General features: G+C 36.3%; 1 protein-coding gene across 1 annotated transcript; it reads right to left on the bottom strand.

The window, feature by feature from the left end:
- Positions 1-16,729: 16,729 nt before the first annotated feature.
- On the bottom strand, positions 16,730-23,784 carry LOC143590955 (protein DETOXIFICATION 40-like). Its single transcript, XM_077071291.1, has 6 exons — positions 23,479-23,784; positions 18,534-19,225; positions 17,405-17,643; positions 17,196-17,314; positions 16,976-17,062; positions 16,730-16,884 (listed from the first exon to the last, which is right to left on the bottom strand). The coding sequence occupies exons 1-6, from the start codon at positions 23,782-23,784 to the stop codon at positions 16,819-16,821; spliced, it is 1,509 nt and encodes a 502-aa protein (XP_076927406.1). The 3' UTR covers positions 16,730-16,818.
- Between the last annotated feature and the right edge of the window lie 48,305 nt (positions 23,785-72,089).

Below are 72,089 nucleotides of genomic sequence, written 5' to 3'. Positions count from 1 at the left end.
TTCAAACGAATCTGTTGATTCGTACCTTGGGAATCGTGCAATATCAGATATATAGGACGGCGTGCATACGAACCGCCTTACTATTCATCTTCTTTTTCCTCTTCGTGTACTGTTACTCTGCAGAAATTTGCACTAAATTTTTAACCTTCGTTTTCCTTTAATTTGAGTATCCCATTGTGTTTCTAAGGTATAGATGATCACATCTTTGTAGTTTTCGTCAAAAATCATATATATTGGATAGGGTAATTGTAGTAATTTGTTACCATGGGTTCGAGGTTTATATAACCTTGATCGGTGTGCTTAAGTCTATATTAAATAATCCCATTTTGATGTCTTTGTAACCGCAATGAGTTTCCGAGATCCATGGTGCTCTTTGATCATATTTTGATTGATGATTGCTGGGTTAATTATTAAATTTGACTATTTGGTTTTATGCTTCGTTCAAAACTCTAATTTAATGAACTTATATCATGTTTTGGACTATCAAATCGATACTATTTTAATCGCAACGCGTTTCCGAGATCCTTGTGGTCATTTTTTCGGCTATGCATCGATGATTATGGGGTAATTGATATCAGATTTGCATTTTTGACTTTTTAGTGTTCTTGGTAATTTTGACCTTGACCACATAAGTCAAAGATTAAGCTGTATGGCCATTCGTTATGCCTAGCGAATTGGAACTATTTCGTGTCCAATTCGTTAAGCAAATTCAAACGAATTAGAATAGCAAATTAATTTGATTAACGAATCAGATTGGTAATTGATATTTATAACGAACTAGATGGTTAGTTCGTTACCTTGTCATAGTGATTCGCTACTTCTCATTCGTTATTTATTTACTTGATAGCGAAACAGGCGATTCGTTATAATCTTGTAACGAATCAGCTTGTTTTTAGCTAATGACATCTTAATTTAATTTTTTTTAATATGTTTAATTGATTTATAAATTTATATTTATATACTTTTGATTATTACTGATTCTTGATCTTTTTTATTTAGAATTATGGCCGATAACGTGGAACAAGATCCCCCGATGGCTGATCAGCAACAACAACAAGCTCAGGATGCTCCTTTGCTTCCGTATGACAAACGGCATAACGTCTATGCCTTTGTTGATACGAATTTTCCCGATGAGGATGTTTTTTGAGCTATGCTGGCATTTATTCGTCGATCTCGTATTCACTACGCTGTTACTGCTAATCCTGACGTTAGATTCTTGCATTGTTCGACAATTTTGGAACACTGCTTACTATGTGGAGACAGAGAAACATATTGCAGCTGAGGTTAATAGTAGACCTGTTTTCGTCTCTGTTGAAACTGTTCGAAGGGTGTTACGATTTGACGATACGATTGATGATCCAACCGAATACCACAAAGAGTTGATCAAAGGATTATTTGGGCGGTTATTTTATTCTGGTGGTCTCAATTCGTCTATGTATAACAAGGCATACTTATGTCCACAATACAAGTATTTACTTCATGTTTTCATTCATTGCCTTGGAGGATGAAAGGCTGGGTTTGATGAATGCCGCACCATGCTACAATCAGCATTTGTTGCGCTGGTATTGAATAAGTGTTATAATTTCTCGGAAATGATCTTTGATCATCTTACGGAAAACTGTATTCCTGGGAAACTACGTGTTAAGTTTTTGATGTATCCACGTTTCATCCAACTGTTTGTTCAAGACGCAATCCGGGATTTGGTGATCGATCCAAATGATGTGAACGGTAAGTTTATTTTGGACAACATAAAGGTTGACACCATGCGAAGGATGAAACAGTACCGTCAAGATCCTCCTCCTAGATTCAAATGATTGATTGGTCATCCGGATTATGTATGTCCTGACGATGATCGCTGGATCTATGATGATTCGGATACCGAGCGTGAAGAAGGAGAAGGTGGGAACGAGGGTAATGATGGTGATGATGGTGATGATGGTGGAGATTGTGGTGCTGGTAATGTTATTGGTGATGCTCCTGCTTTACAACCTGCTGAGGTTGATGCTGCTTTAGCTGGTGCTATAGCAGCTCATCACAAACGAAAAGGAAAGGAGTTGGTGAAGGAAGGCTCATCAAAGCGTCGAGTGTCGGCTGGAGCTGACATCTCGTTTGGAGTTCAACCTCCATGGTCGTCCACACCTCAACGTCCGGTGGTGCCGCTTACTCTTAGCACCCCGGAACTTACTCTGACGACCACGCTTACCTCAGATCCTAGGATTGGTATGATTCCCCAATCTATTTTATCCAATATACCAAGGCCTACGACTGCTACATCGGTGGTTTCTCTAACACCAATGATGATGCCTACACAAGATATGTCATTTCTGAGGCTCAGTCGTCCTATGGGTCCAGTTCAGCTTGTTCCTCCTTCTTTTAACGCTTTGCCTCAAGATCAGCAGATGGGTATGGTGTTGAGTCTCCTCCATTTGTATGAAAACCTAATGTCAGCTGATAGAATGAATCACGAACGCCCGATGGAAAATCAAAAGAAGCTGTTAAGCTATGTCTCGTTTTGTCAAAAGAAGACGAAAGCCTCCGTGAAATTGTTGAGTCTCAGGGGGTGAAACTGAAAGAACAAGAAGATCTCATCTTGCAACTTACATGCAAGGATGATGAATTAAAGAAACTCAATAATGATGACGAAGATCCAGATGAGTCTGGTGTTTGAGGAAGTGAGCCACAAAAAGCTCATGGCTCGTCCTCTGGTGCGGGTACAAGTGCTGCTGATGATTCAGGCAAGCAGATTATTGCTTATCAAGATTACACGGCTGCCAAACCGATTGAGATGATCGAGACCGGTGCAGCTATTTTTGTTGATGAAAAGGGAATGGTGAAAAGTGTTGTGAATGCAGATGAGATTGAGGTAGGACAATTTGTGGAAAGGTCTCTAACACGAGAGCAGATTTCGTTATTGCTTGGATTAAATGAAGATGAATTGACCGTGTTAGAAACTGAACCCGATGTCGAGGTAGAGAACGATGAAGAGATCTTGAATGATCCGACTATTCAGATGAATACGGATTTTATTTATGAAGATGAGGAGTTTGAGGTTGAAGATGTTACAGCCGAGGAATACCCTGATCTGTTTCAACACACCAATGTTGATCAGGGTGCTCCAGTATTTACTGAGGAAACATTCAAAGCAGCTAAGGATAATTTGGATAAGGTGTCAAAGGGTAAAGGTGTGGTTGATACAAGATTTGATTCGCTTGAAAACCCGACTGATGCTGACATTCAAAGATGGTTTGGTTATTGAAGTAAGAAAGCTAGTAAGATTATTGATGCATATCGGTATGTGGATCAGGAACAGAAGGATGAAGCTGTTGCTCGGGCTAAAGCCAATTAGATGACGTCATTCAAGACCGTGTCAAAGGTTCAAGGTGATATTATCTCTTGGTTATTTGATTCTGATTTGAAAATGTGTATTGTTAAATGGGAGAAAGGGGTCCAATATTATGAGAAGATAACTGATGTTCTCTCATTACCATGTTGGGACGTTCGGACCCTTGCGTGTCGTCCATTTATCAACCGTGGGGGAAATCGATTAGCAGATTGGTTTCATAAACATCTGTTATTTGAGGTCAACCATGGGTTTAAGTTTCTTAAGCCACAGGTCCCTATTCGTAAGCGTATCAATGAGATTGACCCGAGGACTGGCTGGAGAAAATTGATTCTTAAAGTAAAGCCGCCGAAGACCATCAAGCGTGTGCCAGTGAAGACGTTGAATCAACATTTGTATTTATCATTCAACCGCTGGTACTATGATAACAGAACCGGCGAGGCCGTCATTGTCCTGGGTAAAGGGTTAAAGACCGAGCTAATCAAGATCATTGATCCGATGTGGCTTGTGAACTTGAATGAGACTGACAACGACGTGCTTTTCAAGAACAACTCTTGTTTACAAGTTTTGTTTAAATAGTTGAATAAACGTGTTATATGTAAGATTTAAATATTATAACTTCTAAAATCATTTTTATAGTACTATGGTATTTGGGTATGTGGTAACCATCCTCGGTCTTATTTCGAGTCAAGGACCCAACCAAAACCAAACTAAACCGAGTTTACGCGCTTAAGACACACAAGTGTGTTTTGGGCCACCAAAACTCATCGTTTTCTTCAAGATTATATTTTAAACTAATTTTAAATTATTTTCTCAACATACTTGGCATGTCAGAATCCAACTTGATCTTATAACAAGTTGGGACCGGTAAAACCAAATATTCGCTTAACGGACGTTAAGGTTCTTCACAATAGAACTATATACTTGATTAAGTCTTTTTGATTTTTATTGAGTTATCTCATAACATTTATCACGTTGGAAATGTTGACTTTGGGTTTGGTTAATTATCAAGACTCGAACCCACAAATCCGAACACTCGTTTAAAACCTCGTTTTGGTATTTATATAAGAAAGGGTCTTGCAATTGTGCATTACAACCCACATAATTACTTAACATAGGTTGAGTAATATTAATGAATAGAATACCAAGACCCGGTTTCCGGGTAAACTTATTTTTCAAGAAACACTTCTTTAATCTCTCAAATATTTACATTTTAAACCCTAAACTTTATTTATTTTTACTTGTCATATATATTACTTTAAACCCTTCCAAGACTACCTACTAACTCAAGACCCGTTTAATCTAGGTCTTGCTCATTAAACCGATCTGTGATTATTCACGAACCAATCTTTCAAGTTACTTAGTTAACGTGAGTACTTTTTCATCCCCCGTTTTCCATCTTTCATTTTGGGGATGTCATTGCATATTTATTTAAATTCAAATGATTTGTACTTGTGTCTCAAACCACAAACTCTTTAGTATATGTCACTTAAATAAATACTCGATTTGGTGTTATATGCTTTACATGATTGCATGATATATGTTTATTTCTTTAGGCGGGTTAGCCTCTATGAAACTATTAAGTATGATCATACGCTCCCCTAACTATTTTAGCTTAATTGCTAGTAGCATAGGGCAGCTATTATCCGAGTATATTTGGTTGTTACCATATAGAAAGGTGTCTCAAACTATTTACTATTTGCATTATCTAAATTGTTGCTATTATTTATTGTTCCATATACGAGTTATGGATTTCATCTATTATATACTTATATTGTTCAAAACTATGAAAATTGTTCACAAACATTCGTGTTGACAAAGTTTATTTTATGCAATGTTACAGGTTTATTACTTGGTTGATTTGGAGACTTGAAGAACTATTGTCTTGTGGCCGTTTAGGTTATTAGACATAAATGAACAATTTATTCGTTTGACTATTTATTCGGTTATTTGTATGAACAAGTTTGTGTTATTTGGTTGATTAAATGAAATGAATGAGTTGTTTAAATATTGTCACTTTAATAGTGTCTTGTGTAATTGGCAATCCGTTGCACTTCGGCATGTTCCGCCGCCTTTGGTCGGGGTGTGCAGGGGTGGACCCAGTGGCTTGGCGCAGGGGTCGGCCGACCCCTGTGAAAATTTTCATTTTCTTTGTTATATATATGTTAAAATCTACCCCGACCTCTGTAAAATTTTGACGCCGACCCCTGTGAAATTTTAAAAAAGAAAAAATAAAGTTGGATTAAGAGATTTACAGGCAACCTCCATTAGAGGTTCTTCTTGTTCTTCTTAGAGCATCTACAATGCAAAACAAAGTGGATGATCTAGTTATCTACTCTCTCTCGTCGATCTACTTTTCTATTTTATCTCTCTAACTTTTCACTAACTCCTCACTCACATAACTCATCCACACTTGTTCACTTTTGTGAACATGAAACACTCTCTCTCATCTATTTCTCTCTCATCTCTCATCCATGTCATTTGTCACATAGACTAAATGTGAAAGTAGATACATGATTGGAGATGCTCTAATACGTAATGAAGAAGAAGGAAGGAAGAGTTAATTAATAAGATAATTTGTTAAAATGTGATTTCCAATAGAGAGTACTATATTCAATTAAGAAAGTATTAACTTTTTACTATTACAGCTACTCTACCTTTTACTTATTTTTAGATATATAGTAAGAAAAATCAATTTTATAATTTGCTTCAGATAATAATTTTATAGTAAGTTTATTTTAATTTTCTATGAAAGGGATTACACATACTAATATTTAATTATTTAATTGTTATTTGTTTTCCTTTCATCTCCTATTTATTTATATGAACTTCAAAAATGATATTTAACAATTAGATGCATATATAGACGTATATTTTTTTAGGAATACTTGTTTATAAATATTAAATTAGATAATGTTTTGGTTAGATTAAAAAAAATAACTTTTTTTGTCGAGAACTACAATATATTATATTGTGTTTTAATTATGTTGTTTTTAATGACTTTTAAGCATCTTTTTGTGATATTATTATTTTTTTACATGACCCGGCCCGATTTTACTTGATCGGAATGACCGAACTGAATCGAAAAAAAATTTATATACCGATTTGAGCCGACCCAAACGGCCAAACCAGACCAAATACAATTATATACATATAGTCAACCGAAAACCGACTCAAAAAATTTCCGATCCCTATGAGAAAATTTTCTGTATTCGCCACTGGGGGTGTGACATTTTGAAATAAGTGTATGTTTAATAGTTTTGATTAACTCATTAAGTTTTAAACTGTTTCATTATAAAATAAATATTTTATCAAAATATAATAAAAACTTTCATTACTATTCACTTAAAATTATTTATATAAATTATTAAAATCAAAATCTTTGAAACAACTTTTATATGCAATCTAATTAACAAAAATACTTAATTTGTAACTAATTCAAATATGGGTTTCATTATTATTAATTTTGCAGTAATTTAGGATATAACTTGTGGTATTACTTGAATTTGTAACTAATTTGAGGTGTTGTATTAATAGTTTTGGACATTACTGGTTCCAAATTGCTTTGGATAACACAAACATCATCAAGTTATGCTTTCTTCAGTTATGTTTATATAGATTTTTTTCTTTTTATTAATTAATTTTCTTATCACTAATTGTTTTTTTTTCTAATGTATATGTGTTGAATTTAAATAAATTTATTTTTATTGTATTTCAGTTATTGTGTATGAGACATGACATTTTGGATGTTGATTTAATTAGATGATTAAATTTTAATTAATATGTATCTTTCTCTCATTTTATAAGTTATAAAGATGTTTTTAACTTTTTATTTATCTTTGTTAGTCTTTGTATGTTTTTATATTTTAATTAAAATAACAATCAATGTCTCATAATTATGTAAAAGTATCCTTTTTATATAAATATGACATTTTGACATTTGCATTTTACTAAATTTATAATATATATATATATATATATATATATATATATATATTCTATCAGTGTATAACACGAGGACTATCCTAATATAGTTAATTACAAATTGCATCAAATCCAATTTTATGACTTAATATCAAATTCTATTTGTTATTCCTCACATTTAAGTTTTAATTTGATTCTATACACTGTTGGATGACTAGGGAGGGTGGCAGGGATGACAACCGTCCCCGTATTAATCATCCAAGTAGGCTTGATTTTTTTTATATACATATTTTTTAGAAAAAAAATATTCATAATGTTTGAACCCGGTTATCAAGTCTATTTTAAATTATTTTATATTTTTTATATAACTTAAATCATAACCCAATACGATGAATAATAAAAATTTAATAGTTTAAATCAAATAAAAAATCTTTTTTACTTAAGGCTCTAATTTTTTCTAGTCTTTAACCCAAAAGTTATAAAAGATTATCAGGGACGGTCCCAATTCTATATGGGATCATGTGTATTAAATATTATCGTTTATGTCTACAAATATAGCCATAGATGTTTGTGTCCATTTCTGTTCATTTGCTTAACCTCAAGAATTTATATTTTTTGTTTATGTGAATTAATATGATCCAACAACTTCTACTTTTATATTTCTTTTATACATCAAATAATTGTGGCAATTACTCTTTCAACCCAACCAAAAAAAAAAAAAGGCTAGTCAAGTAGTTGAATGTCACATTTAATTAATGGGCCTCCTTCATTTGCGCACGTTTACTAGCGATCCTTCCATAGTTCCATATTGAGTGGCTTTTGATTTTTTTTAACAGCAAGTTTATTTACTTTTAGAAACTTGAAGACAATACTTTATGTGCTTAAGAGACGTTGTAGCTTTAGATATGTATATACCGATCATCAAAACACGAACCATGAGAATAAATCTTTATTTAAACTGATATAATATTAAAAAAGCTGGTGTAGATTACAAAATAAATAGATAAACCATAAAACAGAAAAAAAATGTATGTATTGATCTGCTCCTAGCTTGTTGCTAAGTAATTATCGATTGAGCTTTTGTCTAGTGGTATTTTAGTGTTGGATAAGGCTATATGGTGTGGATATTAATTCACCGATTGTTGTCCTATGCGACATATTAGTGAACCCCCCCCCCCCCCCTCTTACGCCTTGTTCTTGAGTTTTTTAACCAATGAAAGAGAAGGAAAGGAGAGGGAATGATAAGAAAGGGAAGGGAAAGAATTTTTTTTAATTAGGTATGTTCTTGAGTTAGAAGAAAATTAGAGGAAAAGAAAGGATAACTATATTAAAAAATAGTTATCCTTAGGGGGGACGGGGCACCACGTGATGGATCACCCATCACGCGTGGTGGCCATCTCCACACCGCCGCCGCCCCTTGATCACAAGGAAAATAACATAGTTGCGTGATGGGTGTCACGCGGGATGAGGGTTCCATTTCCAAGAAAAGAGCCGTTAGGGGGGGGGGATATAGCCGTTTTGGGAAGCTTGGAAAATTAAAAAAAACATTATTTACCTATATAAATATATCTTTAAAACATACACAAATCCAACTCAAAATCTTTTATTACACACACCATTTTTAACATATCAAATGGAGGGTTCTAAGAAACGTGGGTCGGGTTCAAAGAAAACCCAAACCCGACCAAAGGTTCGACAAAATCTAGACGAACCGACAAGATTTCGCTTACAAGACGAACCTGGCACAAACCAACCTTATTATCCCCAACCTTTTCAACCGTCCCAAAACCAACAACAACCTTCCCAACAACAACGTTATTATCAACCGTCCCAAAACCAACCGTATCAAAACAAACCTTTTATTCCCCCTTTTTCTACCCAAAATTACCCAAATAATGCTTTCCAAACTTTTAGATCTCAACCGTCGCAAATGTTTGGATCTCAACCGTCTCAAATGTCCATCGATCCTCTAGACGATAACGAGGTTATACATCAATTTGCAAGTGCTTTTCGTCACGAAGTGCAAACTTTGGATGAAGATAAATCCGCGGATGAGGAGCCGCATCAAAGAGGTAATCGGCGTTGGTTGGCCGATGAGGAGGTCGCCTTGACCAAGGCTTATTTACATTGCTCCGAATCAAAAAAACACTCAAACCAACAAAGAAAAGAAGCGTTTTGGAAACGTGTTAAAGAACATTTCTCGAAACTTCCCGGTGCAAACCGAACGAAACAAGGATCAAATGATTGGCAAGTGGGGAGATTTGAATAAAAAAATGTCAAAATTTAATACTTGTTACGTCCAGGAGGTAACTATTTTAGTTTATTTATTTTATAATCTATTACTTTATTTTATAATTTGATATATATATTTTTTTCTAAATGTTTTGTAGTCCCGAACTCCACAAAGCGGAGCGAGCGAGGCGACTATCATAAAGAACGCTTTGGCCGAATATGTCCAAGCTTACAAATGCAGGGATTTTCCCCACTTGGAAGCGTGGGAGATTGCGAGACATCACGCGAAGTGGGAACCGATTTCGTTGGTCGATTTGAACGGACCAACGGCTCCAAGGGAAGAAAGGATCTTCTTCAAAAAGATCAAAAACTTCCGAGTCCGAGGACTACACAACGTCTACCGGTGGCTTATCATGCAACATGCCAAACATGAACTTGAACGAGGAACCCGAAGACAATTCCGACGAAGACATACCCACACACACACGACCGAATCGCAAGAAAAGTGGGAAACCATCAAGACTTGGAAAGGAAGAGGTGGCCGAAAACTTCGCCGAATACAAGTCGGCTAAGATGGAGGAAATGACCGATACGAAGAGTGTAGGAAAGAGGCTCATATTTTAAAAATGAAACGTGAGGAGACGTATATCAACCATTTGAATGAAAAACAAAAAAACGTCAATCTAACTTTCCTCCTACAACCGCACGAACATCTTGAGGGACCCTTTAAATCGCTCCTACTTCAACGCAAACGCGAGATATGCGACAAGTGGGGTTGGGAAGGGCCGTAGTTTTTTTTTTGTCGGTTTTTTTAATTTAGTTATCTTTATTTAATGTAATCTTGTTTTATTTTTTAGTTAATGTAATATTGTTTTCTTTTTATTTAATTTAGTATTTATTAAAAAAAACCATCATACACCATCACACCACACCACCACCCCTAGTAAAAAACCATCACATGTGATGGATTTGGGGTTGGTGATGTGACATCATTTGATTGGGTGGGGTGTGTGATGAGTGATGCCACCACATTCACCACCGCTCCCCCCCTTAGTAATCATCTCATTTTTGTGAGGATAATTTATTGGGAAAATACATTAATTTAATCTCCTCTAACTCCTCCTACTCTTTTCCTTTCCATCATAAAAAAACTCAAGAACACTTATTTTTTTAACTATCCTTAGTTTTCGTTTTCTTTCCCCCCTTTAAAAAAACTCAAGAACAGGCCGTTAGGGTTGGTGAATCGATAAAGATTTTTTGGGAGATTTTCCCTAACCATTCCACCGATCTTCATCCTTTTTTATTTTTAAAATAATTTTGTATATTAAATAATCTTGGGTTAATAATTTGTATTTATTAATTAAAGAAAACTAAATTTATAAGTTTGTATTAAAAAATTTCTAATTATCCATGTGAAATTTTAACGAAAACAAACTTTTTTTGAATAAATATATTTTGGCCTCATAAACGACTGACAAATGTTTGAACTGCGAATCTTATTTGAATTTATATATATTTTTAATTTTATGTTTATATGTATTAATTATCAATCAAAATTTCAATTTAATTAGCTGGTAATGTTTTGTGTAGTATTAATTCTAGTTATACTAAAATTTATTTTTATTATAGATATATTAATAGTATTATTTTATTTGAAAATGATAGGATTTGATGAATTTGGAAGTATTTTCTTGATATTGTGGAAAATGTGAAATGAAGTAAAGTGTGGTGTGATGTGATGTTGACGTTGCAATATTGGGAAATTGATGAATTGTGGTTCATACCACATGATCTAAGGTTTTATCTTTTCAAATGGTGATATATTAAATTTCATTGCTGACAATAATTAAACAAAAAACGTTTAAGAAAAGAAAAAGAAGTTTATTGCTAGCTTTCACACAGTCATTTATGCGTATTTCGGTCACTAAAATTGTGAATATACCTATATAATAAAATAGTGGATTTTCAACAACCATTTTTTCTTCCATTTCATCAAATCAATTTAAATTGCCACATGGTATTTTGACATTTTTTTTTAATTTTTTCATTTTCATTAAAATATTTGTTTATCAAATCTTTTATGCCATCTTGACATTTTTTTTTATATTTTCCGTTTCATCAAAATACTTTACATCAAATCTCTTTAAATTGTCACATGGCATTTTTGCATTTTTTTGTTATTTTTTTCTTTTCATTAAAATATTTTTCATCAAATCTCTTTAAATTGTCGCATGGTATTTTGCCATTTTTTTTATTTTTCCTTTTCATTGAATTAAAATTCAATTCACATATATGTAAACAACCAGACTATGTCAAAAACAATTTTATTTCCATCATTCAGGCTTAAACCTAACAATTCTATGTAATCCTCAACCCTAATTCTATAATGATTATACCATAATTCAAAGTATAAATGCAATTAGACTATGCATATTCAGTTAACGATCGCCGTCTACTTTTGCATTCGTCTTCTATATTTGAATTATAAGGTTTGCTTGATTTCTTTTTTTTACATGTGTTACAATCGATATTCATCAACATGGGTATCGATTTATCGAATGCAACACAAAATTAAAAACATTCATAGGAGATTCGTTGGTAAACACATGTATTTCGATAAATTAGTTATATCCTTTTGGTTCTTTGATTAAATCCAATTTATGAAATGAGACTTCTCAAATTTTATTACTTTGGTTTGAAATTAAAGAGTTCTATTCAAATTTCTATATAACTTTGTATAACATGGGCTATATATATAGTCTCCATGAAAGTTTGCCTGTAGAAAACTTTAAAGTTTTGTAACGTTTGTTAACTACTACAAAACACTAATGTCTATTACGTGTATACTATTGGTAATTTTATGATATTAACAAAAATGTTTGCAAATGTTTATATTATCATTTATTTATCGTTTTTTGTTTTATTATACCCTGTGTACTACATGTGTTATTTTATTATATATTTTTTACTAACCCGTGTATCACGCGGGTTCTAACCTAGTAATGAATAATAGAATACCGCAATTTAAATGAAAAAGAAGTGAACTGGGGAAAATGTTTTGTTAGAGCATTCTCAACCCATTCTCTAAAATTGTTAAACCCATATAATTTATGGTAAATATTAAGAAAACCATCAAAATCACCTCTCCAATCTATTCCCTATTATATGGATGAGTTATATGGCAACTAAAGTAAAACCCTAAATATAGGGACTCAATTTTGATCCATACCATATAAATATCACCTATCATCCAATCATCATTCACTATATAACAAGACAAAAGAGAAAAAAGTATAAAAGAATAATTTATGGATATGAATAGGGAATATAATGTAAAAAAATTTTAAAAAATGATAGATAAATTTGTGGAATTATGTTTTTTAGCTAAATTATAGGAAAAAATATATGAAATAGGCTATGAATGCTTATGTCTCAAAAAGTGTTTTGCGGAACAAACAAAATATTTAAAAAACCATGCATCTGAGTATTTATTTACATTGGAGTCTCTAATTGTTATATAAAATTTAATTAAAAACATGTTTTTCTTTGAAGTTTGTTTATCTTTCAAAGCCCCCTATTTCTATTCTTATTTTATTCATAAGTACTTATTTTATTATTTTTACCTATTTACTATCACCCATAAGAAAATATTCACCCGTAATTATTATAGGGTGTAAGGTTTGCATGCTTTCACTGCTTTTCATCATGTTAATTAGTTAAACATAATTTTATATAATCGTTTAGTCATCTACATGAATTTGATGTTTCGTGTTGTTGTTTGTTCATGTTGAAGGTTAATTGGCACCATTGACGTGTCTTTAATAAAAGTGTGCTTTGATTTTCTATAAACTTTTCTTATTAAAGAGATCCTAATATAGTGGTATTTTAGTGTTTCCTCTACTTTTTTCTTTATATTTTATAAAAATTATGAAAGTGAAGGCTCCAAACTGAATGCTCTTAGCAGATAATTGCTATTTGCTAACATGAAGTTATGTGAGCCTGGGTTTAGTCTAAACGGATTCAGATTTCGCAAGTTCGCGTTAATTGTGTAGTTTATGTCAAAATGTAAAATAATAAAAGAGAAACAAGCGTAATGAATATAAATCAAAGTAATTATATTATATAACTTTGTAACTTTTTTTTGTAAATTCATAATTTTGTTGTATTAGTATTCTAATATATAAAATAAAACAAGTCAAACGAGTTGCATTTGTGTCAAATTTCTGAGTTTATTTCATATTCAATATGTCAAACAATGTATACGACTCGTTTAACATTCTTTAAAAATTACTGTGTATAATAAGACGCAGTCAATCTTCAAGATCATGGAGGACATCAAAGAAGAGTCATTCATTTGGTTGAGTCATTAGATAGAAAATTACCCATGCTCACATTACCAACATACCTTCACTAATAGATACTCGTCAATAATGACTTTCACTGATAAAAATGTTGAGAAGTGATACTTATCTGTTATTGTATATTACTCCATTCATCCTATTATAAGTGTTCAGGTTTGAAAAACACAAAGTTTAAGGTGGATACAAAAGAAGTAACAAAATTTATCACAATTGTATCACAAGTGAAGTGATTGAAATTGGTGACACATGGTTCCCTAAAATTTGTTAGCAAATGCCTTTATTATGTACGAATCAATGCATTTATTATGTACATCAATAGTCAATACATTTATTATATATGAGTTGTTCTTATCTATGAAGTTGTTGACAGCACTCAGCAGTCCTGTTTTATTTTCTTTAAAACGCCAAACGTATAGCCCTCTAATCTCACTTCTACACCTTTGTTCATAGTAAGACCTGAACAATCAATCTTCTGAGGAAGAAAATCACTATATACACACCTAGATATCCCTAAGCTACAAACTATTTGATACCAATGTTAGATACACCAGGGGCGCATCGATACCGACCGTCCATCCAGTCGTTACAATTACGATATATATAACAAGTGAATTTGATTGTAAGACTTGTAAATGTTTGAATGAATAACTTTTGAACAAAGTTATCTAATAAGTTCGTTATACGAAAAAGTAAAATTTTTTAATGTAAATAGAGATATTGTATTTATTAATAAATAAAAAAATAAAGTGATAAGCATACGGCCCTTTTACATGTAGTTAATGGTAACTTTTTAAAGTCAACTTAAAAATGTTTCTTATTTGAAAAAAAAGTTATTGAAAATGGTTTTATATTAACTATATTTTAAACTTTTAATACACATTTAAAATTAATTTAAGTATTAAGTAACAATACTTAATTTAAAATGTTTAATAACACAAACTAATAAAAAAACAATAGATCGAAAAACGCATAGAATAATGATCTGGAACCATATAATAACAATAATATTTAATAATGATACTGCAATAATGAAAACTTACAGAAAAACATAAGCATGGAAGAATATAAAACCAATTTTAAGGCTGCGGGGTGTGGAGCGCGACAGGGGGCGCGTGAGCCCATCTGCTCGCGCCCCGGGGCGCGAGCACCACACCACCGAGGCGCGAGAGGGGCGCGAGCGCGGAAAAAGAGGCAGGCGCAAGAGGGGTAGCGGCTGAGAATACGCGTGAAGGTGTCTTGGGTTGCGTAAATAGAGCCGTTGGGCTCATAATGTTTATTAAAAAAAAAATTTTTTTTTCTCTATATAAACCAATATCACATACCACACCCAAAACCAATATCACATACCAATATCACATACCACACCCAAAACCCAAAATCACCCCATCTTCGAAACCTTTTTTTAAAAACATGGCTGGAAATTGGTACCCAAACCTAGATTCAGATTACAGTTACGACGATTTATGGTCGGCACCGGACCAACCGATGTTTTATTCGGGGTCGCAACAATCATCCGGCTTTCAACCATCCAACATACAACCGTCTCCTAACTTTGTTGTTCCGGAGACACAAGAACCAGAAGGTGAAGCTGCGGGACAAAGAAGACGCGTCCACCGGAAAAAACAAGTTGCAACGGACGGGTCGGGTTCGGCTTCGACTGGAAGGACGAAACGGAAAACCACTCCGTGGTCATCGGATGAGAAGGAAGCCCTGTGTCGGGCTTGGATAGTCATTTCTGAGGATCGGCGTTGCGGTAATTGTTTTAACGTTTTTAAAAATGATTTTTAATAAAAAAGTTACATAAAAAAGTTAAATGACTTACAAATTTATTTATGCATTTTGCAGCGGACTACCAAAAGAGCAAGGTCTTTTAACCAAAGGTTAGGGAGACGTTCTATTCGCTCGTTGGGAGTACAGAGCGGAACGCCGATATGATTTCGGGTCGGTGGACCGAAATCAGAAAATTTGTCGGCTTGTTTACTAATCTGTTCAACAGGAACGCCGGTCGTATGAGACCAAGTGGCAGTGACGATTTGGCGGTTTATAATTTCACTGTCGAAGAGTGGAAGCAGGAGTGCCTGCGGAGGTATGGGACGGTGAAGACGTGGGACGATGTAAAGGTGTGGGAGAGGTTGAGAAGGTGTTCTAAGTGGGTTGAGCTGGTGGCGCCGGACCTTGATGCGGAAGTAGGGCCGAAACGGACTAAAACTAGTTCGTCTGGAGCGTATAGCACTTCCGCCGGGTCGGATTGCCGGGTTGGATTCGACCTAAACGTTGCGGGGGAGGAAACGTCTTCACCGCCGAGGAGGCGGCCATTGGGAAAGGACGCCAGGGGGAAAAAACCGGCTGAGGGGGAAGCCGTAAACATCACCGATCTTGTTGAATCCCTCAATAAATTCAACAAAACCATGGAGGTGGTCTCTAATGACAAAAAGGAAAAAAAAGAATGAGAGATTTGGACTTCCTTACAAGAGACTTCAGTAACCTAAATCCGGTCGACCAAATGCTGATGGAAAAACAAAAAGAACGTATCCGGAAGAGGTTGATCGAAGAAGACCAAGCCGAAGAATAAGAATAATGTTTTTTTTAGTACTTTAATTTTTTTTTAGATATTAATGTGTTTTTTTAATTAATGTGTGTTTTTTTAAATAATTTATGAGTTTTTTTAATAATACGTTTTTTTAATACATTTATAAAAAAATAAAAAAAAACCGCTCGCGCCCCCTCTCGCGCCCCTCCACACCAGGGCCCGGGGCGCGAGCACCACAACCAACACCCATCTTATCAAGTTTCTCTCTCTGCCACACGTCACAATATTATTGGCTGGAGCCCCCACTCGCGCCCCCTCTCGCGCCCCCCACACCCCTCAGCCTTAAGAATTCAATTTTAAGCACGAATAATCATAAAATTTCGTCACACTTTTATTTATATTATTTGCTCCCGATTTAAGATGCAATTGCCTCAACTAGTTATCAAAGCTTTTTTCTCATGATGCCATTGATTCACTCGATCTTTTGACTTCTTCACCTGAAATTTTCATATAAGTTTCGTTTTAAATACGGTATCAAGTCTATTAATTACTCGAGCATGTATACATATAAAGTTGTAAAATACTTACCTCTTTGTCCCAATCAGTTCGAAACGTAACCCATAGCAGAATAAGTGTCTGCAACGTCGTACCCCCAATCATGCCCAACCATATTCCCTTAAGTTTCATGAAAAAAAAAAACATAAGGTTAAAATTCAAAATACACTGTCTTTTTAGTTTTAATTTTTGCTCAAATAAAAATGTTTAAAATGTAAATTATTTGGTTAATTATAATCTGCTGTACTGGTACCTTAGCACCAAGATTAAACTTGAAGGCAAACAAAGAACCAAGTGGAACTCCAACCACATAATAACATCCGACGTTCACATATGCAACGAATGTTTGCCATCCACATCCAACAGCAACCCCTGTCCAACTCCAATTAATAATAACAACAACTACTAATTTGTGACGGTTTTCGTTGTAATCAAGCAGCCAACAATACTATTGATATTAACCTGAAAGGACGGGTTGAATGCCATTGAGGATGATGGAGAGTGCAAGGAGTGGGGTAAGTTCCGAGACAGCATTTGCGACGGTTTCACCTTCGGTAAATACATAGCTTATGTAATCTCGTACACAAAGGAGAATTATGGCACATATCAAAGAGACCACCAGTGAGCTGAGAGTCACTATTACTACAGAATAAGCTGCGGATTTAGGATGTCCTGCACCTAGCTCGTTGCTAACTCGTACACTGTCATTATACATCTATTAGCTAGTCTCTAAGAAAAGAAACGACTTGCGACTTCTAATAGGTTGTGAATTTTTTAGACGATTCGAATTTAAAAATAAATCAATGATTTGATTTAATTAGTCTATACGGGTTAGGTTAGTTTGAGGTTGAATACAAGTCAATCCGAGCACGACTCATTTTGTTAAAGTATCAACTCAAACGCAAGATGTTTAATTAATGAGTTGGTCATTCAACAAGCTTAAATGTATGAGTTTTAAAAATACTTCACACTTCATATTTAGATAATTATATTTTAGAGTACCGTATTTAAAATCTGCTAACAGTTTGTTGATCATTTTCATTTTATTTCTCTAATCTCAAGCTAAAAATAAAAATGTGTTTGTTTTATTGAGAATGAATGATAATAAATAATAAAAACAATTAAAAACACATCAATTATAAAAATAAAAAATAAAAATATTTTTAGATGAAGTCATAGTTACCAACTCACCATATAAATTTCCATTTAATATTACATTGAGGATTTGAGTCAACTTGGCACGCGATAGTAAGTTTGTTCGAGTTAGGCTAATGTCCTTGACACGAGTAAATTACATAGGCGCCATGTTTAACTTCATATATTTAACCCATCAACCCGAAATCATTCAACTATACAATTTATGGGCTAACATGGCTAATCTATATATTTTCGTAAATTGTTCTAAAATACGTTTTTTTACATGAAAAAGTGATTGAATTTTATTCAAAAAAAATTTAAAAAATAAAAGTGTACAAACCTAATGATTTATAGAAACACATATGAAGTTTTTGTTGAAATATGTGTTATAATATTTCAACAAAAACTTCATATGTGTTTCTATAAATCATTGGTGTAAAAAAACTTAACAAACCTGGCGGCCGCATTAAACCCGAATGAAATCATCAACACCCATCCAAGTATAGTCGTGCATATAGCTAGCGAATCCAATGCTATTTCTGGGTTTTCGAGCAAACCCGCTATCAAAACCAAAATCTGATAGTACCATGCCTCTAGACACAACATTATAGCAGACGACACAGATAATTTAAAAAAAGACCAGAGTCCAGAAAACGCTCGCATACTGAACCCGGTCCATGTCTTGTTACGAGTTCGATCACTCCTTAATATGTACACAAATTGCGCCACAACGACAACCCACCACGAAAAACTCAACACTAGAGATGCTCCTAATAAGCCCCAGCCCCACTCAAACAGCGCAAACCATGTCAATAGAAGATGAACCACAAGAACCGCGGCTGCAATGTAGGCACTCGGGTTTACAATGCTTTGAGCTTGGAGAAATTTTTGGATAGGGAAGTTGGCTGCGTAGGCGAAGATTTGGGGGATGAGGCCGAAGATGAATAACGAAGCCGCGGTGGCGATCTCCTTGGATTGGCCGATTAAGATCAAGAGTGGTTTAGAGAAGATGTAAACGAACATAAGTGGAATTGAGGTGGCCATTAGAAGTACGGTTGATCTTTGAAGATAAACACCAAGCATTTCAAACTGATGAGCTCCATATGCTTGCCCACATAATGTCTCCACTGCACTCCCCATCCCAAGCTAAAAAGAATTTAACAATTTGTTCAGACACACACATGTTTTTACATGAAGAGTAAATTATTACATTTTAGCTAGTAGTTTCACACCAATGGGGTATTGGTTAGTAGTCAATTAGCAAAGCCAATGCCTTTAAACACGTTAAGAGGGTTTTGGATGTTTTAGGTACAAATCCCAAATATAACAAGAATTAAAGAATAAAAAAAAACTTGCCATTAAAAGAGGAAAAAACCATAGTTTTACTTACCATATCTGGGGAGACATACAATAAAAACCAAATATCCTTTAATTAATTGTTATAAATATACCAAGCCAACTAGAGGTGCACAAATCGGTTTTTTTTTTAAAAACCGGTTCGGTTATTAACCGGACCGGTTTTTTTTGGCCCGAAAAAACCGGTTCGGTTAATAACCGGACCGGTTAATAACCGGTTTTTGTATGTCAAAACCCTAACCGGTCTAACCGGTTATGACCGGTTTAGAAACCGGTTAGAACCGGTTAATAACCGGTTAACCGGTTTTTTTTTAAATAACCGGTTAATAACCGGTTTTTTTCATAATAACCGGTTTTAAAAAAAATCGGTTTTTCCATTAACCGGTTTGTTAACCGGTTTTGGCTCTAAAACTTGTAACCGAAATACGAACCGGCGGTTTGTAAACCGGTCAAACCGGTTTTTAAAAAACCGGTTTTCGTAAAAACCGGTTTCCGGTTTAAACCGGCAAACCGGTTCCCGGACCGGTTTTTTTGACCATCTCTTAGTTGTAGTGTTTGAAATTTATGTATAATTATCTTAGTTGTAGTGTTTGAAATTTCTAAAATACTTTTCATTAAAGAACTTTTGACAAAACGGGATGAAGAAAATGCATTTACTACTATTCAATTAAAAATATTCTGAAAACTTATTGAAGTACTTCAATAAAGACATAGGAATTATAATCTTTGATACTAATCAAAATTTTAACTTGGAATAAAATATTTACTTTTCAGCTTTAAAGTTTTGTTGGTTTAGCGTGTGTAAGGAAATATTGTGCTGATTTATTAAAATGTAGATTCTGATTCATTTAATATGTTTCTAGACTTTTAACAGACTTTATAATCTATAAGAGACGTCTTTTTAATTAATAAAAACTACTCTACCTCCGAAAATTAATGATTACTTCAAATCATAAGGAAAACAGACAAATGGGCAAAAACACCCTACATCTAACCAATTCAGAGATAACCACTTAATAGAATCATTAAGAGGCTAACAAACAGTCAGTTACATAGTCTTACCTATTAATATATTTCTAAATATTTTAGTGTATTATATACGTACATTGTCTAATTTATTAATCGATTTCTAAATATATATGTAAGAGACAGAGAGAGGGAGAGTTACGAAATCAAACAAAAATAATAATTGTTTAAAGAACCTTATTTTGTTTCCTTTAAATTTTCTTCCTTTTACGTACAATCATAAATCATTGGTTGCCTTTGGTTATAAAAAACAAATATAAAATGTGTGCTAGATATGAATGATTAAACATACCTGTATGGTACGATGTTTAATTAATTTTAATTTTATATCTTCTTAACTAATATCTTTTAAGAACTAATGACCACCCGTTTTTCAACTTGTGTGTGCCGGCCAGCTAAATTAGGCTGAGGGGTGTGGGGCGCTAACCTGGGCGCGAGAGCCCCTCCGCTCGCGCCCCCAGGCGCTAACCCCACACCACCGGGGCGCGAACCGGGGCGCGAGCGCGAGCCCCCAGGCAAGCGTGAGTGTGGTCGCGGGAGAAGAGAGAGAAAAGTGAACGTTGGAAGGAAAAGAGCCGTTGGATTAAAATTAAAAAATAAAAAAATAAAAAAAAATGTCCTATATAATACACAACTTCAAAACACATTTCAACCATATCAAAACACAACTTCAAAATAAAACCCATTTCAACCCATCTTCCCAACTTTTTTTTAAAAAAATGTCTGGAAATTGGTACCCAAACCTAGATTCAGATTATATTGACGACGATTTATGGTCGTCACCAGACCAACCGATGTTTTATTCGGGGCCGCAAGAAACATCCGGCTTTCAACCATCCAACATACAACCGTCTTCTAACTTTGTTGTTCCAGAGACACAAGAATCACACGGTGAAGCTACGGGACAAAGAAGACGCGCCCACCGGAAAAAACAAGTTGCAACGGACGGGTCGGGACCGGCTTCGACTCCGAGGACGAAACGGAAAACCACTCCGTGGTCATCGGATGAGAAGGAAGCCTTGTGTCGGGCTTGGATAGTCATTTCTGAGGATCGGCGTTGCGGTAATTGTTTTAACGTTTTTAAAAATGATTTTTAATAAAAAAGTTAACTGGAAATCTAATTTAATTATTCATTTTGCAGCCGACTACCAAAAAAGTAAGGTTTTTTGGACAAAGGTTAGGGAGACGTTCTATACGCTCGTTGGGAGTACAGAGCGAAACGCCGATATGATTTCGGGTCGGTGGTCCGAAATCAGAAAATTTGTCGGCTTGTTTACTAATCTTTTCAACAGGAACGCCGGTCGTATGAGACCAAGTGGCAGTGACGATTTGGCGGTTTACAATTTCACGGTCGAAGAGTGGAGGCAGGAGTGTTTGCGGAGGTATGGGATGGTGAAGACGTGGGACGATTTAAAGTTGTGGGAGAGGTTGAAAAGGTGTTCCAAGTGGGTTGAGCTGGTGGCGCCGGACCTTGATGCGGAAGTAGGGCCGAAACGGACTAAAACTAGTTCGTCTGGAGCGTATAGCACTTCCGCCGGGTCGGATTGCCGCGTTGGATTCGACCTAAACATTGCGGGGGAGGAAACGTCTTCACCGCCGAGGAGGCGGCCATTGGGAAAGGACGCCAAGGGGAAAAAACCGGTTGAGGGGGGAGCCGTAAACATCGTCGATCTTGTTGAATAAATTCAACAAAACCATGGAGGTGGTCTCTAATGACAAAAAGGAAAAAAGTCGAATGAGAGATTTGGACTTCCTTACTAGAGACTTCAGTAACCTAAATCCGGTCGATCAAATGCTGATGGAAAAGCAAAAGGAACGTATCCGAAAGAGGTTGATCGAAGAAGACCAAGCCGAAGAATAAGAATAATGTTTTTTTTAGTACTTTTATTTTTATTTTATTTTTAGATATTAATGTGTTTTTTTCATTAATGTGTGCTTTTTTTAATAATTTACGAGTTTTTTTAATAATACGTTTTTTGAATATATTTATAAAAAAATAAAAAAAAATCCGCTGGAGCCCCTGCTGGAGCCCCTCCACACCAGGGCCAGGGGCTCCACCGGGGGCTCCAACACCCCCCTTATCCAGTTTCTCTCTCTGCCACACGTCATAATATTATTGGCTGGAGCCCCCACTCACGCCCCCACACCCCTCAGCCTTATTACGAAAATCAAAAATAAAATCTGAATGGCTTAATTTTTTGTATTTACTATTTATATTTTAAAAAAATTATATATTACATACAAAGGATTATGTTATGTATATAAAAAGTTAAAAACAGTTACACTAATATGTTCCTATGATTTATTTTCTTATTTTGAAAAGTTAACCAATACAAGTTTAGTAATCTAACAAAATTAATGATTTGTTTACATGTGTGTTGACCTTTGAAGAAACACGAAACGTACCAAGCATAGTTCGGATCGTCTTCTACGGGATGATGTAACCAAATCTCGCTCTCCTCCGCTCAGATTTGCAATGGTTTTTGGGGGTGTGGAGGTGACTGCTAAGAAATCTCGAGGATCTCTTGTTTACAGACACAAAAATGGTTATAGTGGTGGCTCTTATTGAGAACAACCCTTAATAAGGAGGTGGAGACCTCCTTATACAAGTAGCCTCATGGCCCATTAGAGTTACCATGATGGTGGCCATGAGGCTCCCTATATAAGGAGGTCTCCACCTCCTTATTAAGGGTTGTTCTCAATAAGAGCCACTACCATAACCATTTTTGTGTCTGTAAACAAGAGATCTTCGAGATTTCTTAGCAGTCACCTCCACACCCCCAAAAACCATTGCAGATCTGAGCGGAGGAGAGCGAGATTTGGTTACATCATCCTGTAGAAGACGATCCGAACTATGCCTGATACGTTTCGTGTTTCTTCAACCTTATTTAATAATCTATATAGAGGATCGTGTGTCTTATGTGTATAACCTTTTAGTATATTAAAAAATAAAAAGAAAAGACCACAGAGACCATAAGCAAATAAATTATTGGGTTTATTTTTTTTTGTTATGTTACCATGATCCCAAAGGCAAAAAGTTGGACACCATTGTTGCCGAGTGAAGCAGCCGCAAGCTCAAGGTTACCGAGATGACCGCAAAAGATTTGTGTCGATAGCGACGTCACGTTGTTCAATAAATAAACTATGATCGCCGGACCTGCTAGCCAAAACAAGCACTTCAGTTCTATGGACGTCGCCTTTATTAATCGCCTAGAGGAAGTTAAACTCGTGTCCGATAATATCTCCTCCAGTTGTGAGCTCACCGGCTCGGCCGACTTTTTTGATAAAAAGGGTTCACCGTGTCCGGTTGAGCTTGAATCCATATTGGTGACTGTGGAGTGAATATGCAGGGCCTCATGATCTTATCATCACCAGTATATATAATTAATGCAATTTTACATAATAGTTTCTGTATTTTAACAAACTACATGAACAATCCCTGTTTTTGCAATTTTAGTTTTAGCTATTAGAGAATTCTCATTAAAATTACGTGAAGGGAGTTCGTAAATTATAGGCTATAGGACAGAGAGAGAAAAAATATAGTGATTTATTATAAATTTGAGAAAACTTTGGTTACCCCTATTTATTTTTTAATATTTGTTGAATTGACTGTGAGTAGATGAGAAGAAAAATGTAATAATAAAGATAAAAATATTATTTAATTAAATAAAAGAGAAAAATGTAGTATATTTAGTGTACTTGCAGAGAAAAGATAGGAGAATTTCAACACGTAGCGTCACGTGAGTAGACTAAATATTTTCATTTGAAGGGTATAGTGTTTTTAGCCCCCAAAATGTTAAGTTTATTGTATTTTAAATTACTTTCTATGTAAAGATATATATTATACAAATATAACAGATAAACACACATGGCATCTTCTTTGGTTAAGATATTTTTCTAATAAATAATGATAACTTGGTATATAAAAGGTCTACAACTATTTTGTGAAGTTCTAAAGTTCTCTTGTGGTTTGAGTTTCGTGATTTATCTTTATCTACATACTAGTTTTTATCTCACTATTACACGATTGTTTATATTATTTATTTTTAATATTTATATATTTATATATTTTAATTTTATTTATTTTAAGAAAGTTAATAATATACTTCAGATTTGATGATGAAAAACTTTCATAAATAGGTATATAAAGACTTCGACAACTTCGCCTAACAGACTAGGCGAACTTGTGAGACAATCTGTCTAAACCAAAACAAAACAAACTAACACGATTACAGACACTAGATACTGAACTACTGACATAATGCACCAACAAAGGTTCATCGAGATAATAAGACTAAAGGTCTTAAGCCGGATTGTATATTCGACTAATAAAAGATATACTCGTACTATAGGTGCGAAATGGCAAGAAAGATTACGCAAGGACGATGTTGGAAACCGATCCCGATCAAAGGTGAATACGTCCCACTTTTACAAACTTGCTTTCAAATAAATAAACGTGTTATGTGTAAAACTTTACATGAGACTATTGTCTCTAAAAACATTATTAATAAGAGTAAAAGCCTAGCCCTCAGGCTGTAGTATACGTTTGTCTGGATCCTTACATATGTGGTAAAATGCGGTGGGCACATCGCACCACGCCTGGTCACGACCTCCAGCCACGATGGGCCGAACCAAAGTATGTTCGAGTGAGAATGACCTTGTGTATATTTAGGGTACCTAAGTACGTCGGGACGCTGCGGTGTCTTGCTGGGGTGACCTAGGTAGAGGCTCGAGTTTATAATGATGTTGTTTTAACTTTGTTATTCCTAAGCCAAGATGGGCCGAGGCACGCGTAACCCTCGAGGGGTAAAAAAGTAAAAGAAAATGTTTTCGCGTCAGCATATTCACCAGCATTATTTGCTGACGTATTTTTATAACATTTTTCAGGTAACCAAGATTAGAGCATAGGGACGAAGGCTCAAGAATCCGATGGCTTGGATAATTTTTTTTAAATGTTAATATAACTAAAATGGTGGTTTTGTAAACTTAAAACAAGTATACACAAATGGAACTTGTTTCCATCTTTTGTAATGTAAATATTTTATAACTTTGATCCTTTTATTCTATAAGTCTTCCGCTAATTAAACGCAACTCTGATTTATTTACAAATGTGGTACCAACTATTGAGTCACACGCCTAGGCCTAGTATGGGGGTGTGACAGGTTGGTATCAGAGCCATCGATCTTAGCGAATTGGGTATCATAAAGCAATACCCAAGCTTCGATCCAAGCATAGGAAAATATTTTACTTGTTTATTTGAATAGGGATAAGATTGGCCGGTGACCCTTTCTTTCCCTCTTTATATTCTAAACCACCCATTAAAGATGTCGTATGAGAAGTTAATGGAGTATTATGATCGTGAAGCAAGAAGAGCAAGGAAATATTAAAAATTCCCAAAAGAAGTCATGGATGAAGATTACTTTGAGTCTTTCTTTCGCCGAGACCAATATATTGAACGTCCCAAACCAGTGTACTTCCCCGGAACTGAACAATGCCCAATCAAACTACCCGATAGTCCGCCACCACCAAGAATCGAACCCTCAAGACACTCGAGCTATCATCCACCCTCAATGCCTATGTATCAACCAGCATACCCCTCGGAAATTCCCACCTACCAACCACCACAAGTACCACAATACTACCCAACCGGATATTTTCCAAATGCACACCCATCCTATACCTTCCTTTCAAACCGACCCATAAAGGAAGAACCAAAATCCCCATCCTCCGATTGGATGCAGTGCCACTCTGACTAGAGAAGGTGGCATACTGGAAGCTCTACCGCTCATGAAGTCAACTCACAACCCAACAATGGCGAAGAATCATCCCGTAAACCAAGAATGAGGGTGACGATACCTTACGAGAGTTTCAAGATGCATGCGATAATCAACGAACCCGCTCAGTATATGGAAGATGAGGAAGAGCCTATGGAGGAGGAAGAGGAGGATCCCAAAGAGGAGGATCCTATGGAAGAAACCGAACTGGAAGAAGAGCATCCCGACAACCCTAATGAGATATCAACATCCATTGATGGATCACTCACTTCCAACAATCCAAGTTACGGTTCTGTCGATCCTTATGTGCAGTATCTTGAGCAGTTAAGGAACCAAGCTTCATCAAGCTTCCCGCCATTTCAAGGAAGGATTCCTTCAATTCAAGAACAAGCTGATGAGATTCGTGAGCAAAATCAAGCCGCCAAGACATACCTCTACCTTGCATCTGATCAGACTTACGTCCCGTATCCTGAACCGAGAAACCACTTCGAGATGGTGACGCTGGGTTACCGTGACCCACCGCCACAATACGGATACCCCGACGTCATTCCACAATCGTACGAGGAACACCTTGATCGCGCATTGCACGAGACTGATGACTGGAAGAAGAAGATGGCTGAGGAAGGGAAAAAGAAGAAGAAGATAGGAGAGAAGCTTCTTCATAAATGCAACAAACTGACGAGGGTTGTCAAGAAGTTTCTGAAGGACTGAGACGATGGTGGAAATGGCGTAGGAAGAATGTGTGTGTAATGTAGTTTGCTTGTAATGTGTTGTATGGATAAGAAAATAAATATATATATATACATCGGATATGAATGTATATATATAAGTGTGTTGTAATAATCCTTGTATATACCATGCATGGTATATACAAATGATGAAATAAAATGTGTGTGTAATAAAGAACATTTGTTAAATTTCAGATATAAAAGAATAAAAAGAAAAAGATAATATGTCTCAACGAAGTAATAACATTGAGGTTTCCCGAAAGGAATCTGAAAAAAAAAGAAAAAGGAAAAGGACCTGAAAAAGAACACGAAGATCCAATTCCCGAAAAATTTATGGATCGAATTCAAAAGATGATTAAAGATGCTGTTAGGGAAGGATCCATGGCTAGGTCCCAATCTCGTCAAATGAAACATTCTCACTCTCACTCGGTTAATCTATCCCGAAAATCTGTTTCCAAATCCCGTTCCAGACCCTCGCACGTAGATGAGAGTGTACATGAATCAAACGCCGATGGAGGCGTTCGTCAAGAATTTAAAAGGCTTAACATTGGTGGGTGTACGTTCAAGGACTTCAATTACTATGGGCCGAAAGAGGAGAAGGGAGCCATCGCGACTGTAAGGTGGCTTGAAGAGATAGAGACGATTGTAATTACGAGCAAGTGTTCGGAAGAGGAGAATATTCAATACTCCGCCTTGATGTTCAAAGGCGAAGCGCTAGAATGGTGGAACACACTAATCATGAGCAAAGGAAGGGAAGTAATGTATGGGTTGTCATGGAGCGAGTTTAAAGAACTGTTAATGTCGAAATTCTGTCCGATGCATGAAACGGACCAAATCCAAACCAAGTTCCTATCTCACAAGGTCGTCGGAACAAACCTTCGTGAGTATAATACCAAATTCCACCAATACTGTCGTTTGGTGCCCCAGCTGGTTACCCCGGAATCCAGCAAAGTCACATGCTACATATGGGGATTGCCACGAGAGATTCGTGATATGGTGAGGTCGCACTTGCCTCAAACCACCGACTCCGCGATGGAGTTGGCCGAATACTTAATGGGCGGAATGATCCGCAACAAAGAAGAAGATAAGAAGGTCGTGTCGACGCAAGATACGAAGAAGGAAGGAAATGCCAGTTTCAAGGGTAAGGGAGTCGACCAACGAAAGTCTGGCTTCAGCTCCGGCATCCCACAATGCAAAACTTGCAAGAAATACCATAGGGGTCGATGCCATCTAACTCCTCGTCCTTGTGAGTCATGTCACAAATTCGGTCACGCCACGACCGATTGTTGGAAGAAAAAGATGACCTGCTACAATTGCAAGGAGATGGGACATCTTAGCTTTGAATGCCCCAAAAATAAACCCGCGGCTGGTGGTGCGGGTGGTAGCAGCCAGAAGAGTGAGCCCAAGAAGGGCAATGCAAGAGTGTTCGTCCTTGATATGAAGAAAGCGGCCGACACACAGGAAACCATTACCGGTACGTTTCTTGTTAACAATGCCTATGCTAGAGTCTTGTTTGATTCAGGAGCCAATTTAAGTTTTGTAGTCTGTTAAACGAACCTTTAATCAAACTTAATAAAACTCTAAGAGTCGAAACCGCTAATGGCGAAATTTTAAAATCTCCGAAGCACTAGAAAACGGAAAAATCTCCTTAGCCGGTTATACCTTGCCAATTCAATTGCTACCCATGACTCTTGCTGGTTTTGATGTTGTGTTGGGTATGGATTGGTTATCCGACAACCATGCCCGTATCCTTTGAAATAGCAAGACCACTGAACCCCAATCCCCGGACAAACGTACCATACTAATCGAAGGGGATAAAGATGCTGGCCAAGTTAGCCTAATCTCAATGATAAAGGCTAACAAATGTTTAAATCAAGGATGCTTAGCTTTCATGGCCTACGTCACCGAAGAATCTAATCCTAAGAAAATCAAAGACGTTCCCGTTGTTTCCGACTATGCCGATGTCTTTCCCAACGAACTCCCCAGCATCCCTCCCAATCGCGAAGTAGAATTTAGAATCGATCTCATTCCCGGCACTACTCCAATCGCCAAAGCTCCATATCGCCTTGCTCCAACCGAGATGAAAGAACTGAATAAACAACTTGACGAGCTTCTCGAGAAAGGATTTATACGACCAAGTTCATCGCCATGGGGAGTGCCGATACTTTTTGTCAAGAAGAAGGATGGATCCATGCGAATGTGCATAGACTACCGAGCCCTCAACAAAGTTACGATCAAGAACATATACCCACTCCCCCGAATTGACGATTTGTTTGACCAACTCCAAGGTGCTACCTTCTTTTCCAAGATCAATCTCCGCTCTGGCTATCACCAACTTAAGGTTCAATTCGAAGATATTCCAAAGATCGCGTTTCGAACAAGGTACGGCCATTATGAGTTCACCGTTATGCCATTTGTAATTACTAATGCGCCAGCCGCGTTCATGGATATGATGAATCGTATCTGTAAGCCTTACTTAGATAAGTTTGTGATCGTGTTCATCGACGACATATTAATTTATTCTAAGTCTAAGGCCGATCATGAAAATCACCTTCGAACGTTACTTGAAATTCTTAGGGCCGAGAAATTGTACGCCAAGTTCTCGAAATGCGAGTTCTGGTTGCACGAGGTGCAATTTCTTGGTCACATCATCAACGTTAACGGAATTCAAGTGGACCCCGCTAAGATAGAAGCTATTTCGAAGTGGGAGATCCCAAAGTCGCCAACCGAGATTCGAAGCTTCTTGGGATTGGCCGGCTATTATCGAAGGTTCATTGTGAACTTTTCACGAATCGCTGTTCCCCTAACCTCCTTGACTCGAAAGAACGTAAAATATGAATGGGGAACAAAGCAACAAGAGGCGTTCGATATAGTAAAACAAAAGCTTACCCAAGCTCCCATACTGGCCTTGCCAGAAGGTATTGAAGACTTCGTTGTCTTTTGCGACGCGTCCCATTCCGGCTTAGGATGTGTATTGATGCAACGAAAGAAAGTAATCGCTTACGCCTCTCGTCAATTGAAAGTACACGATAAGAATTACACGACTCACGATCTAGAATTAGGCGCCATAATCTTCACATTTAAGATATGGAGACACTATCTCTATGGAGTAAGATTTACCGTGTACACTGATCATAAGAGCTTAAAGCATATCTTTGATCAAAAGGAGCTCAACATGCGCCAACGACGCTGGATGGAGACTCTCAACGACTATGACTGGGAAATAGTTTATCATGAAGGTAAAGCCAACGTTGTGGCTGATGCCTTAAGTCGTAAAGAGCACGAAAAGCCAAAAAGAGTCCGAGCGTTAAGGCTAGAACTTCAAATCGATCTTGTTGACCAAATCAAATCCGCTCAAACTCAAGCAATCAACGAGAATCAAATCTCTTATGAAAAACGTAATGGCACCATTGACTCGTTAGTCAAAAGTGATGATGGTATTCTTAGAATGGGAAACCGAATTTGGGTACCAATTGTTGGAGGATTGCTTGAGAAGATATTAAACGAAGCCCATAAGTCTAAATATACGATGCATCCCGGGAGTGATAAAATGTACCATAACCTCAAGGAGAACTATGGGTGGAATGGAATGAAGAAAGATGTCTCTTCGCATGTGGCGAAATGTTTGACGTGTTTAAAAGTCAAGGCTGAACACCAAAAGCCTTCGGGACTGCTTCAGCAACCTGAACTTCCTGTATGGAAGTGGGAGTTGATTACTATGGATTTCATTACCAAACTCCCTAAAACGACTCAACAACATAATGCAATCTGGGTAATTGTGTATCGATTAACAAAGTCCGCACATTTCATACCCATCAATGAGTCTTACTCAATGGACAAATTAGCTCGTATCTATGTTAACAATATTGTGGCCCTACATGGGGTACCACTGTCCATTATTTCTTATCGAGACAGCCATTTCACGTCTCACTTCTGGAAAAGCTTCCCACAAGCGCTAGGTACGAAGTTAAACCTTAGCACTGCCTATCATCCACAAACCGATGGCAAAGTGAAATGACGATTCAAACGTTGGAAGGCATGCTCCGAGCTTGCGTGATAGACTTTGGCGGAAGTTGGGATGACCACTTACCCTTAATGGAATTTTCGTATAACAATAGTTATCATGCAAGTATTCAAGCCGCACCATTTGAGGCGTTGTATGGTCGAAAATGTAGAATGTCCGTATGTTGGTCTGAAACTGGAGATAATCAATTATCTAGACCCGAGATAGTCCATGAAACTATCGACAAAGTCATCCAAATCCGCTAACGACTTAAGACGGCACGTGATCGCCAAAAGAGTTAGCCAATGTCCGTCGTAAGCCGTTAGAATTCAATATCGGTGATAAAGTTCTTTTGAAAGTCTCTCCATGGAAAGGCGTAGTCCGCTTCGGCAAGAAAGGAAAGTTAAGCCCTCGATTCGTTGGACCCTTTGAGGTACTTGAACGAATTGGTACCGTCGCATATCGGTTGTGACTACCCGAGGAAATGCAAGAGATACATGATGTATTTCATATCTCGAATCTGCGTAAATGTTTAGCCGATGAATCTCTTGCAATGCCGTTAAAAGATGTTGAAATTAACAAGAACTTAAAATTTGTTGAACGCCCAATTCAAATCGAAGATTCAAAACTTAAGAAGCTCAAAAGACGAACTTTAAAAATAGTGAAAGTAAAATGGGATTCCCGACGAGGACCCGAGTATACTTGGGAACTCGAGTCTGAAATGAGAAAGAAATACCCCCACTTATTCTCGTGAAACAATCTCGAGGACGAGATTTATTTCAAGGTGGGGAGGATGTAACATCACGGGAATTTGGGGCCAAAAATGACCACTCTCCAAAGTTAAGGGACTAATTCTGCCAAATTCAAACTCCGAAGTTAAAAATGAAAAATATGTTTTCTTGTCCTATCGCGCTACGCGATGGGGACAAGGGACAAGCCATCGCGTATCGCAAAGGGGCTTGGTCAAACCTTCTGGAAGGGTCAACAGCGATACGCGATCGCTGGTTGAACCTGCGTCATCGCGTATCGCGATGACGTGTCCTAACACCTCTGGCACAAGACTGCCACACGTCCACACGTGGCACACCTCTCGCCACGTGTCTCGACACGTGGCAACACGTGGCATATCGTCCGCCACGTGTTAACACGTGGCACACTGTTTGCCACGTAGCAACACGTGGCAGACCTACGTTGTGACTGTGCGTAGCTACATCGCGCTACGCGATGGGTGACTAGGAGCCTATCGCGTATCGCGATAGGATCCAAAATTTTGCCTATAAATAGCAGGTTCGGGGTCTTCATAAACCACACCAAAATCAGTTCTCAATCCTCTCTCTAAACATCTCTCTACACCTCGAAATTCATGCCAACGATCCACCTCGAAAAACGTGCCCCGATTCCTCGATAAACGTGCCATAACTCGATATTCGTACCACTCCCCGACGACGTTCCGATCAAGAAGGTGATCCCGTACCGACGTCCCGACGATCTTCTCGAAGTGCGTGCTGTGAAAAGTTGGTGTCTCGAGAAGCGTGCCGAAGTGAAGTGGCGATCAAAGCGAGTGTTGAAAAGATTAAGCGGCGTAGAAGTGCTGCTCGAGTATCTAGGAAATATTAAGCCGTGGAAAGGTAAGGCTTACTATCCGACTAAAATAATAATAAAATATTATAAAAGCTTAATGTACTAAGTCGGAATTATACTCGGTGTTTATAAAAAAGAAAAGTAATATAACAAGGAAAAGCAATAAAGAAAGAAATATGGAAGTGTATATATATATATATATATATGTGTGTGTGAATTATATATAAATCTTTGTTATGATTATTATATAAGTAATAGGGATATTCTTATATGATAAAAGAAAAAGAATATGTTTCTTAGAAAAGAAGAAAACATCGGGTTTTTATCATAAACTAAAGGTTTATAAATATTGCTTTTTAAAACTAAAGGTTTGAAAGTAAAAGAAATGAACTAAAGGTTCATCGAGATAATAAGACTAAAGGTCTTAAGCCGGATTGTATATCCGACTAATTAAAGTTATACTCATACTATAGGTGCGAGATAGCAAGAAAGATTACGCAATGACGGTGATGGAAACCGATCCCGATCAAAGGTGAATACGCCCCACTTTTACAAACTTGTTTTCAAATAAATAAACGTGTTATGTGTAAAACTTTACATGAGACTATTGTCTCTAAAAACATTATTAATAAGAGTAAAAGCCTAGGCCTCAAGCTGTAGTATACGTTTGTCTGGATCCTTACATATGTGATAAAATGCGGTGGGCACATCGCACCACGCCTGGTCACGACCTCCAGCCACGATGGGCCGAACCAAAGTATGTTCGAGTGAGAATGACCTTGTGTATATTTATGGTACCTAAGTACGTCGGGACGCTGCGGTGTCTTGCTGGGGTGACCTAGGTAGAGGCTCGAGTTTATAATGATGTTGTTTTAACTTTGTTATTCCTAAGCCAAGATGGGCCGAGGCACGCGTAACCCTCGAGGGGTAACAAAGTAAAAGAAAATGTTTTCGCGTCAGCATATTCACCAGCATTCGTTGCTGACGTATTTTTATAACATTTTGCAGGTAACCAAGATTAGAGCTAAGGGACGAAGGCTCAAGAATCCGATGGCTCGGATAATTTTTGTTAAATGTTAATATAACTAAATTGGTGGTTTTGTAAACTTAAAACAAGTAAACACAAATGGAACTTGTTTCCATCTTTTGTAATGTAAATATTTTATAACTTTGATCCTTATATTTTATAAGTATTCCGCTAATTAACCGTAACTCTGATTTATTTACAAATGTGGTATCAACTATCGAGTCACACGCCTAGGCCTAGTATGGAGGTGTGACAGAAATCACTTTTATAAATTTAAAACAAGATCTTCTGCAAAGCAAAAATTCCAACCTGTTATAATATTTTACCACCACACGTAGCACACATTATGTTTTTGACGGCGTTACCGGGACACGGTACGTTTCGAAGAACGATCCAATTTTTAATTTAATCATTGTTTATAATTGTACAAATTTTCAACTTTCATTTTATTTTCTATCTTTTACTTAAAACTATTATATATATTTTTAAGGCTAGCCTATCCTTTACTTTAGCTTAATTAATTTATACCTTAGTTTAGTTTTTAAAAAGCTTAGCCTAAATTTAGCTTAATTTGAATAGTTTGAATTTGATTTAACACCATGTATGTCCTCTACATTTGGACCTGAGCTTGCTTCTCCAATTTCTGAACTGGAACGACTCTTTCGTCGACGAGCACGTAAACGGACCGCAAAAACCGCCGAAACAATTAAAGACGAGTCAGTAGACGCCACGACATCAGGAGAAAATCAAACCGAAGAAATGATGGAAGCACAAAACAATGAACCAAACATGAGCCAGTATGCCAAGCCAACTCTCGAAGGCTACGACACTGGAGTGGCTCCACCCGATATCACCGATCATTTTGAAATAAAATATAGCACCATTCATATGGTGAAAAAATTAGTTCAATTTCATGGTCTCCTTGACGAAGACCCTCTTTCTCATATATCTCGATTCCTACGAATCCGCGGAACCTTTAAAATTCAAAACTGTTCAGAAGATCTGATCAAACTCAACCTCTTCCCTTTCTCTCTAAGGGGTCAAGCCTTGATTTCATTGCCCTTCAAAACACGCTTTCAGCAACAACTACAATCTAGGTTGGAGAAACCACTCGAATTTCAGTTGGAAAGACGGAGGTAACACTCAAACCCTACCCGGATTCGAAAAGAGACCGATGTTTCAATCCTTCTAGCCTAAACCACAATTCAAAGACCAAAGTTCTAGTAGCCATCTGAATCCAAGCTACTAAAAAATCGAAGAAATGCTGATCCAAATCATGACCAAAACAACTGAAGCAGAAAAGAAGGCCAACTCAAGAGCTGTTGATATCAGCGGAGTATTGTTGAAACATGAAGCTGACCTTAAAAGTCTACAAGCATCATTACAGAATCTAGAAACTCAAATCGGAAAAATTGCCCAACAATTGTTCAAAAGACCACCTGGCACCCTTCCAAGCAACACAATCACAAATCCATATGCAACAGCTAACGTTGTTACACTAAGAAGTGGCACGACCACCGTTGCCTCACCAACTTCAGAACCAGTTATGGAGAAGGAAGCCCCTGACAAAACACATGAGATACTGATTCCAGCAGGTACCGTACAACCTAAGGAACCAGTCCGAACCCATGTTCCACCTATTCCATATCCTGGACGGCTGAAGCAGGAAAGATTGGAAGCTCAGTATGAGAAGTTTTTAGAACTCTTTTAACAACTCCACATCAACATCCCTTTCACCGAAGCCATTGCTCAAATGCCAAAATATGCTAAGTTTCTTAAAAAAGTGTTGACAAAAAAGAGGAAGCTGGAGGAGCAATCACATGTCACCCTGAGTGAAGAATGTTCAGCAGTCCTCCAAAACAAGCTGCCACCGAAAATGACCGATCTAGGGAGCTTTTCTATCCCTTGTCTCATAGGAACTTTTTCTGTTAGCAATGCCCTGGCCGACTTAAGAGATAATATTAACTCAATGCCTTATGCGGTTTTTACAAAACTAGGGATATGAGAACCAAAGCCTAACCGCATGACCATTCAGTTAGCTAACCGATCCGTTAAATACCCTCGGGGCATTGTTGAAAACATGCTTGTCAAAATTGACCAATTTGTTTTCCTAGTAGATTTTGCAATTCTAGATATGAAGGAAGAAAAAAGTGTACCTCTGATTTTAGGAAGACCCTTTCTAGCCACTGCGAAGGCTATTATTGATGTTTGCACTAGCAAACCCACTATCAGGGTCAATGACGAGGCTATCACTTTTGACATAGAAAATCTATGCAACATCCACAACATCATGATGACACATTATACTCTGTTGACATCATCGATTCTATCATGAGTTGCTATGTGCGGAAATCCTCCATTAACACCCCATTAGAAACACAAATCTTAACTGATGTCATCACTAAACCTTAGAACACAATAATCTCAATACTAACAATAACAATCAAGAAGCATCAAAAGTAGTATGTGAGATCACCAAATGCAAAGAAAAATCAAAACCATCAATCGAAGAACCATCAGCCTTAGAATTAAATGAACTTCCAAACTATCTCGAATACTATTTTCGGGAAAAAGATTTCAACTCCCAGTAATTATTGCATCTCACCTTTCTAAAGAAGAGAAAGACGAACTTTCTAAGGTTCTTAAGAACCATAAGAAGGCTATCGCATGGAAGATTATGGATATCAAAGGTATCAGTCCTTCCTTTTGTACTCACAAAATCCTCATGGAGGAAGAATGCAAGCCCGTGGTCCAACATCAAAGACGTCTTAATCCCAACATGCAAGATGTAGTGATGAAGGAAGTAATCAAACTCCATGATGCCGGATTAATCTACCCAATCTCAGATTCACCTTGGGTTAGTCCAGTTCAAGTGGTACCCAAGAAGGGAGGAATGACAATATTAATGAATGAGATGGCCGAGATAATCCCGATGAGGACCATAACAGGATGGCGAGTTTACATTTACTACCAGAAGCTATATGACGCCACAAGAAAAGATCATTTTCCACTACCTTTTTATCGATCAAATGCTTGAATGTTTATCTAGAAAAATGTTCTACTGTTTTCTTGATGGATTCTCCAGATATTTTCAGATTCCCATTGCTCCTAAAGATCAGGAGAAAACCACCTTTACATGTCCGTATGGAACCTTCGCCTACCGAAGAATGCCATTTGGACTATGTAATGCTCCGGCCACCTTCCAACATTGCATGGTGGCCATCTTTCATGAAATGATCGAACATTCTATGGAAGTTTTCATGGATGACTTCTCCGTCTTTGGAGACTCATTCGATCATTGTCTGAACAACCTAGACAGAATGTTAGCTAGGTGTGAAGAAGTAAATTTAGTACTTAACTGGGAAAAATGGCACTTTATGGTTAAAGAAGGCATTGTTCTCGGTCATAAGATATCTCAAGAAGGATTAGAATTTGATATGGCAAAAATAGAAACCATCTCTAAAATTCCGCCACCAACTTCAGTCAAGGCCATTAGAAGTTTTCTAGGTCAATCAGGATTCTATCATCGTTTCATAAAAGACTTCTCTAAAATTGCTAGACCTATGACCAAACTTCTAGAGAAAGATGCACCATTCGTCTTCTCCGAAGAGTGTGTTGAATCATTCAATATATTAAAAAACAAACTTGTCAACGCACCAATCATGACTATACCCGATTGGACCCTTACATTCGAAATCATGTGCGATGCAAGTGACTTTGCAGTTGGAGTCGTACTCGGGCAACACAAAGACAAACATTATCACCCAATTTACTATGCTAGTAAAACTCTTAATGATGCACAAGAAAATTACCCCACGGCAGAAAAAGAGTTATTAGCAGTAGTTTTTGCCTTTGAAAAATTTAGACCTTACCTAGTTCTTTCCGAAACCATAGTTTACACCGACCATGCCGCCATACGATACCTCTTCAACAAGCAGGATGCAAAACTTAGACTCATCAAATGGATTTTACTACTCCAAGAGTTCGACATAGAAGTCAAAGATAAGAAAAGAGCAGAAAATGTAGCCGCATACCATCTTTCACGCTTAGAATGCCCAGCTTTAGAAGCACATCATGAGAACATTATCAACGATTATTTTCCACATGAAGTTCTCATTCATATCCAAGCAATCATGCAAGAGGAGGATGAAAGTCCTTGGTTTGCCGATTTCGCAAACTATTTGGCTTGTAGAATCCTAAGAAAAGGACTAACTCATCAACAGCGGAAGAAATTCTTCTCCGACCTTAAGTTCTATTTTTGGGAAGATCCATACTTGTTTAGGATAGGAGCCGATCAGGTTGTTCGTAGGTGTGTATCAGGAAGGGAAGCTTTAGATATCCTCAAACACTAACATGAAGGACCTACTGGTGGACACCACAGAACCGCCAACACGGTTTGGAAAGTGTTTGATGCAAGATTTTTCTGGCCTACCATATATAAATTTATGCATGCTTTGATCCAAGCATGTGATGCTTTTCAAAGAGCTGGAAACATCTCAGCCAAAAATGATATGGCTCAAAAGGGCATTCAAATATGTGAAGTCTTTGATGCATGAGGAATAGATTTCATGGGCCCATTTCCTAATTCATTCGGGAATAAGTACATCATTGTAGCAGTCGACTACGTGTTTAAATGGGTAGAAGCACAAGCTCTTCCCATAAATGATGCTCGAGTAGTTGTACGTTTTCTGGAAAAGTTATTTTCGCGCTTCGTTTCTCCGAAAGCCCTAATTAGCGATAGAGGTACTCACTTCTGTAACGCACTAATGGACATAGTCTTAGCAAGATATGGAGTTTACCACCGATTGGCAACACCATATCACCCTCAGACTAGTGGGCAAGTAGAAGTCTCGAATTGGGGGATTAAGAGGATCCTTGAAAGAACTATAGGAATGAATCGCAAAAATTGGGCGGAAAAGTTAGATGACACTTGGTGGGCCCTTATGACAGCCTACAAAACCCCATTAGGAACAACACCTTTCAAACTCGTTTATGGGAAAACATGTCATCTACCCGTAGAACTAAAACACAAAGCTTATTGGGCTCTCAAAGCAGTGAATTTTGATCTAAAATCTTCCAGTAAAAACCGGGAAGATCAGATTCACGAGCTAGAGGAACTAAGGACACTGGCCTATGAAAACTCCTGGTCTTACAAAGAAAAGACTAAACGTTTACACGATGCACATTTGAAATGAAACAATAAGTTTCAAATTAGCGACCGAGTGCTATTATACAACACGCGTCTACATCTTTTCCCAGAAAAACTGCAATCTCGCTGGACAGGTTCATACATAGTCGAATCAGTTTTTGGCTATAGGACAGTTGAGATCTCAAATTCTAATGGCCACAAGTTCAAAGTCAATGGACATCGGTTAAAAGCATACATCGATGGCCCATTCGAAGAAGTTTCGGAGGTACTAATCCTCCACCCGAACCAATAAAGATACCAGCAGAAGGGTTTGGCCAATACCATCGTTAAACTAGGCCTTGTAAATATGTTCCGTTATTTTCCTAGAAAATAAATAAATAAATAAATATAATTAAGTGTCTGAAACACGAGGGCTTGCTCCTAATTCACGGTCCCGTGCCACAAAGTGCGGGACGAAATCTACACTATTAAAATCTCAGTCAGACTGGTTTGTAACATAATGGTCAGAACAAAATCACGGGTTCGTGCTCCACGAAGCACGGGGCCGTGCCTGGCAACTGGTTGGATATTAAAGGAACCCTTTGCCAATGCATTTCTTGCTCCAACCCAAACAAAAACACCCTCCCCTGAGATCACAACATGCCTACTGTGATGAGCGAAGAACGAAACCCGTAACGTTTTCAAAACCGAGCATTTGATGAAGTGACAAGAACTTGTCAAAGAGCTTACCGAAATAAATCTTCTTGCGGAGATGCGGCTCATTTAACTCACCGAATCGATAGAGAGTATAAAAATGGAGTTTCGAGAAATCAACGAACAAATCCAGTTTCAAGTTCTCCGCTTCACGTACTTTCCCCAACCATGACCATTCGACGGAGAGGAACCCTTCGGTGGGATATAGAGACTTCAGTTTTCTGTTTTCTTGTGCAAACAAGTGCACTAGGCACAATGTGTTAGGACCCTCGGGCTTAACCCGATTAAATTTACGTTTTTAGGAAAACCAGGCTTATCCCATAATTGTTTTAGGACTTTTTAATTTTAATGAAAAGTAATTTTTAGGAATATCAAACTGTTAAAATAACATGCTAAACATCATTCTAAAAATTCCGGCTCTCGCGTTTGGCTGAAAAATCTAAGAAAATTTCAGTGACAAAATGCATGGGGCCGTGCTTCTTGAAGCACGAGGCCGTGGTCACCCTAGAATCTTCAGCTTGATACGCACTGACTCCGTATAATTCTCTGAATCTTAAAAATTTATTCCCCTAGCAGCACGAGGCCGTGCTCCAAGAAACATGGGGTCGTGCTTGATATAATGCTAAATATTTATGTTTCTCGTGTATATTTTATTTAATATTCTAATAGTTTATGTTTGTTTTTAGTCGAGATTTGTATACTACTAACACATTTATATTTTGTAGGCAATGGAAGTTGATCGTGATCAAAAAGGGCGAAAAACGAGTTAAAAAGAGCCAAAACAGAGATCCGGAACGCGTTAGGAAGGAACTAGATAGAGAACCGATCAGACTGGGCCGGTCTGACCCACCCCCTTATTGTCACACGCCACGCTGCGCGGCCTCAGAAGCCATTTGTGGTCGCGCGGCGCCTACCTATACCTGATGAGATTTTTATTTCGTTTTTGTTACTTGTTGGGCCTTGTTTTCAGTATAAAAACATCCTTAACTTAAACCTGAACATAACCTGATGCCACCTGACAAATTTGGAGTTTCTTGGAGCATACTTTCGAGTCTTGTGGTGATTTTGAAGGCACGAGAACAGCCGGTGAAGAGTTGGACGTTCAAGATCGAAGACTACGGGTTTTATCGCCTTTAATCCTGCGTTTCTCATTATTTCGCCATGTTTTCAGTTTTATTTGTTTTGTATGATTTAGACTATACGATGCTAGGCTAAACTTCATAAACTACCTAGGTTGTGATGAACCTTTGTTCGGTTTGATTTTGATTGAGATTTGTTTCGTTATGGATTTTATGTTTTAAGTAAATTGTTGAGTTTGAGTTAATTGACGTGTATGATTTCTTTGTTCTATTTACTTGGATTTATTGTTTCACATTGCCTATGTTGATTGTTTCATAGGATAGGGTTTTGTTAGGTCATTTACTGTGTGTTCTTGGCTAGTTTATGATTGATATCGATTAAGATCATAGAAACAATAAAACTAATTAAATAGATAAAAGTGAGCTGCTAGCCTAGAAAGCTGTAAGATGATAGGTTATTGATAGATCTTTGTCGGTCATGATTGCTAGATTTAGTTCTTCGTAAGGAGTCCGTCTAGGTTTGATTGTCAACTTAGTCTATTAAGTCTACGTAGCTATCTTTGATTTCCACGCTCTAAGGCAGGATTTCGTCATAAAGATACTTAGACATAAATTATTAAATAACCGTAAGGAAGTTTAAGTCATAAAACTGGCGAGTCTTAAAACTTGTTAGAAATCCATAGGCGTCTTTTTGAAGTTAAAGGGTCCTGTTCGGGTTTTCTGTCAAGGGTCTATTTTATGATCCCGGTTCCATAACTTAAGTTTCTTATTTAATTAATAACCGTAACTTTGGGGACTAGCCTAGGTAGTTGCTTTTATCATCTGAATTAATTTAAGATTTTTCATTAGTTTATTAGTTTAATTATTTAGGGTTAAGGTTATTATATTATATTAATTAGTTTTAAAGTAATGATTATGTTTTATTATTATTTAATAAATTAGGGTTTTTTTAATTAATTAAGTATTAGTTTAATAATTTGGTTTAGTTTACAATAGTTAATTATTATTAGGTTTTGATTAATAGTTAATTATTAATTAGGGTTTATTTAATTAGTTTTAAAAATCCCCCTCAAATATTATTAGTAAATAATCGTGTCTTGTAGTTGAGTTTTATTTGCTAATTTCGTAATTTAAAGAGCCTCAAGGGTTGGATAGACTTACTTAGCTGTACTAGAGTAGATCGGTTCACTTGCCGGTTATTAGTTTTAGTTAAGTTAAGAGGTTAGAATTATTACTTAGTGTCTAGATTAGCTTATTTTTAGTTAATAATTATTTGACTACATTTAGCACATCAGTGCTCGACGTTAAAGTCTCTATATAATGCATGAAAAACTCACTATTCCATTCATACCAAACACAAGTTTACTGAAATGGAAAGTAAGAAAATGGAATGGAGACCAGTGAGAATGGGCAAGCATGGTTATTCTTACTCAAACTTTGAGGAAGAAATAATGAGGCTCCAATGCATCGTGAGAGACCAAGTTGAGAGTAACATCCAAACCGAAGCTCGCCTAATCAAGCTGACCAACAAAGTCGAAGTACTCTGGTTTGAGAACTTCCACATTTTCGACAATCGCAACAAAGATGTGGACTTCAAGCTCAATTATCTTAACCGAGAGATCGCGACGCTCGATAAGAAGCTTTCCGAGCTCTTGGAAGCTAAACGAGCCCGCCACACATTCAAGACTTGTTCGGGAATGGTGGTCGTTTGAAGTTCGAACTTTGTCTTGCTAGGAGTGACTCTTGCTAGTTTTATGTTTCGTGATTCGGGATTGTTGTTTTACTTTTCTTTCTATTATGTTTAATTATGTTTTATGAAGATTAGGACTTTTAATGTCTATCTTAACTTTAATCCTTAAAGAAAATCAGTTAAAATATGAACCTGCGTGACAAATAAACAGCAAAACAAAAAGGAAACGGACTGCTTCATGCAGCACGGTACCGTGCTTCAAAAAGCACGGGGTCGTGCTTCTATCTACAGTGCAGTTATGATTTTCATTTTAATAAAATAAAATTTCAATTCACTTAACCCTAAAACCACTTCGTTCTAACACCAAAAACCGGCGCACTATTACCAATTTCTCAAATCTTTGCCTCAAATATTTGATTCCCAACCAAAGGTATGTTAATCTAATGTTCAAATTCATCATTCTAGGTCTAATTCAAACCCCACCAATTGATGAAATCGGGTACAAACCCGGAAAATAGATGGGTTAATTGTTTAGATATAGGGTAGTGAGTTGTAAGATAGATTTACACTTATGTTTTGTTAAGAAAGATCATTTGGGTTCGGATCTTGGATGATTTGTTTAAAAATTTGAACCCGAATGAAATAATAAAACGGGTTGGAATCACAAGCTTGATTATGATAGAATTAAGATTAAAAACACGGGCTGTGCTTTACAAAACACGACCTGTGGTCGCCCTCTGGTTAACAAAAAGTCAAAATCAGAAACTTGGTTACATTGCCAAGGACCCGCAGCATGGGTCGTGCTTCAAAAAGAACGGTATCGTGCTTGATAAAAACATGGGGTCATGCTTCAAGAAGCACGACACCGTGGTTGACATACTGTTCCAAGTTTTTAGCCAATGTTTTATAAGAAATCGACTAATCTGAGTATAAATTGCAGATGGCTGAATACGAAGACGATGAACACGCTTTCCTGTTCTTCCCCGAACAAACCGACAGAAATAGACGGGCCCGACAACGACTGGGCTACCTTAATAACCACCGCCCAGAAGCACATTTCTATGCTTGAAAGGACACACTAAAGCTAGTGAATCAATGGGAGCGGCACCAAAAGTTCGTGAAAGGACCGTGGGTGCGTGTGTTGAATCAAAAGGGTAAAGCAGTGACCGAATTGACCAAGGAGTTTTTTAGCCTCGTTCTCTTTCAAGATGAGGAATTTAAGTATGTGGGATGAGGAAGCTGTAGAGTTTAGGTGTAGGAGAGTATGGTACAAGACATCAATGATCCAGTTAGGTTTTGATTTGGGAATACACACGAGTGAGGAAACTAACAGTCCCATCTGGTTTGAGTCCATGATTACATTTTCGGATGAGGATGCGGACGAGACAACAGAAGCGGGTGATACCAGGAAAGAAGCATGGGAACTACTGAGTTACGGGGATGCTAGCAGCTCAAAGAGCACCACCTTACGTGACCCACTCATGAGATACATTCACCGATTGTTGAGCCACAAGGCAACAGCGCGCGGTCATAGTGAAGGAGTGGTGAATCTGAGGGATTTATGTGCCATGTATTGCATAAAGAATAATATGGCTTGCGACATCACTATCTGTTCTATCATCTTTTCTAAACAAATGCAAACGCAAAGAGCCGAATACCCCGATTTTAAGTGTTTCCTAGATTTATAAGCTTTACAAAGCCTACCATGTAGACATAGAAGGAACCCGAAGCCCGAAACCGATCGCACTCAACCTCGATTATTGCATAGCATGCAAATAGTTCAACATGTCAGCATAAACCCGGAAATGTGGAGGTTTCACGATGCCCTTGACCAGATTTGGGATCATGAAGACCCGGCTGAGATGATGATCTAGGATATACCCTAGAGGAGAGGATGATCGACACCCAGACAGACCCGCCGCTGCACTTACCACCAGCAGGGAGGCCCATCTTCATCAGGGGCCGGCCTTAGCTCGTCATACCATAGCTAGTACTCATTTGAGGGCCTATATGGGCTTATTGACCAGTTCCAAGCTCACACTATAGCCTCGTTTGACAGGTTAGCAATACAGATTGCGGACTCAGACGCACAGAGAGTCGCAGATTATGCAGAGATAAGGCGAGAGATCAAGCTATTGAGTGATCACATGGACAGGCAGTAAGGATCGTTCGACCCGGACACGGGTAACTGACGCGCAGCGACACTTATAGGTCTGGTATGGGTATGGGTTCGGGTGGTAGTACTTTTATGACATTATTATCATGCTTGTTTGAACAATTTACATTCTGTCGTTTGTTTGTTTGTTTGGTTGGATACTTTCTATGGCCGTGGGTGCCAAGACATTTCAGTAGGTACTTATTTAGCCCATTTGGGCAGGATATAGATGATTCCATACCCAATTTTCAGTAGAATTATGCTTGGTTGTTTGCAGTTTTATATTATCCATGTACAAAACAGGAAAACGGACGAAAAACAGGGGACACTCTGTCAAAATTTCGTTAACTCATAGGGAAGTATCTTTCTTTTTTTACCCACCATATCTCATTCAAATTTCATAATCAAACCAAAAGAAAGTCTAGGAAATTTTTTTGCAAATAACCAAACTAAAAATCAATTATAACAAAAAAAGTGAAAAGGTAAAAAAGAAGCTTTGTAATATTGAGAATAAAATTATGCAAAATATGGCGTTTATACCCAATTCTTCCGTTAGTGTGAGATAAACCTCATGCCATATAAATATTTTTTCGGAAGCATTGAGTGAGTCATATGTTTTGTGTGAATTAGAACTTGTTACAATTAGTCATTTCAAGAGCGCATGAAGCGTTATATATGGAAGAAGGTAATATCACTACAAACCCCTCAAACCATTCTCCAAATTACAAAACCGTAAACCAAAACCTTACATCTTTATTCCTCACAAACCGGTAAAATACAACACTGACCTTTTACCGACAGACCCTAAAAAACTGGAAATGCATTCTTTTGATTTCAATTTCCTTTGCTGGATACATTTCGCAAAACATAGGTGGCCTCCAGAACTTAGGGAGAGAGTTTTTCTCTTTAGCAATGAGGTGAGGAAAAAGTATCGCCAAGATGAACAAAGGCCACCATTTGGTGGAGTTTCCAAAAGCGCAATGAAAAGAAGAGAAAAAAGATATGAACGATACATAGGATGCGAAAACTGGTCCCACGAAGGAAGATGTAGAAAAAGTCAAACTCAGTCTCAACATGAATATACCGAACAAATGAGGGTGAGGGCTATTAGGCTCAAATCCGAATGATCCACTAGAGTTGGGGGTTATGTTTAGAGCGGGATTGAGGAAGAATTGATTCACATGCTCAACAAAACCGGTCTTGACGATCTGACCTTAAAAGAGTCACTACGTTTGTTTTAAAAAAAATCACAAAATGGGAGAAAGAAAGCTAACCATTGAAGACATCTTAAGATTCCCGACAATTAGCAAAAGTTTTATTTACCATCCTCATAAACCTAAACCCTTGATCCACGACGAAATACCTAATTTGACAAAGAACCAACCCATATTACCTTCCGATCTATGCAACCCTTCAAAAAGGTGGAGTTTTGAACTTGTTACAAGCTTATTTTTCATAGGTCACATTCTGACTAAGAGTGTTCACATACATACATCACAGGTATGATCAGATATATAAACCGAGTGTGAGTGAACATTGTGAGAATGTGACGTTTTGCATAAACAACAGCTCATAAAAATAAATCATCTTTTTATATATCACTACATATATTCCTATGGTTTAAGGATTGGTTATATTGTTCCTATTTTCTTAGAAATCTTTTGGGGATATTTGAAGCTGTGGTCTTTGCTATTATTAGAGAATATTTATAAGTAGCTTGCTTGAGGACAAGCAAGGTTCAAGTGTGAGGATGTTTGATGTACATAAAATTATACATCTTTTTAGCAACAAATAATCTCTAAAAACTGCAACTTCAATCAAATAAATTAGCTCAGAAGGTTACTTATCACACTAAAATGTAATTTCAGGTGAACACAAGCCTTAAACGAAGAAACAAGTGAAAAGATGAAGAAAAACGAAAGAAAACCCAAGAAAAACCTCAACCACGCCCCCGTGCTCCTAGACCACGCCCCCATGCTTTTGAACACAAGAAAAGACAAAAATATACAAGAAAAGACAAATACTGGACAGAAAAGCACGGGATCGTGCCTAATCAACCACGGGGTCGTGGTCACCTTTCAGATAAGACAAAAAAGAATTAGCACATGTCATTAAAAAGCACGAGGCTATGCTTCAGGAAGCACGCTCCCGTGGTGAGTCATCATGTACGATCTAACAGCATGTGACTGGACACCTGGACACGGGGTCGTGCATCATGAAGCACGGGGCCGTGCCTCCCTCTCCAGAATGCCTATAAATAGAGGCTTATGTTTCTCTCATTTGGTGTGCTTGAAGAAGATCTCTAAACGGGTTTCTCTTATAAAAACACCCACATTACACTCATATTGGAGATCTTGTGAGGAATTTGAAGGCTTGGAGGTTACCGTCATCATCCATCATCATCATTAAGAAGGGAGATTCATTCACATTAGGTTAGATTGTTCTAGTTTAATCATGTGTTTGTTATCATCATCTCTTTTTATGTTCATATCAATGCTCATCATGAGCTAAGCTCCATTTACCATCTATAATCTATAAAGAATCTTTGTTTTACTTGATGATTATGTGAAACATGTGGTTTAGTTTGGTATAGTACATGGTTATTTTTCAATTATCCATTGATGAAGAAATGTTTTATCACTTTAACTCAATACATCAAAGTTGATGATTAATAATCATTCATGTTAACTCATGTTCTTGGAAATTAGAAATGGTAAAAAGAATACTTTGATAACTTATTCAAGATAAAACATGGATCCTTATGCTGTACTTAGAAATGATGAGATATAAGCTATGATCTATTTCTCTAGTTTTGATAACTCTAAAATAACATTGTTAACAGATGTTAATGGAGTGTGTAATTATAATCTAATTAAATCAACCAAGGAGAGGTTGTGTGACTTAACGACAACCACTCGAAGTTGTTAGGATTGGTATTTGAGAAATCGAAGTTAAATTGACATTCTCGTGGTAGCATGACATTAGGAAATGATGGACTTTAAAATGCGCATGCTACTTTCTTTTATGTCATAGAATATGCTCACTTAGAAATGAGGGACTATTTTATCATATATTATTAGGAAAAGTTTATCACATGTTTATTTAATAATCATCAAGGAATAATGGAGTGAATTCTTGATCTTAGACGGTGAACCTTCATATAATTGAATTACTCACTTAGAATTTCTCTTCTTGTCACCTACTTTGGACATTGAATTTACTCATAAACACAGTTCTAAATACCAGAGTTAATGTAATCTTTTCACGGTATACATAAATGCCAACCATTCATTACATAAGTTTTAAGGTTTAAATAATATAAAATAAGTCTTTAAGTTCAAACATCATAAACTGAGTCTTCAGATGCCAGCTCGTTATTCTTTTATCATGTGACCCTCTTCAAGCTAAATGTCTCATCCTACTCACCTTCTTGCATACTAAAAGTCAGCTACGCTGAGTGAGTACCAGTTAATCAGACAGCATACATAGCATTCACATATATTTGTATCCGAAGACACGTAACGTATACTTAACTTACCTTTCCTTCATACACTTTCGCATTCTTACTTTATTACTTTCATACTTTACTTCTTTATTGCTTTATCTTACTAATACATACAAATGTATCTCTACTTTTTAAAGAGCATTTCTCCCTACTTCCATAAGTATTATTTGGGCTCAGTTCCCTTATAGCCTCGGATATTATTAGGGTATGGATCCCTTCTTCCTATAGTATTATTAGGGCCCGGTTCCCTTCTGTCTTGGATATTATTAGGGTTCGGTTCCCTTCTTCCCATACAGCCATACCATACATTTCTTTATATTTATATTTATAAAATTTCATACATACTCTCGATCTTTTCTATATCATTTATACATCATACATAAAACAATCACATATCATACACTTACCACTTAAGGTATGTGTACTAACTAATCACGTTGAGTATGCACACAACCCCGAAAACATAACAAGGAAATGGGGCTAGAAACTCACATGTATCCTATGCTTCTCAGAGTTAACTGTAATAACCCTACTAAGTTGTGCACGGCTAACTATGTAATATTTATTAGTATTAATTAACTACCTCTGACTATATCATAATTCTATATCAGTGTAACCCCTAACTATCGGGGGGCAGCGCCCATGGCCATGGCAGCGGGGTCTAAGGGCAGCAGCCCCTAGCAGGGTCCAAGCAGAGCCCCTGGCTTGGGTCGTAAACTTAAGTTTGATCCAATCTAATCAAATGAAAATTCTAATCGAATGACCATTCTAATAGAACGAAATTCTAATCGAATGACATATGTTGGTGCATGATGTCAGTAGTTCAGTATCTTGTGTTTTGTCTGTGTCTGTAATCGTTTTAGTTTGTTTAGTGTCGAATATTGTTTTACATGTCCGCTTAGGATGTAGGCGAACTTATGGATGTAGCGAAGTTATGACAACTTCGCCTAGCATGTTAGGCGAAGTTGTCGAGGCTTATATATACCTCAACTTCGGCTTTTGTGTTAGAGTTTTGCGGAACAAATTTTTTTTGTGATCTTGTGTATCACGTGTTGGCGATAAGAAATATATAAAGTTTACAGTATTATCCAGTGTGTTTGTTTTACCGATTCAACGTATTGCTTATCTTACACTCGTATCGTATTACGTGGGGATTCCGCACCCTCGTGTTACGAGATACTCCTGTGTAGATCCGGCTGGGAGCCTACAATTGGTATCAGAGCATTTTGCTCGTGATTGTGTGATTCGGGATTATCACATGGGTGTTAAGATCGTTACGTTTGACTATTCGCGGAACGAGTTTACGTTGAAATACCTCGTTTTTGTGTCTTGCCCATCTTCCCTCATCAAATATACCTCCAAATCACCCTCGCGTCCCTCGCAATCAACCCAACTAAAACCTGCAAAACCCGACGTTCATCAAGCAAAGTTGCCGTAACTAAAGGTAGGGTTTAAGCGAACTTATAGGATTTGGCGAAGTTGTTACTAGCGAACATAACAAGCTAGCGAAGTTGTTCAGCGAAATTAAGCCCTAGCGAAGTTAAACCTCAGCAAAATTAAAACCTCAGCGAAGTTAAACCTCAGAAGTTATACTACAGCGATGTTAGACTAAAGAGCGAAGTTATACTAACTTCGCTATAGCTGTTTCACAGAACTTTGTTTTTGATTCTTGAATCTCTATTTTTCAACAATGACTTCGATAAACATCACAGAACTATTAAAAATGGAGGTTGAAGCTGGTTCTGCAACTAAAGCTCCAAAACTACTGAAGGGTACTGATTTCGTCGCATGGAAAGATCGGTTTGAACAGTATGTGAAGTATCAAGATGCTAAGATGTAGGTTTGCATTCAAGAAGGGTACATTCCACCAACATCCATGTTTGAAGGTCGTGAACGGATTAAGAAGTACAGTAAGATGGAAGAGGATGAAAAGAAAATGTATGAGGCAAAGAGTAAAGCTCATGCAGCTATAACAATGGCTCTTCCACAAGAGATTCTTCTTACCTTCAAGAAATTCAAAACTGCTAGAGAGCTATGGGAAGCACTAGAAAATAGATATGAAGGTAATGTGGGAATACGTACTTCCAAGACAAAGCTTCTAAAAACCCAATTCTCTGTATTCAAGTATTTGAAAAATGAATCACTTGATGATATCATCACACGATATTATCATTTGATGACCGAACTAAATAATTACTCCATTGAATACAAGGAAGAAGAGGTAGTAGAGAAACTTCTTGATGCTCTCCCACCGAAATGGGAAATGTACACTGTTCTGATGAGAGAAGATAAAGATTTTGACAAGATTTTGGAAACAATGGTCAATAAGTTACAAAATTTTGAACTTAACATGGTTCGAAAGGAGACACCAACTGATCAGGTTTAGGATCCGGGAATGTATGGTGCGAAAGTCACTCCAAGCTCAAGTTCAAAATCAGAATCCACTGCCTACTACTCAAAGGGGGAATCAAACTCCGCTCCAGAAGGTCATGTAACCCTCAATATGGATGGTGACATATGTTTCGTAGCAGGTGGTAGTACTCCCTCAAAACCTCAGACTACAACTGGTAATTGCTCAACCAATGCTTCGAACAAGAACTACTCACAGATGCATATGAGTGTGAAATCAGCTGAACAACAGTTTGCCCTCTATGCATATTTCATTGCATCTTATGAGAACTATATCAAAGGTAAAATAGTCGACCCTACAACTTTGGATGAAAACTATGATCAGATTGATGCTGATGATTTGGAAGAGATGGATCTGCAGTGGCAGATGGCTATGATAGTAAGAAGGGTAAAGAGATTCATGAAGAAAACGGGTAGAAAGTTCGTTGGAGAAAGACCCGGGTTTGATAAATCAAAGGTTCGATGTTACAACTGTCAACAAAATGCTCACTTTGCTAAGGAATTTACAAATGAGAAAGTCGAACGAAGTCAGAACAGGCCTGCACAACAGAATGGGGGTGGTAGTGAAAACAAGGCTATGGTATCTCAACAAAACGGTGGATAGAACTGGAATATTCAAGTAGAGGAGGTGTTCGAACATGAAAATCTGGTAAACATCAAAACTGGAGGAGGTGACAAAGAAATGGGAGAAGATCAAGCGTACATGGCAAAAGTGAACGATCAGCTCTCTGAGGTAAGTTCTGAACTTCATTGTGAACAATGTGAAAACCTGTCTGATCAATTGAAAACATTAACTGATCAGTTTGTTAGTTTGGACACGCAATTTAAAAACTTAAAAGAAGATCATCACTATTCCAAAACTAAAGAAAACAGTTACTCGGTAAAAATAAAAGCTAGTGAAACGGATATCAGAAGTCTTAAAGCCGCCCTAGTTGAAAAAATACAAGTGATTGATCTTAGTTATGAAGTGTTAGAAGAAAAGACCAAACTAATTGCTGAAAAAGATAAACAGATAGCTGATTACCAGGTAAAAGTGGTGGAACTGAACAGAAAAATTGAACAATTTAGAAATTCTTCTGCGATGTTAGATCACATCATAAGTGTTCAACGTTCCCCGATTATCAAAGGGGGAATTGGATACTCTGGAGTTCCACCACCGTACAATAATAATATACATTTAATCCTAGTAATCAGCAATCTGAGAATGTTGAAATTAGTCAGACAGTTCCAATAAAAGTTTCTGCAAAAGAAACCAAAGTTAATGAGAGTGAAACAAGTAAGACAACTTCTAATGTCACTGGATCTGTCTCTAGTTCCGTCTCATCAAATTCTGACAAGTCTTCTGAATCTGATGAGATAGAAGAAAAGGTTGTGTTACTAAAACGTGGGGAGGAATATAAGCCTGATGAAAAGAAATCTTCCCTAAATCCGTTTGTCCCACCATATGTTAGACAAACGGGTAGTAACGCAACCTCGACATCTGCAACAACTGTTGAGACGAAAGTTCAAAACAGAAGTTGTTTCATATGCAACAAAGTAGGACACCTTGTCGCTGATTGTCCTATGAAACAGAGAAAATTTAGAAGTTTGAGGCCTCCGAAAACTGAGAATAAGACGAATACTAATTATGATGCTGGTAAGAATGTGAACACACCAAATTTCAATCATTGGACTAATCCAAGGTTTCAAAGAAATTAGTCTCGTTTTTCCCAGTAAACTACCAAACCAACAATTATAATTCAGTTAATTCACGAAGGTTTGAATGGCCTCATAGCCAGTCCTCTAGAAGTTTTCCTTTCAGAACTTACAAAAACTATCCTCAAACTGACTTTGGGCAATCAAGGTACTGGATACCGGATAACAGGTTTACTCAACCCAAGACCAGAAGATCTTGGGTCCCCAGATTTTAATCTATCTCTTTAATTATGCAGGAACAGTCAAACAAGGCTGTAAACAATATGTGGGTTGTTGACAGTGGCTGTTCCCGGCACATGTCTGGTAAAAAGAAATTGTTACGTGATTGGAAAGTTGTTCAAGGAAAAAGAATAAGTTTTGAAGGAGAAAATGGAGGGAGGTTTACGGGCATTGATATGGAAGAAAGGATGGATACTCAGATGTTGATTGACGAAGAAGAGGGTTTCACGCATAACTCAAAGGGTGAAGATAAAAGACAAACCGTGGATTGTGCTGAGAAGAAATTATTCGTGCTTAAGAAGGTTGATTCTTTTGATAATTTTGCCGATCTTTTTACTAAAGCGTTTGACCGATCCCGTTTTCAAAATCTTGTTGAGCTTAATGGGATGATCAATCCCGAGTAACCGTGTTTTCTCTATTTTTATTATTATTAAAACAAAAAAAAACATCATTATCGCTTAAAATTATGTCGGTTGCTCAAGTTTGAAGGACATATCCAAGGATATGTTTGGTCCTTACTTCTACGTGTAGATTATAAGGATAGCCATTAACCAGATGACTGAAAGCGACCGGGGCGGTTTATGATGGGTTTTTATTCTTTCACTTAAAATTAGTCGTTCATACTTAGTTAGAAGGACACATACTTGTATGTGGTTGGTCCGGCGGATCCATTGGATCTTCAGGATAGCCGTTTACCTAAAGACTTTGATTTGATCGGGGCGCTAGAATTTTAAAATTTTTTTGGGGAGATGATATAATTTTTCAAGTCTATAACTTCGTAAGAAATTTCAATACGGTGTTTAAAAGAAAATTGATCCAACCTTGGAAAGTGATAGATAAACTGATTTTGTGTGCTTAACTGGTGAAGTAATTAGGCCTAAAAGACTCTCGAACAGTCATTGTATGTAATGGTAGCTTTCTATGGTGCGTAAAAGTAGAAGTGATACAAACTAAATCTTCTCGATTTAATGTGGAGAATAATTCTGAGTTGTGTATGTATCCATATACATCATTCCGAATGATAGGCAGAAAAGTGATTACCCAGTCATACACGAGCCCGTGAGTGGTCTGATTCCCAAGAAGATAGTATTATGTAATCTGCAGTGATCCAGATTCGGGACTTGCAGGTATATAATGGTCTTTAATTCAATAAAAAAATTATTATAGTTGAGCCTTTGAAGCTAGTCTCGTTATAAATATCAAGAAAGAGGCAAGAAAGAATATTTTCTAAGTATAAGAAAGAACAGGAAGACGACTCTGATGATAGACGTGTGCTCATAGATTAATCAGACACTGTGGGTCGAAGTCAACTCGGGGTGACTTGGGGAAAGCCAAATACGCTTTGAGAATAGATAGGAGGCATCACAATCTCTCATGTGATGTCCATCTAAATTTTGAGCTTAATTGAACCTAATCCGTATCACTAAAGTGATGAAAACCATACTAAGTTTTATACCTGCCTACAACCTGCTTCTTTATGTTATAATACCGCTGAACATGAATCTGAGTGACAGCCGCTTAATCAGTATGATTCCTGTTCGGATATTTTCAAAAACATGCAGGATTTCGTCAAGACTGAAATTTGATCCCGTCAATGTTATTTTACGTCTTTCTATTTTATACGATTTTATTTGTTTATATTAGTTGTGTATAAAATAAAGTATTGGGTTTTTCATAAAGTATAAAAGGAAGACAAGAGTCAAAATCGGTCAAACTTTCACTCTTAAAACCCTCGGAGAAATTTATCTAAGAATCATCTTTGTTCAAATCTGGCTCTGGAACGTTTTGTTGCCGAGCGGTAATGGATAAGTACTTGGCATCTCAGGGGGAGAGTAGCTGCAAACGTGATGAGCTGAGAACAAAGAAAAGACAAGATATAGACAATGATCCCAATGTATCGAAAGATGCAGGTGGTGAGCTGCCAAGAACTGAACAAACTCTTAGAGCCTCCACATCTCAGGGGGAGTGTGCTGGTCCGTCAGGCGGTGCAGGTGATGAGTCAGTGTTTGTAGATGAAGAGGATGAGTTGGGAAATGATGAGGATGAGTTAGTTGATGATGTGATGCGGTTAGTGAGATCGAGAAAATCGGGGATCAGATAGAGATTGAAAGTAAGTTAGTTGAAGGAGAGTATCAAAGAGGAAAAAGTTTGAGTTACTAAAGCTTCAGAAGGGGAAGCTAGTCGATGACAAGGATCGAGGTATGAGGGCTTTTGGTAAGCTCTGGATGGTAATGAAGTATAAGCTAATTCGTTGCTAGAAAGAGGTTCCGATGAAGATGATGCCCAAGAATGTGTTAAAGGATCTAAAGTGGTGGTACGTTGACTGCCAGACTGCTGAAGCTGTTATGGAAGATGAAGATGAACAAGAGATTCTGAGAGTGTATGATCCCATGCACTTGGTTAATTTGTCTCAAGCTGATTTGCTTGTACTTAATGATAAGAAGATTTTCTATATTCCTGCGTGGAAGGATGAAGCAAAGAAGTACCAGAGGGTGGTCTCCGTCTGTGTGAGACAGGGCATTCATGCTTGAAGACGATGGGTACGAGATTTTTGGATTAAAAGACACGAGAAAGAAGATAGAGATATGAAGCTACTGCCAAGGGGGAGTCTGTTGGTGCATGATGTCAGTAGTTCAGTATCTTGTGTTTTGTCTGTGTCTGTAATCGTTTTAGTTTGTTTAGTGTTGAATATTGTTTTACATGTTCGCTTAGGATGTAGGCGAACTTATGGATGTAGCGAAGTTATGACAACTTCGCCTAGCATGTTAGGCGAAGTTGTCGAGGCTTATATATACCTCAACTTCGGCATTTGTGTTAGAGTTTTGCGGAACGAATTTTTTTTGTGATCTTGTGTATCACGTGTTGGCGATAAGCAATATATAAAGTTTACAGTATTATCCAGTGTGTTTGTTTTACCGATTCAACGTATTGCTTATCTTACACTCATATCGTATTACGTGGGGATTCCGCACCCTCGTGTTATGAGATACTCCTGTGTAGATCCGGCTGGGAGCCTACAACATATTCTAATCAATTAACAGATTCTAATCGAATGGCTGATTCTAATCGAATGATAGATTCTAATCGAATGGCAATTCGATTCAATTATTTTTCCCATTCGATTTGATTACTTTTCCCATTCGATTCGATTACTTTTTATTAGAATCTGATTTTATTATCTTCACTTTCCATCCTTTCTTGTCTACTCGTTTTACCCGTCTTGCATAATAAATGAGCCTAGGACTTTAACCATATCGTTTCCTTGCCTTAACTTGGTTCAAACGTTACCTGTTTGTCCCGTATTATTCCAAACATCTCATTTACGTTCAAGTTTATATTTTTCTTGTATAAAAATGCCCAATTTGCCTTGGTATCAAATCTTAGGGCAAACCGACCTCATAAACTCAACCTTTAATTTAAAAACGTACCTTTTTGGTTTGGTTTGTTTCGGCTCGGATTCAATACGTGAATCCAGAACTCTTATTGTTTAATGATATGGAACACGAAACCATCTTTCTTCGGCTCGGATGTAGGTCCAAATGATGAGCGTGTTTGTGTGTGTTTTTGAGTGTGTATAGAGGCTAGAATTTGGAAATGAAGGTTTTAGGGAGGTTTAAATGAGTAACTTTATTTAATCTTTTATTGTTTAAATCCACACTCTATTATTTTATTTAATTTAACTAAATAATAGCACACCATTAAGTAAACGAATTTTCTCTTATTTATTATTATTAAAAGTAGGATGTTACATAACTCTTTATAGGAGAATTATAGCAAACTAGTAACTTTATTAATTAATAATCATTTTCAATTGATTAACAAACAAATAAACAAAATCAAACATGAAAAATAAACAAGAAATCTATCTAATCTAATCTAACTATATTATCTAAAGAAAACCTTTTCCACATTGCATTCAACTATAAACTCCACATAGAATGTCAAGAAGATGTCATGTCGGCTATTTTCGATTATATCATGGCCCATGATCCGTTTTCTTATTATAACCCATGACCCATTTTTCATAGCAGTAAGACTTTGCAAATTTTTAAAAAATAAATTATTGTGTGATACGGGTCTTGAACCCAAAAGTCACATTTCAAATTAAAGATACTTACCAACTCCACTTAAATGGTAATTGTATTTGATTTTTTCACTTAACATATATAAATATGCCTTCTCTTTAAGTATATAGAAACAAAATTATATTTAATAGTTGATCTTTTCATAATGCACAATATAAAAATTGTGTAATATTCTAGCGATTTATATCTTCTTCTTTTTTTTCTTATTCTTATTGATCAAAATCAAATAATTATTATGTGTTTAATTAAAATAATTATGTAAAATTATATGTTTTATATAAATACGACATTTACAATTCATTAAAATATACAACATACAAATATATATTACGTTTTCTTTATTTTCCATTCGTGTGTAATACGGGTAATTAACCTAGAATTTAATTAAAAAAACAAAATATAATTAATTAAAAGAATTAAACAAGAAATAATTATTGGAAAATGGATAATTAAAAAACAACTAAATATTTGGTGGAAAAAGACAACTATATAATTAAAATTAGAAAAAGACATTTAATTACTTGGTGGAAAAAAATATATAAGATGTACCATACCCACATTCTGGATCGAATACACAACGTCATTAAAGGAAAAGGTCAACTTTACCACTAAGACGTTAACATACTTTGTCTTTAGTTTTCGTTGCTTTTCTAATGGAATCAGTTTTTAAATACCTATGGGTTCGTTCGATTTTTGGTAACATATTTCGCATATAAAAAAAAAGTTATAGGTTCGCTTGACCCGATTTCTTGTAAATAGCTCCGCCCATGCTTCGTTGGTGTATACCATGGATCGATGTAGGTGACAAGATGGAGGTTTAGGAGATTTGTAATTTGCCAATTTATCACTAATAATGTTTTCAATTTTAAACAGTTGTTTCATTTTTATGTAAAGATATGTTTTAACTCATAATTTATAAGCCATTTGAAGTTCTAAAAGACCAAGTGGTGAGTTATAAACCACGTGTTTATTTTGTCTTTATTTAGGAGTAAATTGTCATTTTATAGTTGTAATAACGTTTAGATAATGATGGTTCGACAAAGATGTTCGGGCATAAACGCATAAACAATGTTAAAGTAGATAATTTCATAAACGACACTTAGCGCACCACGAACAAGAACGTGACCTAGTTAGCAAGACCATTCAAGGACGGGTCACACAGATTATGACGTCGATCTGTGGGTGTTTTTAAGAGGCATTTATGTTGGGATGGACCTCCAAGGACTAAGTTGTGTGGGTCTCTTTTGAGGTTTTTTTTCACTTTCTTCTGGAATTTGTGTGGACATATCATATAATAAGTGAAATAAAGCGTTAAGCTTTTTATGGGTGAGAAGTAGATCCATGCTACACCTCGTTTCAGGGCCTGGGCGTGTGACCAATTGTTGGTATTTGTTTTGTAAATATATCAGAGTCGCATTTTATTTTTGCGGAAAACTTTGTTTGTAGTAAAATATTTATTTATTTTTGAAAACTTCTCGGATATTAAATATCCAAGGGCTTGCAAATATAATATTAATTTGTTATGACGTATTCTCGGATAGTGAATATCCAAGTGTTTGATTTATAAATTGGTAAACCAGTTTACAATATTTTATTAATTAAAAACTAAGTCATCTCTACCTTGAGAGCGTTAAATTCCATGAGTGACTCTAATCCTTTCTACGTGTACTATACTTGCTAGCCTGAAATGTTGGGAAAAATACGTCAGTTATATACCGGTAAACACGTTGACACAAAATATTTTATTACTTAATTATCCCCTCGAGACATAACTTAGGTCTCAGCCTAACTTAGCTTAGGAAATAATCAAGTTCTGAAATCTGAATAACAATTACAAACTCTAGCTCTACTCGAAACCGCTTCGCAAACACCGCAGCGTTCGAGATTACTTAGTTACTACCAATATACACAATATAATCCTCACTCGAACATTACTTAGGTCCGGCCTAACGCGGGGGAGACATTATCAGGCGTGGTGCGGTGTGGCCCCTGTCTAACCACTTATGAAAGGATCCAGACAAACGTATACGATAGCCTGAGGGCCAGCAATTACCTTTGTTTAATACGTTTTAGCGATACATAATCTCATGTAAACAATCAAAGACAAAATTTATAAAGTTGTAAAGAGTTTGAACGTGTTCACGCATGTAAAGAGTTTAGACGTATTCACACCTGTAAAGAGTTTAGACGTATTCACCCTTGTTATGATCAATATAGCTCACTGATTTATGCTTGAACCTTACCTCAGACATATATATTACAAGAATAACCTTTTATAAATACTAGATCAACGATCCAGCTTCAGACCTTTAGTCTGTTTCGCATAGCTTTAACCTTGATATATCATTTTCTTTTGTAAAACATTTGGACATTTAATCCCTATGTTTAATTATCATATATATACTACGTTTCTTCTTCATGAAGAAACGACCTTTGTTTATGTTTCTTTTTTAAACAAGAATATTAATTTATCAATAACTCTTGTATATAAAAGTTTATGTTTCTTAATCACGAATAAACACTATTTATGACTATCATCCTTTGTTTGTAAAATCTTATGTCTCTTAATAAAGAAAAAACAATATTTTAACTATACATTTACATTATAAACTTTATGTTTCTTAGTTATAAAGAAACACTATTTTGTCTATATCATTGACTTATAAAGTACTATATTTAACTTATAATCAATCAAGGTTTATGTTGTACACTCGACTAGGGTCTAAGCCATATAATAATAATAAAATAATAACTTAAGCAGAACCCCTACTTCACATGGGTATTTGCAGTCAAATGCCTAAGCTTGAACAAGCAAAACTTCTACTATGACTAAACCGTCAGAACTTTGGGGCTTGGTACACACTACGAAGCTTAGCACGCGAAACGATGCTAACTACGTGCAAGTGAAAGTGTTTGGTGTTAGGAGGAATGTGTCGTGGACCGCCCTTTTTATAATCATTTTTGTGCTCCTTCGCGTAGCGCAAAGGAGAAATAATCGGTTCATTCGTGTAGCGTGAACTTTAAAATGATGAGTCATCGCGGGGCTGCCACATGGCGCTATGTGGTCTGCCACGTGTTGCCACGTATCTACATGTGTCACTCATGCATAATAGCTACTTCGCGTAACGCGAAGCAGTCACGGGTTGGTTCTTTGCGTAGCGTGAAACCGTTCAATCTTGGATTATGTGTTTTGTCTTTTGCGTAACGCGAAGGGTCAGATCTTTGTCCATTCGTGTGACACGCATGATAAAAAATTCAGATTTTTCACTTTTGGTCCTTGAACTTTCATGTAAGGCCCCGTTCCCGGTGCCCTACATTGGTGTTGGATTTACTCATAAACACAATTCTAAATATCAGAGTTAAATTAAACTTTCGCAGAATGAATAAAACTTTAATCTTTCGTTACAAAACATTCAAACTTGTCTTTAAAAACATAACATAAAAATATCGTATATGACAAATCTTCAGATGCCAGCTTCCTCACTTCCTGCCATGTGTCTCCATCAAGCTAGCTGTTTCAGTCTATTTACCTGCGTGCATACTAAAAGTTAGCTACGCTGAGTGAGTTCTAGTTAAAACAGGTAACATACAATACATCCACATACTTAATATTATGTTTCTGGAGATACATATTTCTTACTTAACCTGTTCATTCTTTCTTTCACACTTACATTCTTATATATTTTAAGAGCATTTCGCTCTATAACATTCGCAGATATTGTTAGGGCTTGTTCCCTACATTCACAAATATTTTTAGGGTCTGCTCCCTACATTTGCAGATATTATTAGGGTTTGTTCCCTGCATTCGTAGATATTATTAGGGCATGTTCCCTACATTTTCACAACCATACATTCATACGATTTCATACATACCATGCATTATCATTTACACATATTTTATACACAATTACATATTCTGACACTTACCTTCCTTGGCGATATGTGCAATATCAGAAGATCGTTCACGTACCGAAAAACATTCATTCATAACCTCCATAACTATCACATATATCATATATGATATACACTCACCACTTAAGGTAAGTGTATTAACTATTCACATCGAGTATGCACACAGCCCCGAAAACATAACAAGAAAATGAGGCTAGAAACTCGCATGTAAGAGATTTCTTTCAGAGTTAATGGTAACGCATTTCCTTAATTGGGCGTGGCTAACTCTATAACAATTACATGTATCAATTAACTAGCCGTATCCATATCATATTTCTAGGTTACTGTAACCGCTAGCTATGGGGGTCCGGGGGCAGCGCCCCTGGCAGCAGGGTTCAAGGGGCGGCAGCCCCTAGCGGGGTCGAAGGGACAGAGCCTCTGGCTGGGGTTAAGCTGTCAGGTCAGCTTGGAAATATTTTATTTTCATTAATTAGTCTTTACTAAAAACCGCATCAGATAACCGAAGTTTAGTTATTTAATCAAATCATATCTTCATTTTAAATGTTACCTTTAATTATTAATTATTTACTTATTCTTATCTTAACCTAGGGATGGGCAAATTCGGGACTGGTACCGGTTGGTACCGGTACCGTACCGGTACCGGTACCGAAATCGGTACCGAATCGGTACCAACGTTTTAAGTTTCGGTACCGGTACCGGTACCGGTACGAGACCGGTATTTCCCGAGTTTTCCCGAAATTTTACTTTAAATACCGGTACCGAACCGAATATTTCGGTACCGGTACCGGTACCAAGAATTCACGATTTTCGGGACCGGGATTTTCGGGACGGGGACTGGTCACATTTCCCAACTTAATTACTCGCAATCTAGTTCCATTACACAAACCGTTCTTCTGATTCATATTCCTTAGTAACGTTCCCAACTTAATTACTCGCAATCTAGTTCCATTACACAAACTGTTCTTCTGATTCATATTTCTTAGTAACGTTATTGTCACATCGACTTTTAGAACCAATCTATGAGTCAAAATAATTTTGGTCTTTTTGATTTTATTTAGCATAATGTGTTTTTGAAAATTTTAGTTCAAATTAAAATCTAAAAAAATAATTGGTATGATCTTAATTAAAAACCAAAAAATTGATTTTTTATATGGAGCACAACTAAATTTGTTAATTTTGTTGCTAAGTATGGAAACAATATAAATTGAATAAACCAGATATAAGTAAAAAATAAGGAGAAATATCTTTGCGCCTCTAATTAACATAATTTATTCGTATACACTTTTTAATTAAAAGATATATTTTAATTGGTTTTAAGAAAATAAAATAGTATGGATAACTGAAAATTATGTTTCGTATCAATTCTAAAAAGAAAAGAGAAAAAAAGAAATATGCATTCATAGATTCAATGTTATTAAAGATTTGTTTATCAAAGAGGTATAATGTAGTTAATAATAAAAATATTAAAAATCATTTATAATTTTCTGTTACAGGTGCCTAATTTTTAGGTAATAACGTATTAATTTTTATTTACTATATTTTAGTTAATAAAAAAATTATACTTTAATACAATATAGTGTATTAACGCGTTTAAAATTGTAACATCCCGAAAATTCAAGAATAATATTTAATGTTATACTTGCGTCGGGTGAATTATCTGAGTTAGTGGGATAATATGATAATATGATAATAAAGCTTAGGGGGTAGCGGGCTTGGTTAATAGAATTAAAGATGGACCAAAAAGAAAAGATGGGCCTTAGGTCTATGGGCTTAAGGGAGTATAAATACCCCTTAAACCTTCAGGTAACGAATCAGGCGATTCGTTACTCACCAATTCGCCAAGTTCCAATAACGAATTGAAATAATGAATTGGATGGTGTTCGTTACATCATAATTAGGCTAACGAACTAGGAGCGAACCAAGTAACGAATCAGGAGATTCGTTACTCACCAATTCGCCAAGTTCCAATAACGAATTAGATGGTGTTCAGGTAACGAATTGGAATAGCGAATCAGGTCATGATCAGACAACGAATCAGAATGACGAACCAGGTTAACGAATCAGCAAATCAGACCTTGAATGATAACGAATTAGGCCGTGTTTTGATAACGAATTAGGCTTAAATCGTTATGGAAAACAAGGTGGCGAATTAGAAAATGATTTAAAATTCTAATGGAAAATGTGTTAAGATGGTTAATGTAAATAAAATTTTTCCAAGCTGACCTGGCAACTCGACCCCAGCCAGGGGCTCTGCCCCTTGGACCCTGCTAGGGGCTGCCGCCCCCAGAACCCCGCTGTCAGGGGCGCTACCCCCGAACCCCCGTTCGTTGAGGGTTGTAAAAAGACTAGAAACGCGATATAGATAGTAGTAGTTAATTGATATTTGTAATCGTTATACAGTTAGCCGTGCCAGCTAAAGAAAGGATTAACTATTATCAGTGAATGTAACCGGGTTCAGGTGAGTTTCTAGCCCCATTCCTTGTTATGTTTTCGGGGCTGTGTGCATACTCGATGTGATAGTTAATAAGCCTACCTTAATTGGTAAGTGTATGCCATGTATGGTTTATATGTTATCTATATATGTCTTGAATGAGAATGAAAGCTTGTCGGTCCGTGAACGATCTTTGGATATTGCACTTGTTGACGGGTTATAGATATATATTTGAATATTGTATGTAATGTAAAGATGATTGCTTGTCGGTACGTGAACGATCTTCGGATATTGCACGTACTGACAGGTTATAGATATAGATTTGAATATTGTATGTAATGTAAAGATGAAAGATTGTCGGTACATGAACGATCTTCGGATATTGCATGTATTGCCAAGAATAGTGATTGTCTCCTTATATGGATATTAAATAAGAAATTACGTACAGAGTTCCTTCTATGGATAATATGTATAGAATGTTCCTTTAATGGGAAGCATAATGTTCCTTTAATGGAAAGTACAGTTTTCCTTTAATGGAAAGCATAGCGTTCCTTTAATGGAAAGCATAGTGTTCCTTTAATGGAAAGCATAGTGTTCCTTTAATGGAAAGCATAGTGTTCCTTCTATAGAAATATATAGGATGTTCCTTCTATGGAAGTATATAGAGCGTCCTTCTATGGAGAATTTATACAGAGCGTCCTTCTATGGAATATATATATAGCATGGGCAATAGCCATGGTTCTTTTAATAGATATTATGTGACGTTCCTCTTATGGATATTATACAAGGTTAAGATATGTATGTATGTAAGATATGTGTATGTATTGTATGTCACCTGATTAACTAGAACTCACTCAGCGTAGCTGACTTTTAGTATGCACGTAGGTGAATATGATTAAAGAGCTAGCATGAGGTTGGCACATGGCACGGATTGAGCGGCTGGCATCTGAAGATGAAAGAAATGGTGTTTTAAATATGATGTTTATTATCACGGTTCTCTTGGCGTTGAAGCTGCACGTTTACAAAAAAAATGCATACTTAAAAATTTTAAAGGGTAACTAAAAAATATGAAAATAACTAACCGTTTGAAATCTTCTTATTGGAAAGCGTTGATTGTCCAAAAATTACCTTTTCTTTAATTTTGAAAACATCTGTAATAGAATATAATATGGTTAGCATATGAAAAAGATGAACAACATAAATATAAAAACAGAATTTTATAGAGCATGATGTTACAATTTTTCTTACATAATGAATGATTTTAAAACATAAAATAAAAAAAATTAGAAAACCAGGAAACCAAATACTATTAACTTTAGTGACAATTGTAGGTTATTTATATTTGGTGTTCATAAATATATTAAAGACATGAAAATTAGAAATATTACACAGGAAACAACAATAACACAACTTACTCTACTGGATATGAAGACTCTCAGCTAACTTGAATCCACATAGATGATCAGAAATTCATTTATGTAAAAGTATCTAACTCACCAATATATTTCTAGAATAGTAGCCCATGTTACACATGGGTTGAAAATATATAAACAACCATATACATATAGACAACCATAAAATTTCATAACTAACATATTAAACCAACAAAAATATTTAACATAAGTTTGTAACCAAAATATTAAACATTTAGACTGTATACATAAAAAGTTAATACTTACACAAACTTACTATACACCTAAATTAAAAAACCAAATGAAGATACGAACTTGTTATAATCATATTAGCCCACCATTAACTTCTTCAATATTTTACAAAAAAAAAAATCGTTTTACTTCACAATCTAAAAAATAAAATAAACCATAACAGCCTGATTAAATATACAGCTAAAGTTTTTAAGGTATTATGAGTTTCATTTCAACATTAATAAATAAATAAAGGTATATTTTATTATAAATTATTTGTAATTAAACTTTTGTTTTATTTCAATTCAAAGACCATTTAGTTAAATGTATTAAGTTAAATCCTACTATACTATTAAAACAACTGAGATTGGGTCCACATGGCTCTTCTCTATTGGTCCATTCCCTTTGTTTCTAAATATGTCCTATACTTCTCTAATTTTCTTAACATTTAAATAAATCAAAAAGAAATTCAATTACCAATAATTAATGTAACATTTAAGTTTAAGAATAAGAATATAATTACAATTCGAATATTCTAATATTACATTACATGGTTTCCTTATGAGTCTTCTAATATTCAATTCCGTTTAACAAATCCTACTATACTATTAAAACAATTGAGATTGGTCCACATGGTCCTTCTCAATTGGTCCATTCCATTAGGAAACCAAATATATTCTATACTTCTCTAATTTCATAACAATTAAATAAATCAAAAAGAATTTTAATTACCAATAATTAATGTATCCATTTAAGTTAAAGAATAAGAATATAATTACAATTCCAATATTACAATACATGGTTTCCTTATGAGCTTCTAATATTCAATTCCTTTTAACCTAATCACCCAAATCACTCTTTCACTTCGCCATTATTTTACATCTATCCGATGATGATTTAATTAGATCCTGCAATTGTAATCGACCTTGGAGTTTGCCTAAATTAGTGTGATCAACGATAAAGTAAGGCTCCATTATTTGAAGACAAAAATTGATCTGATTTCAGTAGATCCATAACGATGTACCTGCTCAGCATCTGGAAGTATATTGTCAATCATGTCTTCACATCCATGGCTGTTTTCCCCGTCAATTGACGTTTTTTCAGGGTCACTAAACCATCAGGTTTGTATGGTTAAACGATTTATTAATTTAGATTACTAAATTAGGTTAGTATGTTTAATGTTTAATTGTTAAATAATTGTTAATTGATATTGTTAATTGATATGTTTCATTTATATTACTAAATTTTATTTGACATTTTAATTTTAACTAAATACGGTATTTACAATTTTTAGACTTTAAATCAAGTATTTACATAAAAAACCCAGACATTTACTTTGCAAACCTTTTAAAACTTACACAATCAATTAACTTTGTATATTTGGTAATAACTAATTATTATTTGTTAAACTAGTTGTTTTGTTTTAAAACTGAATGCAATAACATCTCCGGGTTTATATTTCTATTTATTTTGTATATTTTTATATAAACATTTTTATATAATAAAAATTTATAACTTCTAAAACTTACAAAATCAATTAACGTTGTATATTTGGATACAACTAATTCTTAGTTGTTAAATTAGTCGTTTTGTTTTTTTTAAAATGAATGCAATAACATATTCCGGGTTTACATTTATGATTTATTGTATATTTGTATATAATAAAAATGTATAAACTTTTATTTTGAAAAGCATTTACTATTTTATATATTAAAAGTCTTTGTATTTTTAGCTTCTATGATATTTCATATAACTTTAAAATATATATTTTTCTTTAATTCAAATGTTAATTTAATTATTAAACTATTATATTTGATTTATATAGCTATCTTAAATATGGTATACGGTAAATTCTTTAATTTCATTCAACAATTTGAATTTTAAATAAGTAGATATCTATTTTTAATTAAATCAATATGAAATCATTTTTACATTAGCACCGTTTGACTACTAATAACAGTATTAATTAGATAAATTATAGGTTTGAACTTTCCTTTTTTTGTTGCATATGTAAAAATTCAATTTTATATGAAACTGATTACCTTGAATGCAATTGAAAATAATAATTCTTCTTTAATTAACTAACCAAAAAAAATTATGCGTATTTAATATAACACATATTAACTTTTCAGTATAATCAAAAGTAAATTATTTAAATTTTCTGTATTCATTAAAGTTTTCATTTATGCTAATTAAAAAATGGTCAGATATAATAAATGAAAAGTTTTTTGACATTGAAAACTATTAAAAAACTTCAAAAGATTATTGCAAGAGTGGTCAATTTCGGTTTTGAAAAACAAAAATAAATAAATGTAAATATTATTATAAAAAACTTTCCATTTTTTTTATAAGTTTACTAACTAAACAATATACTATTAACTTTAATTATCATGAAATTATTGTCAAGACTCTAGCATCATTAACTTATTTAACAATAAATTCATTAGATAATTCTTTTTTTCAATTTTATACATTAATCTTGACATTTATGTCTAATGAAAATTAGTCAAATATAAAAGATGGAAAGTTTTTATTTTCTATTTTGTTTATTAGTTTATTTTTTAATTTCACCAGAATAATTTAGACGAATCGGTAATTCTTGACATTTATGCCTAATTAAAAATTGGTCAATCGTAAAAGATGTAAAGTTTATTGAGATTGGAGAATATTAAAACTAAAAAGAGTGGTCAAATTAGGTTCTTATAAATTAATGTGTAAATGATTAGAATGTATCATTAAATTAAAGATGATGAATATTTTTAAAATAAATAAGCAATTATAGTAAATATCTAAGATTTTCTAAATATACATTTGAAACAAGTAATACACCACATATTAAATTGGTCAAATAAATAAATGTGTTTTTAATCCAAAACTTATTAACTTTCAAGTATTATCAAAAATAAATTATATAAAATTTCCGGTATATATTAAATATGTCGTTTATGCTAATTAAAATTTGGTAAAATATAAAAGATAGAAAGTTTGTTGAGATTGAATACTACTAAAAACTAAAAAAAGATTGTTGCAATAATGTTCAATTTTGAAAACAAAAATAAATAATTGTAAATATTATTATAAAAAACGTTCGATTTTTTGGAAGTTCAATATAATTGTTAAAACTTTCAAGATAAGATTCAAAAACTTTAACACCGAGAAAATAAAGATTGTGATTCATATAAAAACGAAATAATTTACATGAATTGTCTAAGCTACATAAAATAAAAAATGATAGAAAATTAATAACTAAAATACATTAGTAATGACCAAAACAAACATAATAAAACTACTCTCCATCAAATACTTTTTCCATGCAATTAGCCAATCTACCAATTTGGGCCGCCATAAATTGAAATTATTTAAAATAAATTAATGTTAGATATACTGAACTATTAAAAAATAAATTAGTAATAATTATCAATGGATGAAACAAAGCTTGTGTGGGCAGTCGATGTATTTGTAAGTAGACATATTTGCACCGAGTGAGGCTTACTGAACAATCAAAGATTTATTCTCGGCAAGCCAAACATCATGCTTAGAAATGCAAGGTGTAACATCCTAAATATTATAATGTTAAATAAAGAAAGTTACGTTTAGTGATTTCGCGTTGTTAATTAATTAATATCGAGTAAAGAACGGATCATGGACTTAGATTAATTAAGGTGGGTTAAATGGGAATGGGCCTTAGGTCCATGGGCTTTAAGGGATATAAATATCCCCTAAACCAACCTAAAACCCTAAACCCTCATTTCTTTCCATCCTAATCTCTACACACTCAAAAACACACACATCCTCCACCTCACACGGCCGCGAGAGAGAGAACGGGATCCGAGACCAAAATCAAGCCAACCATTATTAGATCTTCGATATACGAGCTGGATACGAGATAACCACGCAAACCGAACACATAATGGTAAGATTTCGATCTTAAAGTTCATGTTTTTATAGACGGTTTGCCATGAAACTTGAAACGATAATAGATCGGATCTAAACGAAGCGTAAAGAAGCAAACTTGATGCTAGGACGAACCTAATAAACCCTTAAACATGTAAGGTTCGTTTAAGATAAACCGTAGATCTTGTATTGAACGTTTCTGGAATTAAAGGTCCAAACTTTACGTGTTTTCGGGTCAAATCTTAACCAAAAACGACCATAGGAATGACCGCGGGTTAGTCAAATACCATACCCATGGATTTCTCGGTAAAACGATGATGATTTTGGGGATTAAGGATGAACAGCGGCGGCTGCTGCACAAGTTCGCCTACAAGCGAACTTCGCCTGCAAGCAATTTCGCTTGCACGCAAGTTCGCCTAACTGATAACTTCGCTGATTAAATAAGTTCGCTGGCCAACTTCGCTTGTTGACAAATTCGCCTATGATTAACTTCGCTGGACCCCAAGTTCGCCCCTGACAACTTCGCCTGGAATATGTTCGCCTAGGGTTAACTTCGCCGAACACTAATTTCGCTTAACAGTAAGTTCGCTTAATGTTAAGTTTGTTTATTGTTAAGTTCGCTTAATGATAAGTTCGCTGGAGTTAGCGAATTAGAAAATAATTTAAAAACCTAATGAAAAATGTGCTAAGACAGTTAATGGAAATAAAATTTTTCCAAGCTGACCTGGCAGCTCGACCCCACTGCCAGGGGCGCTGCCCCCATACCCCCGTTCGTTGTGGGTAGTAGCTAAGACTAGAAAGGTGATATGAGTAGTGGTAGTTAATTGATACATGTAAATATTATACAGTTAGTCGTGCACAGCTCAAGAAGGGAATAACGATTAACGGAGAGCGTAACAGGATTCAGGTGAGTTTCTAGCCCATTTATGTGTTATGTTTTCGGGGTTGTGTGCATACTCAATATGGTTGTTAATACGCTTATCCTAAGAGATAAGTGTATGCCTTATGTGAATAATGTGAAAGGTCTGAATGATTGCTTGATGGTACGTGAACGATCTTCGGATATTGCACGTACTGTCAGGTTGTAACGCTATGTATAAGGTAAATATGATATGTATGCTTATGTGTATGAACGTGATAAAGTTAATAAAAGAAGGAAAGGATGGTTGTATGGTTGTATGGTTACGAAAAGGGTACCGAGCCCTAATAATACTCGAGGTATGATATATGGTTGTATTGTAACGAAGAGGGAATCGAACCCTACTAATATTCGAGAACTAAGGAACCGAACCCTACTAATATTCGAGGAAAGAGGGTACCGAGCCCTAATAATACTCGAGGAAGGAGGGTACCGAGCCCTAATAATACTCGAGGAAGGAGGGTACCGAGCCCTAATAATACTCGAGGAATGTAGGGCGTAATGCTCTTTATAACGTAAGATAGGTAAGCAAGTTAGTACAAAAGAAAGTATGAAAGTATGAAAGTATGAATGAATAAAGATAAGTTTGTGTGTATTGCATAATGTACGATTAACTAGAACTCACTCAGCATAGCTGACTTTTAGTATGCACGCAGGTGAGTAGGATGAGGCAGCTCGCTTGAGGGGACACGTGGCATTGAATAAGAGGCTGGCATCAGAAGGCTCAAGACGTGATATGTTTTAATTACTTTGTTTTTTGAAAGACAAGTTTTTGTTTAAGACAAGTTTTGGATTGTTACGAAATGTTTTATGAAAGTTTTTAATGTTCCGCGAATGTTTTAATTAACTCTTATATTTAGAACTGCGTTTATGAGTAAATCCAACACGAAAGTAGGGCTACCGGTAACGGGGCCTTACAAGTTGGTATCAGAGCAAAGTTCGAGAGATTTAAGCATCCTACATGCTTAGACTCGAACAGAGAATGGGATTTAAGTAAGAAAAGAAAGAAGATGCCAGTTCAAGAATGCCATGTGTCGCTCATGCAAGATCAGTAAAGGTAAAGTGTATGATTAAATGATATATGTTAATGAGAAAGAAAAGATATGTGAACGACAGGGATAGGAATAATTGATTGTTTGATTTGACTAACTGCTTAAGTAGAACCAGCACAAATAGACTCATAAAGGGAAGTGTATAGGACACGGAAAGTAACGTGATCAGCTAATCACAGCTGGCCACTATTATTACCTGTTAGCCTTACTATCCTTGTACTAAATAGTTCCTTGAGTGATGATGTTTGTGTTTTCCCTTTTTTTTAGAATACGATGGCTGGAACGGGAGGCGATGCAGGAGCTGGAGTGATTGCGAGAACTGAGGGCCCCGCAAGACATCGTGGCAGGCCTCGTCGGGCCCAACAACCTTCAGTTGAGACCGCTTCCAACACCGGAGATGAAGGAAGCGCAGCTAGAAGAGACCCGAACTACAACGAAGGGTTTCAACTGGATCATGCAATTCAGGCAGCTATTGTCTAAGCTGTAGCCATTGCTGTGAAGAATATTACCCCTGAAGGGTCTGCTGGAAGCCGTGAAAGAACTGCTGGAGGGGCAGGAGGTGAGGGTAGGAGAGATGAGGAAGAAGAGAGGGAGGCCTCGAGTGTGGTTAAGTCTGGGAACGCTGGTGACAGGAAGAGAGGCCGAGGTGGGTGCAACTATAAGTCCTTCAAGGGATGCGACCCACTGAAGCTGACTGGTTTGGGAGACGCAATCGCTACTCTTCAGTGGATATCCGCCATGGATAAAATTATCCGCATTAGCGAGTTCCGTCCCGATCAAGCTATCGGTTATGCCACCCAATCGTTTGAAGATGAGGCGATGTATTGGTGGGAATCGGTTGAGCAGAGAAGGAGTCGAGAGGAAATCAAGGCTATGAGGTGGGAGGATCTGAAATGACTGGTTATGAAGAAATTTTGTGCTGACGCAGAGATTGAGAGGGCGCGGATGAAGTTCCTAAATTTGAAGGCTGGGACAATGACACATCGTGAGTATACCACCGAGTTCAACCGAATGTCTAGGTTGGTACCCGATATGGTCAACACTGAGGCTAAGAGGATCAAAAGTTATGTGACGGGATTGCCACAGAAAGTCCGCACGCTAGTCAGGACAAGTAAACCTGCTACCTTTGACTCTGCTGTCGAACTCGCAGAGATGGTTTATGCAGACTTGGCTGCAGATGATGTGGTGGTGGGAGACGAGAAGAAAGAGAAGAAATGGGTCGCTCCTGTTAAACGACCCGGTACCCAGATGTGGAACCCTAAGTACAAGCAGCTGAGAGTTTGGGAGAACAGGTCGTGCAAGACTTGTGGCAAGGCACACAGCGGTGAGTGTAGGTGGGGAAAGGGTTCGGATACATGTCATAAGTGTGGAAAGATGCATGCTAGAGAGTGTAGAGTTGGGTCGAACGTTTGCTACAAGTGTGGGAAGGCAGGTCATTATGCTCATGAGTGCAGTTCTAAGCCTGCATGCTACAAGTGTGGTAAGACAGGTCACTTTGCTAGAGAATGCACCGAGGGTGAAGCTGGAGGTAGTGGAAGGAAGGATGCCGATCAAGCTAGGCCAAGAACTAGAGCCTACATGCTGACCCAAGAACAAGCCAAGCAGGTTCCGGATGTCGTCACATGTACGTTTCTAGTGAACGGTGTTTCCGCTTCTGTATTATTTGATTCGGGCGCAAACAAAAGTTTCGTAGCCACACCATTTAGTAAACTAGCTAAAATGAAATGTTGCCGAGTGTCTGAAACTCTTATGGTAGAAACCGCTTGTGACACTTCGGTTAAAATAATGAAAAATGGTTAAGGACTGTAAGATAGAATTGGAGGGACATGAGTTCCCTGTTACCTTGTATGTTATGACCTTAGGAGGGTTCGATGTGGTTTTGGGTATGGATTGGTTGTCTGAGTTTAAAGCTCAGATAGTGTGTAAGAGTAGGATAATAAGGTTAAAGTCCTTGGATGGTAGTGCGGTGACGGTTTATGGTGATA

The sequence above is a fragment of the Bidens hawaiensis genome, unplaced genomic scaffold, assembly GCF_021521415.1.
Source record: "Bidens hawaiensis isolate Kalapana, Puna unplaced genomic scaffold, B.hawaiensis_p1.1 tig00039083_1, whole genome shotgun sequence".
NCBI lineage: Eukaryota > Viridiplantae > Streptophyta > Magnoliopsida > Asterales > Asteraceae > Bidens > Bidens hawaiensis.
This window is presented reverse-complemented; position numbering and strand designations above follow the sequence as displayed.

Excerpts from the sequence above, each read along its gene's own strand:
- LOC143590955 (XM_077071291.1), bottom strand. The coding sequence starts at position 23,784 with ATGGATTCAAGCTCAACCGGACACGGTGAACCCTTTTTATCAAAAAAG. Across the intron at positions 17,063-17,195 it reads AGTTTAATCTTGGTGCTAAG|GGAATATGGTTGGGCATGAT; the intron begins GTACCAGTACAG and ends ATGAAACTTAAG. Across the intron at positions 16,885-16,975 it reads GAACTGATTGGGACAAAGAG|GTGAAGAAGTCAAAAGATCG; the intron begins GTAAGTATTTTA and ends TGAAAATTTCAG.